Genomic DNA, 72,089 nt, shown 5'->3' on the forward strand with positions numbered 1-72,089 from the left:
AGAATTCAAGGTACACTTAACCAGCATGGCTACCACAGCATTCTGCAGTGATACGCCATCACATCTGGTTTGCGCTTAGTGGGACTATAATTAGTTTTTCAACAGGACAATTACCCAACACATCTCCAGGCTGTGTAAGTGCTATTTGACCAAGAAGGAGAGTGATGGAATGCTGCATCAGATGGTTTGGGATGAGCTGGACTGCAGAGTGAAGGAAAAACAGCCAACAAGTGCTCAGGATATGTGGGAACTCCTTCAAGACTTTTAGAAAAGCATTCCAGGTGAAGCTGGTTGAGAGAATGCCAAGAGAGTGCAAAGCTGTCATCAAGGCAAAGGCTGGTTACTAAGGAAGAATATATTTTGATTTATTTAAGATAGTAAAAATAAAGGAAAAGCCTTGAATGAGTAGGTGTCCAAACCTTTGACTGGTACAGTGCCTTCAGAAAGTATTCAGAACCCTTGATTTTTTTTCAACATTTTCTTACAGCCTAATTATAAAATGTCTAAAATTGTTTTTTTCCCCCTTAACATTCTAAACACAATATCCCATAATGACAAATCAAAAACAGGTTTGAGATTTTTGCTGATAATATTAAAATTAAAAAACAGATTTCACATTTATGTAAGTGTTCAGACACTTTACTCAGTACTTTGTTGAAGCACCTTTGGCAGCGATTACAGCCTTGAGTCTTCTTGGGTATGACACTACAAGCTTGGCATACCTGTATTTGGGGAGTTTTTCCCATTCTTCTCTCCAGATCCTCTCAATCTCTTCCATGTTGGAGGGAGAGCATTGCTTAACAGCTATTTTCAGGTCTCTCCAGGGATGTTAGATCGGTTTAAAGTCCGGACTCTGGCTGGTCCACTCAACGACATTCAGAGACTTGTCTCGAAGCCACACCTGCGTTGTCTTGGCTGTGTACTTAGGGTCATTGTCCTGTTGGAAGGTGAACCTTCGACCCAGTCTGAGGTCCTGAGTGCTTTGGAGCAGGTTTTCATCAAGAATCTCTCTGTACTTTGCTCCATTCATCTTTGCCTCAATCTTGACTAGTTTCCCGGTCCTTGCCGCTGAAAAACATTCCCACAGCATGATGCTGCCACCACTATGCTTCACCGTAGGGATGGTGCCAGGTTGCCAACAGATGTGACGCTTGGTATTCAGGCCAAAGAGTTCAATCTTGGTTTCATCAGACCATATAATCTTGTTTCTCATGGTCTGAGAGTCTTTAGGTGCCTTTTGGCAAACTCCGAGTGGGCTGTCATGAGCCTTTTTACTGAGGGGCTTCCATCTGGCTACTCTACCATAAAGGCCTGATTGGTGGAGTGCTGCAGAGATGGTTGTCCTTCTGGAATGTTCTCCCATCACCACAGAGGAACTGTAGAGCTCTGTCAGTGACCATTGGGTACTTGGTCAACTCCCTGACCAAGGCCCTTCTCCTCCAATTGCTCAGTTTGGCCTGGCAGCCAGCTCTAGGAAGAGTCTTGGTGGTTCCAAACTTCTTCCATTTTAAGAATGATGGAAGCCTCTGTGTTCTTGGGGACCTTCAATGCTGCAGAAATGTTTTTGTAACCTTCCCCAGACCTGTACCTCGACACAATCCTGTCTCTGAGCTCTACGGAAAATTCCTTCGACCTCATGGCTTGGTTTTTGCTTTGACATGCACTGTTACCTGTGGGACATTTTATATAGACAGGTGTGTGTCTTTCCCAATCATGTCCAATCAATTAAATTTACCACAGTTGGAATCAAGTTTTAGAAAAATCTAAAGGATGATCCATGGAAACAGGATGCCTGAGCTCAATTTCAAGTCTCATAGCAAAGGGTCTGAATAAGGTGTTTCTGTTTTCTATTGTTTTTAATAAATGTGCAAAAAATTAAAAAAACACCTTTTTGCTTTGTTATTATGGGATATTTTTAAGTAACATTTTGAAAAAGTAAACGGGTCTGAATACTTTCCATATATATATATATATATATATATATATCACACACAGTACTGTTAAAGTTTGGGGTCACTTAGAAATGTCCTTGTTTTTGAAAGAAAAATCACTTTTTTTGTTGTCCATTTTAAAATAACATCAAATTGATCAGAAATACAGTGTAGACATTGTTAATGTTGTAAATGACTGACTATTGTAGCTGGAAACGGCTGATCTAAAAAATAAATGGAATATCTACATATGGGTCATTGAACAAGCATGGGAAACAGTGATTAAACCCTTTACAATGAAGATCTGTGTTATTTGGATTTTTATGAATTATCTGTGAAAGACAGGGTCATGAAAAAGGGACATTTATTTTGTTGTTGCTGAGTTTATATACGATCTTGGACAGAAAAGACTGTAGAATCACCAGGAAATGAGCTCAAAGTGATTTTAATTGAGGAAATGTATTCCCATGCATAAATAGAGAAGCATACCTGTATGTGATCATAGTTTGAAATTATTCAGATTTAGTCAAATACTACATATTTTTGGGATTCTTACGGTCAATTTTCAGTGTACAATTTATAACTATGTTCTGGTCCCCCAACCATCCGCTCAAGTAACAAGCCCATGACTGAATGGAATTAGGGACCGCTAGCCTAGCAGATCTAGCTGGCTTGTGTGCTTCCAGACATTGATGAACTGTTCAGAGGTTTCTCAGGTGTTGTTTCAATGTTTGTTTGGCTGTTACCATCTTACTTACAGGTGAAGAGGGAGCTGGCGAGTGTTCTCATCTTCGAGTCTCACGCCAAAGCAGGAACCGTGTGTAAGTCCCTATCTCACCATGCTGTACAGTGTGTGTGTTTTAGGAACACACATTAAGGTGTGCTCGCTCTCCTTCCAGTGTTTAACCAGGGAGAAGAGGGAACATCCTGGTACGTCATCCAGAAAGGCTCTGTCAATGTGGTCATCTACGGCAAGGTATGACGTGTGTTTATACATGATGTGTATATGGGCCTTACAGTGGATTTGAAAGTAGCACAAGATGACGCTAACTAAAATTATTATGACCAAAAGAATGATTCTGAATACAACAGCTGGCTTGTATTCCCTAGGGGAACTAGTGCTACAGTTTGGGAAACTCTGGCTTCGCTCATCACAGTGAATGACTAGCTCAAGGTTCTCAGAATATACACAACACACTCACACGTGATTAGTCACAATCTTCATTCATGCTAGCACTTCTCCAGCTGTCTAATCCGTGTGTTTTGACGCGTGTGTGTTCCTCTTCAGGGTGTGGTGTGTACCCTGCACGAGGGGGATGACTTTGGGAAGCTGGCGTTGGTGACTGACTCTCCTCGAGCTGCCTCCATCGTCCTCAGAGAAGACAACTGTCACTTCCTCCGAGTGGACAAAGAAGACTTCAACAGGATACTCAGGGTAGAGTTGTATACTGTACTGTTCTGTTACTACACTGTGCAATACTGTACCATACTGTAACTTACTTTAATGAAATTTACTTTACCCTTAATGTAATGTCCTGGTATTTACTTGACTTTAGGACGTGGAGGCAAATACAGTGCGTTTGAAGGAACATGAGCAGGCTGTTCTGGTCTTGGAGAAGAGTCCCAGAGCCTCCAGTCTGGGAAATATCAGGTACACTGTGTTGTCTGGAACCCCTGAGAAGATCCTTGACCACTTCCTGGAGACTATGAGGATGGATACACACCACTCTGACCCAGGTGCACGCACACACACAACCTGGTAGAGATACACTGTGAATCCCTAGGGTTGAGGGCCTGGGCCTGGTTGCATAAGACATCCTAAGTCAATTATCCCCTTATCTTTTCCCTTAGTTTCCTTAACTTTAAGTCAGTTGCACAAAGCATTTTGGGGCTAATTTCCCCCTTAAATTAAGTGAAACGTTAAGGGTGCCTATGAGGTCCCTTAAATGCTTCATTCATTATGGATGTCAATGAAAACATCATTTGTGGCTGAATGTTGCTTTCCTCTCCCCTGGTTTCAAAAGGAAAACAGCAAGCAGCTAGCTACTTAGCTAAACAATGAAAGGCACACAATCAATGTCTACAAAGCCAGCTGGCTAGCAAGCTACTTGCTCTGTAAGCTACCTGCTCTGTGCTCTAAGCTACCTGCTCTAAGCTACCTGCTCTAAGCTACCTGCTCTAAGCTACCTGCTCTAAGCTACCTGCTCTAAGATACCTGCTCTGTAAGCTACCTGCTCTGTAAGCTACCTGCTCTAAGCTACCTGCTCTGTAAGCTACCTGCTCTGTAAGCTACCTGCTCTGTAAGCTACCTGCTCTGTAAGCTACCTGCTCTGTAAGCTACCTGCTCTGTAAGCTAGCTTGAAGTACTAGAAAGTAATAGAAACGAGGTGAGAAAAAAGTAACTTATATTCTGAATCCAATTTATTTCTCCAGTCTTGAATGTAGAACTTCTATTTTGAGATCTCCAAATAAATGTGATCTCTTTGATAAGACATCCATTCTGTGAATCAGGTCTTCTACATGGTAACCAGAGACTCTTTCTGCCATACATGTTTCATACACCTAACATGTTTTATACAACCGGGCCCTGCTACTCTATATATCTGTTTTCTAATATTATTCTCTTTCTTCCACTAATTTTCTCCCTCTCAGATCCTGCGGTAGATGACTTTGTCCTCATGCACTGTGTCTTCATGCCTAACAGCCAGTTCTGCCAGCTACTCATGGCACAATATCCTTTTTCTCTTTCCCACTCTGCCCTCTTGTTTTCTTCCTATCCTTCTTTCTCTCCCTTCAGTTTCTCTTCTTGAAGTTCAGTATGTTACACATAGGTGACAGTTATGGTATAGTTGTGTGTTATATCTTTAACCCCGTGTGTACCTACCATGCGGTGGCTCCTCCGGGCTCGGAGCAGGAGAGGTTGGAGTACGCTGTGACCTGTAAGAGACGAGTCCTCAATCTGGCCCTGCGCTGGGCTGCAGTACACACACATCACTTACAGGAGGAGCCAGCAGCACTCGTATTCCTGGAGGTACACACACACACAGACAGACAGACAGACAGACAGACAGACAGACAGACAGACAGACAGACAGACAGACAGACAGACAGACAGACAGACAGACATCACTTACAGGAGGAGCCAGCAGCACTCGTATTCCTGGACACACACACACACACACACACACACACACACACACACACACACACACACACACACACACACACACATAACTTACAGGAGGAGCCAGCAGCACTCGTATTCCTGGAGGTACACACACACACATCACTTACAGGAGGAGCCAGCAGCACTCGTATTCCTGGAGACACACACACACACACACACACACACACACACACACACACACACACACACACACACACACACACACACACACACACACACCTGAGGAGTTGTCTGTGTTTCTCTCTCTGTAGGAGCTGTATGGGAGTGTGTCCAATGACTCACGGATCCTCAGAGCTCTGAAAGACTTTGTACCTGACTTGGAGAAGGTTGTCAAACTACAGTATGTAAAACTGACATCTAACCTCCATGGTGACCTTAACCCCATAATCCTGATCCTCAAACCATTATAAAGACATGCATTATTAACATACACTTGTTCTGTTGTTTCTTTTCTTCAGTTCAGAAGAGGCCAAAGTGAAAAAGGTGAGTGTGGCATGGTGAATGTGTCTGTTAAGGTGTGTGTTGTTGATCATCTCTGATGTTGTGTGTTCTGTCAAGGTGTGTGTTGATCATCTCTGATGTTGTGTGGTCTGTCTCAGCAGAAGGTCCTTACACAGTTCAGCAACGGAGACGAGAAACTAGTGAAGACACAACCCATCAGGAACTGTGACGACAGTCAGTTTGTGACGTAAAAAAAAAGTTTCCTACACTTTTTCTTTAATCACAAGCCTCTTAAAAACGTGTGTGTGTGTGTAGTCCTGTTGAAGGTGTACTGCAGTGACCACACCTACACCACCATCCGGGTTGCCGTAGCGGCCACAGGGAGTGAGGTGACTAGCGCTGTGGCCGACAAACTTGCCTCAAACGACGACCTGCTATTGGTCCACCTCAGCTCCGCAGGCGGTGAGGAGCCAATCACATCTCACTTCATTTACATAGTATTTATTGCTGTCATTTTATTTTCCTCTGTGTGTGTTCTCCTGTCACAGAGAAGCAGATGCTGAAGCCCAATGATGTGTCAGTATTCTCCTCTCTGAGCATCAATGGGCGTATGTTCGCCTGTCCCCGGGACCAGCTCAATACTCTGGTGAGAGAGAATAATGAATAGAAAGGGGTCAATAGAGTGGCCTTTGAGACAGATCAGTGAGTATGTTTACATGCACACTAATAATTCCATATTAAACAGATTATTTCAGTAGGAAGAGTATGGCAATAGTCATGTAAACACTCAGTTTATCTTAATCTTGTAAGGTCTGTTAGATCTACAGTTGAAGTCGAAGTTTACATATACCTTAGCCAAATTCATTTAAACTCAGTTTTTCACAATTCCTGACATTTAATCCTAGAAAGAATTTCCCTGTTTTAGGTCAGTTAGGATCACCACTTTATTTTAAAGTGATGAACATGGTACCTTCAGGTGTTTGGAAATTGTTCCGAAGGATGAACCAGACCTGTGGAGGTCAACAATTTATTTTGATGGCTTGGATGATGACATCATGAGAAAATAAAAAAAGTAAAGCAAAGAGGCACTGAGTTGGAAGGTAGTCATTGAAATACATCCACAGGTACACCTCCAATGGACTCAAATGATGTCATTAGCATATCAGAAGCTTCTAAAGCCATGACATCATTTTCTGGAACTGTCCAAGCTGTTTAAAGGCACAGGTACACTTCTGACCGACTGGATTTGTGATACAGTGAAATAATCTGTCTTTAAACAATTGTTGGAAAAATGACTTGTGTCATGCACAAATTAGATGTCCTAACCGACTTGCCAAAACTATAGTTGTGGAGTGGTTGAAAAACAAGTTTTAATGACTCCACCTAAGTGTATGTAAACGTCCGACTTCAACACTATTATTCAGAGTAAAAACTGTAAGGACACTATTAAAGGTTAAACCAAGTTTATTCTTCCCAGAGGGTCAATACAGATGCATTGGACAAAGACATTCACACAAGCACTGATATTTAACCCTTTCTCCTATGCTGAGTCTCCTCCTACTCATCTGTACAAGCACTGATATTTAACCCTTTCTCCTATGCTGAGTCTCCTCCTACTCATCTGTACAAGCACTGATATTTAACCCTTTCTCCTATGCTGAGTCTCCTCCTACTCATCTGTACAAGCACTGATATTTAACCCTTTCTCCTAGGCTGAGTCTCCTCCTACTCATCTGTACAAGCACTGATATTTAACCCTTTCTCCTATGCTGAGTCTCCTCCTACTCATCTGTACAAGCACTGATATTTAACCCTTTCTCCTAGGCTGAGTCTCCTCCTACTCATCTGTACAAGCACTGATATTTAACCCTTTCTCCTATGCTGAGTCTCCTCCTACTCATCTGTACAAGCACTGATATTTAACCCTTTCTCCTAGGCTGAGTCTCCTCCTACTCATCTGTACAAGCACTGATATTTAACCCTTTCTCCTATGCTGAGTCTCCTCCTACTCATCTGTACAAGCACTGATATTTAACCCTTTCTCCTAGGCTGAGTCTCCTCCTACTCATCTGTACAAACACTGATATTTAACCCTTTCTCCTATGCTGAGTCTCCTCCTACTCATCTGTACAAGCACTGATATTTAACCCTTTCTCCTATGCTGAGTCTCCTCCTACTCATCTGTACAAGCACTGATATTTAACCCTTTCTCCTATGCTGGGTCTCCTCCTACTCATCTGTACAAGCACTGATATTTAACCCTTTCTCCTAGGCTGAGTCTCCTCCTACTCATCTGTACAAGCACTGATATTTAACCCTTTCTCCTATGCTGGGTCTCCTCCTACTCATCTGTACAAGCACTGATATTTAACCCTTTCTCCTATGCTGAGTCTCCTCCTACTCATCTGTACAAACACTGATATTTAACCCTTTCTCCTCTGCTGAGTCTCCTCCTACTAATCTGTACAAGCACTGATATTTAACCCTTTCTCCTATGCTGAGTTTCCTCCTACTCATCTGTACAAGCACTGATATTTAACCCTTTCTCCTAGGCTGAGTATCCTCCTACTCATCTGTACAAGCACTGATATTTAACCCTTTCTCCTATGCTGAGTCTCCTCCTACTCATCTGTACAAGCACTGATATTTAACCCTTTCTCCTAGGCTGAGTCTCCTCCTACACTTCTTTATTGCTATGCAGGAAACTAAGTGTTATGGGCCATACATTTTTCTTTCTCCCTTAGCGTGACCTGACCTCCACCCCCTTCATCACTAATCCATGGATCTCTCCACTTATGCCTGCCACGTGATCTCTTTCCCTACACTCAGTACATTCCAAGCATAACCATTAAGTTCTGGTGTAACCCCTGTTTCTAAACTTAGAATCAAATAGGCAAAAATAGCGCTGTGGTAGAACAATTATTTTGATTGGTGATTTTCTGCATGTTTTCAGATGTGTCCATGGTAACAGGATTATTAGGGAAATCGTTTTAAACAATCTATTATAGTAATACAGCTATTGTGGCTAGTTAGATTGTGTTCATGTAATCATAGAGATGTGTAGACATTAACCCGTTGTGAGTGTGTGTTTTGTTAGACCCCTCTCCCAGACCAGGAGGGGCCCTCAGCTGGGTCCATGTCCAGTTTTGAGCTGATGAGTTCTAAAGACCTGGCCTATCAGATGACCCTGTACGACTGGGAACTCTTCAGCTGTGTTCACGAGGTATACACACACACTCACACCCTGGCTAATATGAGATAAACACGCTGTCTATTTCTCTCACTACACCTGAATCCTATAGTACATACATTATGTTCTTTCTTAATTTGACCAGTTTCTCACAGCAGGAAAATAATCCTGCAGCAACAGGAAATGTTAATTATTATGTGTGTGATAATTAATGGACATTTTTGTAGGGGTTGATCCATTTTTATTTTGGATAAATCAGTGGAAATTGCTAACTTTAGAAGCCTTTTTAAACCTTGAATACACAACAATTTGAATGTCCTACTGCACAGGGAAATTCTCTGTGACAGAGTGATCAAATTAAGATCCTCCACCTGTAGGTTTTCTTTGTCTTCCCTGTTGCAGCATGAGTTGTTGTACCACACGTTTGGTCGTCAGAGCTTCAGGAGAACCACTGCCAACCTGGACCTGTTTCTACGCAGGTCTGATTATAATCAAACATGAGTTATTTGTAAATAACTTCTACGACGTTGTTCAGGTTGATGGAACAGTATGTTATGACCGTAATGTGTGACGTCGTGGTCAGGTTCAACCAGGTGCAGCTGTGGGTGGTGACGGAGGTGTGTCTGTGTGGTCAGCTTAGCAAACGGGTTCAGCTGCTCAAGAAGTTCATCAAAATCGCTGCTCAGTGAGTCTTGTGCACACAAACAATAAAACACCCACTCGTTCTGTAGATACTTATGCGTATAGATTATTGATGGCACTGAAATGCTTTTTCACAATCTCATTGTATTGGTGGTGTTGCTTTCTCCAGCTGTCGGGAATTTAAAAACCTGAACTCGTTCTTTGCCATCATCATGGGTATGAGCAACCCTGCAGTCAGCCGACTCACCCAAACCTGGGAGGTGACAACTATTATACTATTAAACTGAACTGCAGTTTTTCTATTAATGCATAAAAAAACGGAAGCCCCTGAACCTCTCTCTTTCTGTTGGCAGAAACTCCCTAGCAAGTTCAAGAAGTTCTATGCTGAGTTTGAGAGCATGATGGTGAGTTGCTCTTCAAAGACCCCTAAATTAACAATACGGTTGTTGACCTTTTAACAGTGATGTGTGTGTATTCCAAGGACCCGTCCAGGAACCACCGGGCATACCGGCTGACCGTCACCAAAATAGAGCCGCCAATCATCCCCTTCATGCCCCTCCTCCTCAAAGGTAAGCCCAAGCTCGGTCGCATTCAGTAGGTATGAAACAGGAAACGTTTTCAAATCAAATTGTATTAGTCACATGTGCCAATACAACAACCTTACAGTGAAATGCTGAATACAACAGGTCACAACCTTACAGTGAAATGCTGAATACAACAGATCACAACCTTAGTGAAATGCTGAATACAACAGATCACAACCTTACAGTGAAATGCTGAATACAACAGATCACAACCTTACAGTGTAATGCTGAATACAACAGATCACAACCTTACAGTGAAATGCTGAATACAACAGATCACAACCTTACAGTGAAATGCTGAATACAACAGATCACAACCTTACAGTGAAATGCTGAATACAACAGGTCACAACCTTACAGTGAAATGCTGAATACAACAGATCACAACCTTACAGTGAAATGCTGAATACAACAGGTCACAACCTTACAGTGAAATGCTGAATACAACAGATCACAACCTTACAGTGAAATGCTGAATACAACAGGTCACAACCTTACAGTGAAATGCTGAATACAACAGATCACAACCTTACAGTGAAATGCTGAATACAACAGGTCACAACCTTACAGTGAAATGCTGAATACAACAGATCACAACCTTAGTGAAATGCTGAATACAACAGATCACAACCTTACAGTGAAATGCTGAATACAACAGATCACAACCTTACAGTGAAATGCTGAATACAACAGATCACAACCTTACAGTGAAATGCTGAATACAACAGATCACAACCTTACAGTGAAATGCTGAATACAACAGATCACAACCTTACAGTGAAATGCTGAATACAACAGATCACAACCTTACAGTGAAATGCTGAATACAACAGATCACAACCTTACAGTGAAATGCTGAATACAACAGATCACAACCTTAGTGAAATGCTGAATACAACAGATCACAACCTTACAGTGAAATGCTGAATACAACAGATCACAACCTTACAGTGAAATGCTGAATACAACAGATCACAACCTTACAGTGAAATGCTGAATACAACAGATCACAACCTTACAGTGAAATGCTGAATACAACAGATCACAACCTTACAGTGAAATGCTGAATACAACAGATCACAACCTTACAGTGAAATGCTGAATACAACAGATCACAACCTTACAGTGAAATGCTGAATACAACAGATCACAACCTTACAGTGAAATGCTGAATACAACAGATCACAACCTTACAGTGAAATGCTGAATACAACAGATCACAACCTTACAGTGAAATGCTGAATACAACAGATCACAACCTTACAGTGAAATGCTGAATACAACAGATCACAACCTTAGTGAAATGCTGAATACAACAGATCACAACCTTACAGTGAAATGCTGAATACAACAGATCACAACCTTACAGTGAAATGCTGAATACAACAGATCACAACCTTAGTGAAATGCTGAATACAACAGATCACAACCTTACAGTGAAATGCTGAATACAACAGATCACAACCTTACAGTGAAATGCTGAATACAACAGATCACAACCTTAGTGAAATGCTGAATACAACAGATCACAACCTTACAGTGAAATGCTGAATACAACAGATCACAACCTTAGTGAAATGCTGAATACAACAGATCACAACCTTAGTGAAATGCTGAATACAACAGATCACAACCTTACAGTGAAATGCTGAATACAACAGATCACAACCTTAGTGAAATGCTGAATACAACAGATCACAACCTTAGTGAAATGCTGAATACAACAGGTCACAACCTTACAGTGAAATGCTGTGAAATAATACAACAGATCACAACCTTACAGTGAAATGCTGAATACAACAGATCACAACCTTAGTGAAATGCTGAATACAACAGATCACAACCTTAGTGAAATGCTGAATACAACAGATCACAACCTTAGTGAAATGCTTACTTACGGGGCCCCTAACCAACAATGCCGTTGAAAAAAATATATGGATAAGAAATAAAAAGTAACAAATAACTAAAGAGCAAAAGAGCAACAGTAAAATAACAGTAGCGAGACAAGGGGGGTACCGGTACAGAGTCAATGTGTGGGGGCACTGGTTAGTTGAGGTAATATGTACATGTAGGTAGAGCTATTAAAGGTACTATGTATAGACGATAACAACAGAGAGTAGCAGCGGTGTAAAAGGGGGGGGGGGGCAATGCAAATAGTCTGTATAGGGATTTGATCAGATGTTCAGGAGTCTTATGGCTTGGGGGTAGCAGCTGTTTAGAAGCCTCTTGGATCTAGACCTGGAGCTCCGGTACCGCTTGCCGTGCGGAAGCAGAGAGAACAGTCTATGACTAGGGTGGCTGTTTTCAAACTAAGATGAGGTAGTTTATAGTGTGTCCTCTGTTTTAAAACTGCTTTTTTGATTATGTTCCCAGACATGACTTTTAGTCACGAGGGCAACAAGACATTCATAGACAACATGGTCAACTTTGAGAAGATGGTGAGTATACACAGGTGTTCATAAGATGCTCATAAACTGTTCATGTCACCTATATGTATGTTGTAGTATCCACAACCTTCATAGAACATTAATACAACTTCTGTATGATATGTGACACTGCTTGTTGTTGTGTTTTCCAGCGGGTAATCGCAAACACCATCCGGGCGGTGAGACACTGCAGGAGTCAGTCGTTCAGTAAGTCTCAGATTATGTCCAGTGATCCTTTCAGCTGAACCCATAAAGTCTCTGATTATGTCCAGTGGTCCTTTCAGCTGAACCCATAAAGTCTCTGATTATGTCCAGTGATCCTTTCAGCTGAACCCATAAAGTCTCTGATTATGTCCAGTGGTCCTTTCAGCTGAACCCATAAAGTCTCTGATTATGTCCAGTGATCCTTTCAGCTGAACCCATAAAGTCTCTGATTATGTCCAGTGGTCCTTTCAGCTGAACCCATAAAGTCTCTGATTATGTCCAGTGGTCCTTTCAGCTGAACCCATAAAGTCTCTGATTATGTCCAGTGGTCCTTTCAGCTGAACCCATAAAGTCTCTGATTATGTCCAGTGGTCCTTTCAGCTGAACCCATAAAGTCTCTGATTATGTCCAGTGGTCCTTTCAGCTGAACCCATAAAGTGTCTGATTATGTCCAGTGGTCCTTTCAGCTGAACCCATAAAGTCTCTGATTATGTCCAGTGGTCCTTTCAGCTGAACCCATAAAGTCTCTGATTATGTCCAGTGGTCCTTTCAGCTGAACCCATAAAGTCTCTGATTATGTCCAGTGGTCCTTTCAACTGAACCCATAAAGTCTCTGATTATGTCCAGTGGTCCTTTCAGCTGAACCCATAAAGTCTCTGATTATGTCCAGTGGTCCTTTCAGCTGAACCCATAAAGTCTCTGATTATGTCCAGTGGTCCTTTCAGCTGAACCCATAAAGTCTCTGATTATGTCCAGTGGTCCTTTCAGCTGAACCCATAAAGTCTCTGATTATGTCCAGTGGTCCTTTCAGCTGAACCCATAAAGTCTCTGATTATGTCCAGTGGTCCTTTCAGCTGAACCCATAAAGTCTCTGATTATGTCCAGTGGTCCTTTCAGCTGAACCCATAAAGTCTCTGATTATGTCCAGTGGTCCTTTCAGCTGAACCCATAAAGTCTCTGATTATGTCCAGTGGTCCTTTCAGCTGAACCCATAAAGTCTCTGATTATGTCCAGTGGTCCTTTCAGCTGAACCCATAAAGTCTCTGATTATGTCCAGTGGTCCTTTCAGCTGAACCCATAAAGTCTCTGATTATGTCCAGTGGTCCTTTCAGCTGAACCCATAAAGTCTCTGATTATGTCCAGTGGTCCTTTCAGCTGAACCCATAAAGTCTCTGATTATGTCCAGTGGTCCTTTCAGCTGAACCCATAAAGTCTCTGATTATGTCCAGTGGTCCTTTCAGCTGAACCCATAAAGTCTCTGATTATGTCCAGTGGTCCTTTCAGCTGAACCCATAAAGTCTCTGATTATGTCCAGTGGTCCTTTCAGCTGAACCCATAAAGTCTCTGATTATGTCCAGTGGTCCTTTCAGCTGAACCCATAAAGTCTCTGATTATGTCCAGTGGTCCTTTCAGCTGAACCCATAAAGTCTCTGATTATGTCCAGTGGTCCTTTCAGCTGAACCCATAAAGTCTCTGATTATGTCCAGTGGTCCTTTCAGCTGAACCCATAAAGTCTCTGATTATGTCCAGTGGTCCTTTCAGCTGAACCCATAAAGTCTCTGATTATGTCCAGTGGTCCTTTCAGCTGAACCCATAAAGTCTCTGATTATGTCCAGTGGTCCTTTCAGCTGAACCCATAAAGTCTCTGATTATGTCCAGTGGTCCTTTCAGCTGAACCCATAAAGTCTCTGATTATGTCCAGTGGTCCTTTCAGCTGAACCCATAAAGTCTCTGATTATGTCCAGTGGTCCTTTCAGCTGAACCCATAAAGTCTCTGATTATGTCCAGTGGTCCTTTCAGCTGAACCCATAAAGTCTCTGATTATGTCCAGTGGTCCTTTCAGCTGAACCCATAAAGTCTCTGATTATGTCCAGTGGTCCTTTCAGCTGAACCCATAAAGTCTCTGATTATGTCCAGTGGTCCTTTCAGCTGAACCCATAAAGTCTCTGATTATGTCCAGTGGTCCTTTCAGCTGAACCCATAAAGTCTCTGATTATGTCCAGTGGTCCTTTCAGCTGAACCCATAAAGTCTCTGATTATGTCCAGTGGTCCTTTCAGCTGAACCCATAAAGTCTCTGATTATGTCCAGTGGTCCTTTCAGCTGAACCCATAAAGTCTCTGATTATGTCCAGTGGTCCTTTCAGCTGAACCCATAAAGTCTCTGATTATGTCCAGTGGTCCTTTCAGCTGAACCCATAAAGTCTCTGATTATGTCCAGTGGTCCTTTCAGCTGAACCCATAAAGTCTCTGATTATGTCCAGTGGTCCTTTCAGCTGAACCCATAAAGTCTCTGATTATGTCCAGTGGTCCTTTCAGCTGAACCCATAAAGTCTCTGATTATGTCCAGTGGTCCTTTCAGCTGAACCCATAAAGTCTCTGATTATGTCCAGTGGTCCTTTCAGCTGAACCCATAAAGTCTCTGATTATGTCCAGTGGTCCTTTCAGCTGAACCCATAAAGTCTCTGATTATGTCCAGTGGTCCTTTCAGCTGAACCCATAAAGTCTCTGATTATGTCCAGTGGTCCTTTCAGCTGAACCCATAAAGTCTCTGATTATGTCCAGTGGTCCTTTCAGCTGAACCCATAAAGTCTCTGATTATGTCCAGTGGTCCTTTCAGCTGAACCCATAAAGTCTCTGATTATGTCCAGTGGTCCTTTCAGCTGAACCCATAACAATAGACATTAACACTGCATACAGTCAGGTCCATACATTTTTGTACATTGACAAAGTTATCATTTTGACTCTGTAAGCCACTACAATGGATTTGAAAGGAAACAATCTTTCAGATTTAATTTGAGGGTATTTTCGTCCAAGTTGGGTGAACGGTGTAGGAATTACAGCACTTTTTATATGTGCCCCCATTTTTAGGGGCTCAAAAGTAGTTGGACAAACTAACGTAATCATAAGTTAAATTGTGAGTTTTAATACTTGGTTGCAAATCATTTGCAGATTAAAAAACATGAGCTGGCGCACACCCAGAAGGAAATAGTTTGTGTGGAGGTGTTTACTAACGGCGAATAAACTATCAAAAGAAAGTGGTGCACTCCATGTAAGAACTCCCATCAATTTAATGGGTATTTACCAACGTTTGGGCATCACTGTGTCTTCCTCAGGGTAATGAATACTTGAACCAGCTTATGTAGACAAACAGTGCAATTAGTGTAATCAATGACAGTAGTGAGGGGTGTGTCATAATGATTAAGTTAATTCAAATGGGATGGTTAGCTTCAACAAAGTGAGCTGCTACTGGATAGTCAATGTTCAGACCACTGGGGGTCAATGTTTTTAGATAGGATATCCAGTAATCTTCTCTTTGTAGTCGTAGGATCTCTCGATGTTACCTCCTCTCCTTAGTAAAGCAACATGCTCAGGGCCTGTGTATTTGAGGGAGGAGATGGTATGGTTAGCTTCAACAAAGTGAGCTGCTACTGGATAGTCAATGTTCTTATATCTGATTGAGCTGCTGTGTTCAGCTCTGCGTTGTTTTAGTTGTCTTTTCGTTTGTCCGACATAGGCTTTTCCACATGAACAGTTGATGAGGTAGATGACTCCCTTGGTCTTGCATGAGATGACCCCCTAACAGGGATCTTTGGACCTGTTTGTGGGTGTCTGAAGAAAGACGTTTTTATAGTGCTATTACACTGTGCACATGAGACACATTTGTAGTTCCCATTTGGGATAGGTGTGAAATTGAATGAAACAATAATGTAAGTTGATGCTAATATGATGTACAATATTCCATTATGTTTATGTTAATAGCGTAATATATTTAATATGCCATATACTACTTTAACAGTGTCACTAATTAAAATTAACTTAATCATTGTGACACACCCCTCACTATTGTCGTTGATTACACTAATTGCACAGTTTGTCTACATAACCTGGTTCAAATATTCATGACATTACCCTGAGGAAGACACAGTGATGCCCAAACGTTGGTAAATACCCATTAAATTGATGGGAGTTTATACATTGAGTGCGCCACTTTCTTTATTTTGATAGTGCAAATCCTTTGCAGTCAATGACTGCCTGTAGTCTGGAACCCATAGACATCACCAGATGCTGGGTTTCTTCCCTGGTGATGCTCTGCCAGGCCTTTACTGCAGCTGTCTTCAGTTCCTGTTTGTTCTTGGGGAGTTTTGTCTTCAGCAAGTGAAATAACATGCTCAAATAGATTCAGGTCAGGTGAATGACTTGTCCATTGCAGAACATTCCACTTCTTTTCCTTAAAAAGTATTGGGTTGCTTTTGCAGTACGCTTCTGGTCATTGTCCCTCTGCACTATGAAGCGCCGTCCAAGGAGTTTTGAAGCATTTGGCTGAATCTGAGCAGATGATATAACCCTAAACACTTCAGAATTCATCCTGCTGCTTGTCAGCAGTCACATCCTCAATAAATACAAGGGAACCAGTTCTATTGGCAGCCACACAATTCCACGCCATAACACCACCTCCACCATGCTTCACAGATGAGGTGGTATGCTTGGAATCATGAGCAGTTCCTTCCCTTCTTCATACTATTCTCATCATTATGGTACAAGTTGATCTTTGTCTCATCTGTCCCAGTACTTAAGTAAAAATACATTTTAAAGTAATACTTAAGTAGTTTTTTGGGGTAACTGTACTTTACTATTTATATTTCACTACATTCCTTAAGAAAATATTATACTTTTTACTCCATACATTTTCCATGACAGCAAAAAGTACTCCTTATATTTTGAATGCTTAGCAGGACAGGAAAATAGTCAAATGCACGCACTTATCAAGAGAACATCCCTGGTCATCCCTACTGCCTCTGATCTGGTGGTCTCACTAAACAGAGAACATCTCTGGTCATCCCTACTGCCTCTGATCTGGTGGTCTCACTAGACAGAGAACATCCCTGGTCATCCCTACTGCCTCTGATCTGGTGGTCTCACTAAACAGAGAACATCCCTGGTCATCCCTACTGCCTCTGATCTGGTGGTCTCACTAAACAGAGAACATCCCTGGTCATCCCTACTGCCTCTGATCTGGAGGACTCACTAGACAGAGAACATCCCTGGTCATCCCTACTGCCTCTGATCTGGAGGACTCACTAGACAGAGAACATCCCTGGTCATCCCTACTGCCTCTGATCTGGAGGACTCACTAGACAGAGAACATCCCTGGTCATCCCTACTGCCTCTGATCTGGAGGACTCACTAGACAGAGAACATCCCTGGTCATCCCTACTGCCTCTGATCTGGAGGACTCACTAAACAGAGAACATCCCTGGTCATCCCTACTGCCTCTGATCTGGTGGTCTCACTAAACAGAGAACATCCCTGGTCATCCCTACTGCCTCTGATCTGGAGGTCTCACTAAACAGAGAACATCCCTGGTCATCCCTACTGCCTCTGATCTGGAGGACTCACTAAACAGAGAACATCCCTGGTCATCCCTACTGCCTCTGATCTGGTGGACTCACTAAACAGAGAACATCCCTGGTCATCCCTACTGCCTCTGATCTGGAGGACTCACTAAACACATGCTTTGTTTGAAAATGTCCTGGGCTATCCATAAATAAGAAACAAAATGGTGCCCTCTGGTTTGCTTAATAATAATTTTTATTATTTTTACTTTTGATACTTAAGTATATTTTAAACCAATGATTTACATCTTGTGATAAACCCTCTGTATTTACTATTTTCTCTTGATTATTGACTTTGACACAGATACGTCTACCTCCTAGAGGGTGTTCTTCATCTGGTCAACTGTTGTGAAGGGGTTTTTCTTCACCAGGGAAAGAATTCTTCTGTCGTTTCACCGCAGTTGTTTTCCGTGGTCTTCCAGGCCTTTTGGTGTCCCTGAGCTCACCAGTGAGTTCTTTCTCTTTAAGAATGTCCCAAATAGTTGATTTGGCCACACCTAATGTTTTTTCTATCTCTCTGATAGGTTTGATTTGTCAGCCTGATGATGGCTTGCTTCACTGGCAGTGACAGCTCTTTGCACTTCATATTGAGTGTTAACAGCAACAGATTCCCAAATGCAAATGCAACACTTCAACTCTAGACCTTTTATCTGCTTACTTGTAAATTAACTAATGAGGGAATAACACACAGCTGGCCATGGACCAGCTGAGCAGCCAGTTGTCCAATTACTTAAAGGGGGGACCACACACAGGGTGCTGTATTTCCTACAATGTTCACCCCATTTGGATGTAAATACCCTCAAATAAAAGCTGAAAGTATGTTTCCCTTCAAATCCATTGTAGTGGCATACAGAGCCAAAGTAATAATAACTGGGTCTGTGTCTCTCTCTCTCTCTCTCTCAGACCCTGAGGTGTGTCAGCCCAATAAGAACCATGCTGAGGTGAGGGGTTATGTCAGAAAGCTGTGTGTGATTGACAAACAACGGACCCTGACAACACTCTCCTATAGGCTAGAGCCCCGCAGGACCTGAGGTTGCCCACCATGCAGTTGTTACTCTCTATGACATCATACAGAACCCTCAGCCTCTGTAAGATCAAGTAACCTTCATTGCTATGACATCAAATGGCTTCATTGGGCTTCTGTGACATAATATGGAACAGTCCATGTCTATGACATCACATGGAATTTTTAGCCCACTAAGACATCTTACTGAACTCTTAGCCCTCTATGACATCACACAGAACCATCAGCCCTCCTTGAAATCATACAGAACACTTTGCCCTCTGTGACATCACATAGAAGACAGATGATTTAGAAGTAAGAGACTTGATTTCTCTGTTACATGTAAGGTTACTCTAAATGTAGATTGAACAAAGTTACAAGAGATGTTAAGTCTAATTTAGATTATCATGTCCCTTACTTTGAGCAGATGTAAAAAAAAAAATTAAAAAAAAAGTATAATGTTACAAATACCAAGATCTTTACATAAATTATTATAGAGAAACAAAACCTCTAGCTTTGTTATGCCAGTGTTCTGAAAACTGTCCTCATGTTCTTGTTTATTTTTACATTGAAGCACAACTCCTGTAGCATATTGTTATTCAATTAAAATCAGTCATCTTTCTCAGTTTTCTTCATGTAGTTTTTGTAAATGTGGGTACAGTATATTTAACTTGTTTTACCTCATCATGATGTCAGTGGGTTGAGAGCGTATAGTCTGTCTGAACAGTAAATAAAAAATATCTAATATAATAATCAAAACATCGGATTCTGGTGGTTATTGCTGATTTGGTCACTGTTTTTGTCCCTGATAGTGATGTCACCTGGTCTGTCCCCTGTTGATTATGTCATCACAGTCATTCATGGATTGGTCCATATAGATAGAGGACTCTAGTGCTCAAAAGCCTGTGTTAGCATGGGCAGCGCAATGGAGGACTTTCACCAGTCAACTGGGTGCCACCTCCTATGGGTTAAGGAAGGATCACATAATTCCATCCAGGTCATCAGGAGGAATCAGCCAATGAATTAAACTAGTGAGGAAACATTCCAGAACTCCAGGTGGCAATAAATCTCCAACCTTGGCTTTTTACCTGTTCAAACAACACACTCTAGGTGGCAGTATGCCTCATTTCTGTTTGTTTGACAACTCATAGAAGTAGTAGAAGAAGAAAATGTACTACTTCAAAATGGAGACGGTCTCAATGGTGCTGCCTGTGCTCTCACAGACACCATGATGGGACAGATACAATGTTGTTTAATCTATGGGTTTGTCATGTCACCATGGTCATTCCAGACTGGTGATGTCACTGCCTCCTTGTTCTTGGTGTGTGTGGTGAGGTTTTAGTTGAGTGAATGAGGGATGAGGTTGAGTGTGAAACTAGAGAACTCATTGTCTAGCCCTGTCTCTGACCTGTTGGGGGGTGAAGTGTTTTCTATAGAAGCAAGGGACGGGTCACACAGAACAAACACCACATATACTGACTGGGAAAGGGGATAACAGGCCGGGAGCAGAATGTGATTAACAAACACCACATATACTGACTGGGAAAGGGGATAACAGGCCGGGATCAGAATGTGATTAACAAACACCACATATACTGACTGGGAAAGGGGATAACAGGCAGGGAGCAGAATGTGATTAACAAACACCACATATACTGACTGGGAAAGGGGATAACAGGTAGGGAGCAGAATGTGATTAACAAACACCACATATACTGACTGGGAAAGGGGATAACAGGTAGGGAGCAGAATGTGATTAACAAACACCACATATACTGACTGGGAAAGGGGATAACAGGCAGGGAGCAGAATGTGATTAACAAACACCACATATACTGACTGGGAAAGGGGATACTGACTGGGAAAGGGATAACAGGGGGAGCAGAAATGTGATTAACAAACACCACATATACTGACAGGCAGGGAGCAGAATGTGATTAACAAACACCACATATACTGACTGGGAAAGGGGATAACAGGCAGGGAGCAGAATGACTGATTAACAAACACCACATATACTGACTGGGAAAGGGGATAACAGGCAGGGAGCAGAATGTGATTAACAAACACCACATATACTGACTGGGAAAGGGGATAACAGGCAGGGAGCAGAATGTGATTAACAAACACCACATATACTGACTGGGAAAGGGGATAACAGGCAGGGAGCAGAATGTGATTAACAAACACCACATATACTGACTGGGAAAGGGGATAACAGGCAGGGAGCAGAATGTGATTAACAAACACCACATATACTGACTGGGAAAGGGGATAACAGGCAGGGAGCAGAATGTGATTAACAAACACCACATATACTGACTGGGAAAGGGGATAACAGGCAGGGAGCAGAATGTGATTAACAAACACCACATATACTGACTGGGAAAGGGGATAACAGGCAGGGAGCAGAATGTGATTAACAAACACCACATATACTGACTGGGAAAGGGGATAACAGGCAGGGAGCAGAATGTGATTAACAAACACCACATATACTGACTGGGAAAGGGGATAACAGGCAGGGATCAGAATGTGATTAACAAACACCACATATACTGACTGGGAAAGGGGATAACAGGCAGAATGTGATTAACAAACACCACATATACTGACTGGATCAGAATGTGATTAACAAACACCACATATACTGACTGGGAAAGGGGATAACAGGTAGGGAGCAGAATGTGATTAACAAACACCACATATACTGACTGGGAAAGGGGATAACAGGCAGGGAGCAGAATGTGATTAACAAACACCACATATACTGACTGGGAAAGGGGATAACAGGCAGGGAGCAGAATGTGATTAACAAACACCACATATACTGACTGGGAAAGGGGATAACAGGCAGGGATCAGAATGTGATTAACAAACACCACATATACTGACTGGGAAAGGGGATAACAGGCAGGGATCAGAATGTGATTAACAAACACCACATATACTGACTGGGAAAGGGGATAACGGGTAGGGAGCAGAATGTGATTAACAAACACCACATATACTGACTGGGAAAGGGGATAACAGGTAGGGAGCAGAATGTGATTAACAAACACCACATATACTGACTGGGAAAGGGGATAACAGGCCGGGATCAGAATGTGATTAACAAACACCACATATACTGACTGGGAAAGGGGATAACAGGCCGGGAGCAGAATGTGATTAACAAACACCACATATACTGACTGGGAAAGGGGATAACAGGTAGGGAGCAGAATGTGATTAACAAACACCACATATACTGACTGGGAAAGGGGATAACAGGCAGGGAGCAGAATGTGATTAACAAACACCACATATACTGACTGGGAAAGGGGATAACAGGTAGGGAGCAGAATGTGATTAACAAACACCACATATACTGACTGGGAAAGGGGATAACAGGCCGGGAGCAGAATGTGATTAACAAACACCACATATACTGACTGGGAAAGGGGATAACATGTAGGGAGCAGAATGTGATTAACAAACACCACATATACTGACTGGGAAAGGGGATAACAGGCCGGGAGCAGAATGTGATTAACAAACACCACATATACTGACTGGGAAAGGGGATAACAGGTAGGGAGCAGAATGTGATTAACAAACACCACATATACTGACTGGGAAAGGGGATAACAGGTAGGGAGCAGAATGTGATTAACAAACACCACATATACTGACTGGGAAAGGGGATAACAGGCAGGGAGCAGAATGTGATTAACAAACACCACATATACTGACTGGGAAAGGGGATAACAGGCCAGGATCAGAATGTGATTAACAAACACCACATATACTGACTGGGAAAGGGGATAACAGGTAGGGAGCAGAATGTGATTAACAAACACCACATATACTGACTGGGAAAGGGGATAACAGGTAGGGAGCAGAATGTGATTAACAAACACCACATATACTGACTGGGAAAGGGGATAACAGGTAGGGAGCAGAATGTGATTAACAAACACCACATATACTGACTGGGAAAGGGGATAACAGGTAGGGAGCAGAATGTGATTAACAAACACCACATATACTGACTGGGAAAGGGGATAACAGGTAGGGAGCAGAATGTGATTAACAAACACCACATATACTGACTGGGAAAGGGGATAACAGGCAGCGAGCAGAATGTGATTAACAAACACCACATATACTGACTGGGAAAGGGGATAACAGGCAGGGAGCAGAATGTGATTAACAAACACCACATATACTGACTGGGAAAGGGGATAACAGGCCGGGAGCAGAATGTGATTAACAAACACCACATATACTGACTGGGAAAGGGGATAACAGGTAGGGAGCAGAATGTGATTAACAAACACCACATATACTGACTGGGAAAGGGGATAACATGTAGGGAGCAGAATGTGATTAACAAATACCACATATACTGACTGGGAAAGGGGATAACGGGCCGGGAGCAGAATGTGATTAACAAACACCACATATACTGACTGGGAAAGGGGATAACCGGCAGGGAGCAGAATGTGATTAACAAACACCACATATACTGACTGGGAAAGGGGATAACAGGCCGGGAGCAGAATGTGATTAACAAACACCACATATACTGACTGGGAAAGGGGATAACCGGCAGGGAGCAGAATGTGATTAACAAACACCACATATACTGACTGGGAAAGGGGATAACAGGTAGGGAGCAGAATGTGATTAACAAACACCACATATACTGACTGGGAAAGGGGATAACAGGCAGGGAGCAGAATGTGATTAACAAACACCACATATACTGACTGGGAAAGGGGATAACAGGTAGGGAGCAGAATGTGATTAACAAACACCACATATACTGACTGGGAAAGGGGATAACAGGTAGGGAGCAGAATGTGATTAACAAACACACACACTTACACACTCCATCGCTCTCTCTCTCTCTCTCTCTCTCTCTCTCTCTCTCTCTCTCTCTCTCTCTCTCTCTCTCTCTCTCTCTCTCTCTCTCGCTCTCTTTCTCTCTCTCTCTCTCTTTCTCTCTGTCTGCTCTCTTTCTCTCTCTGCTCTTTCTCTCTCTCTGTCTGCTCTCTTTCTCGCTCTGACTGCTCTCTTTCTCTCTCTGTCTGCTGTCTCTCGTTCTCTGCTCTCTGCTCTCTCGTTCTCTGAGTCCATTCTGCTATCGGGTGAGTGTGATTAAACTTTCTCTCCCTCTCTCAGACCCTTTCCCTCTCTCTCTCTGTTCCCTCCCCTCTCAGATTGCTCTGTTTACTCAGAGCGGCTGTCTTCGAGTGCGTGTCAGCCATGTCGTCTCTGGGTGCCTCGTTTGTCCAGATAAAACATGAGGACCTGCGGTTCTATGAGAACTGTGGAGGGGGCAGCTTTGGGACTGTGTACCGAGCACACTGGATATCTCAGGATAAAGAGGTCGCTGTGAAGAAACTACTCAAGATTGAGACTGAGGTAGGAGACACACTTCCCTCTCCTGTCCCATGTTCCCTCTCCTGTTCCCTGTCCCCTCTCCTGTTCCCTGTTCCCTGTCCCCTCTCCTGTTTCCTCTCCTGTTCCCTGTTCCCTCTCCTGTTCCCTGTTCCCTCTCCTGTGCCATCTCCTGTTCTGTGTTCCCTCTCCTGTTCCCTCTCCTGTTCCCTCTCCTGTTCCCTCTTCCCTCTCCTGTTCCTTGTTCCCTCTCCTGTTCCATCTCCTGTTCCCTGTTCCCTCTCCTGTTCCCTCTCCTGTCCCCTCTCCTCTTCCCTCTCCTGTTCCATGTTCCCTCTCCTGTTCCCTGTTCCCTCTCCTCTTCCCTCTCCTGTTCCCTGTTCCCTCTCCTCTTCCCTCGCCTGTTCCCTGCTCCCTCGCCTGTTCCGTTCCCTGTTCCCTCTCCTGTTCCCTGTCCTGTTCCCTGTTCCCTCTCCTCTTCCCTCGCCTGTTCCGTTCCCTGTTCCCTCTCCTGTTCCCTCTCTGACCCTAACCTTAGAGTGTGAAAAAGTGAATACGGTACAGACATGCATAGCAGAAAAACATTGTGTACATCCCTCAGATCGCTTATATCATAGTGATCAATATCCTTTGCATATACAGTACACCTATAGTAAGTATATACTGTGCACACCACAGGCAGCTGGTGGCACCTTATCAGGGAAAACATGCTCATAATAATGGCTGGAACAGAATAAATGGAATGTTATTGAACACATCAAACACAGTGGCTCCATGTGTTTGATACCATTCCATTCCTTCCGTTCCAGTCACTATTACGAGCCATAATCCCCTCCGCAGCCTCCTGTGATGCATACAGTACACACTCATGCTGTCTCCCCCCTCTAGGCTGAGATTCTGAGTATTCTCAGTCATAAGAACATCATTCAGTTCTATGGAGCCGTACTGGAGTCCCCCAACTATGGAATCATCACAGGTCAGTGTGTGTGTGTGTGTGTGTGTGTGTGTGTGTGTGTGTGTGTGTGTGTGTGTGTGTGTGTGTGTGTGTGTGTGTGTGTGTGTGTGTGTGTGTGTGTGTGTGTGTGTGTGTGTGTGTGTGTGTGTGTGTGTGTGTGTGTGTGTGTGTGTGTGTGTGTGTGTGTGTATTTTCCTCATACACTCGCCAATGGATATGGAACCACAACAGGTTGAGGATCAATGTTTAGGCCACAGACTGTGAGTTGTATTTCCTGGCAGGACATAAGCTCTGTGACAGCACTGCCCATTATAATGACTTACAGAACACACTACCAAGTGTGTGTGTGAGCCTGAGGTGCTAAGCTATGTTTGACGTTTCTCAAGTCGTTATGAGTTCAGGTTGTGAGTGACAGTAGGAAGACTGTTGGACGATCTCAACCCCTGTTCTCTGTGTGTGTGTGTGTGTGTGTGTGTGTGTGTGTGTGTGTGTGTGTGTGTGTGTGTGTGTGTGTGTGTGTGTGTGTGTGTGTGTGTGTGTGTGTGTGTGTGTGTGTGTGTGTGTGTGTGTGTGTGTGTGTGTGTGTGTGTGTGTGTTGTGTGTGTTTATTCTACACTGTACTGTACGGTTCTTACAAAGTGTCTTGAGTTGCAGAAATACAGTCACTTGGAAATGTCCTGGTTTTTGAAAGAAAAGCAACATGTTTGTCCATTAACATTACATCAAATTGATCAGAAATACGATGTGTAGACATCGTTAATGTTGTAGCTGGAAACGGCTGATTTTTAATGGAACGTCTACATAGGCGTACAGAGGCCCATTATTAGCAACCATCACTCCTGTGTTCCAATGGTACCTTGTGTTAGCAATTCCAAGTTTATCATTTTAAAGGCGAATTGATCATTAGAAAACCATTTTGCAATTAGCACAGCTGAAAACTGTTGTTCTGATTAAAGAAGCAATAAAACTGGCCTTCCGTAGACTTGTTGAGTATCTGGAGCATCAGCATTTGTGGATTCGATTACAGGCTCAAAATGGACAGAAACTCATCAGTCTATGCTTGTTCTGAGAAATGAAGGCTATTCCATGCGAGAAATTAGAATAGACAGAGGAGTGGGAGGACCTGGTGCACAACTGAGCAAAAGGACAAGTACAGCAGACTCTCTAGTTTGAGAAACAGATGCCTCACAAGTCCTCAACTGGCAGCTTCATTAAATAGTACCTGAAAACACCAGTCTCAATGTCAACAGTGAAGAGGCGACTCCGGGATGCTGGTCTCCTTTTAAAATGATAAACTTGGATTACCTAACATAACCTGCTATTGGAACACAGGAGTGATGGTTGCTGATAATGGGCCGCTGTATGCCTGTGTAGATATTCCATTAAAATTCAGCCGTTTACAGCTACAATAGTCATTTACAACATTAACAATGTCTACACTGTATTTCTGATCAATTTGATGTTATTTTAAATGGACAAAAAAACGTGCTTTTCTTTCAAAAACAAGGACATTTCTAAGTGAGCCTAAAGTTTTGAACGGAGGTGTACATTATTTTTGTTTTTTAAAAACACATAATTGTATTTCCTCTCCAGAGTATGCAGGCGGAGGTTCTCTGTATGAGTACCTGTCCAGTGAGCAGAGTCAGGAGATGGACATGGAACAGATCATGACCTGGGCCATGGAGATAGCCAAAGGTGAAGACAGACATACTTTTAAACATGTTTCCCTGCTCCCAGAACAGTGCTTCTATGGATTTGATCTATTCCAGAGTGAGCACACCGGATTCAACTCATCAAGCCCTTGAATAGGTGAATCAGGATAGCTAGTTCAGAGCTACAACAACATTGTGAAATGTCTGCAGAGGTTAGAGAACCACTGTCCCAGACTACGCTTAGTATTCTAGTTCCACCAAGTCTCGACTCTAGAGCACCCTTAGCTAAATAAACTGGTTGAGTTCTGTCTTCCTGAGGGGAAACTACGAAACAGGATCCATGAGTTAGCCAGCTAGCTTGCCTGTATTTTCTGAAATAACTTTTCATTTATTAGAAAGATAAGCTTGAAACGTGCAGGGTCTAATTGACTCAACAACCAAAAACACATAGCCTATACACTGAGCTTACAACACATCAGGAACTGCTCTTTCCATGACATATACTGACCAGGTGAATACAGGTGAATGCTATGATCCCTTATTGATGTCAGTTGTTAAATCCACATCAATCTGTGTAGATGAAGGGGAGGAGACAGACAGGTTAAATAATGATTTTTAAGCCTTGAAACAATGGATTGTGTATGTGTGCAATTCAGAGTGTGAATGGGAAAGACAAAAGATTCCGATGCCTTTGAACGGGGTGTGGTAGTAGGTGCCAGGTTTAATAGGGATAGCACCCTTTTTGTCAATTTTCACCTAAATGACATACCCAAATCTAACTGCCTGTAGCTCAGGCCCTGAAGCAATTTGAAAGGAAACACTTTGAAGGAAATGTGAATTGAATGTAGGAGAATATAACACAATAGATCTGGTAGAAGAAAATACAATGACAAAACCAGCCTGTGTTTTTTTACCGCCATCTTTGAAATGCAAGAGAAAGGTCACTGTTATAGCCATCACTCTGGTTGTAATTCCAATAGTGTCCACAAGATGGCAGCAGTGTATGTGCAAAGTTTCAGATGGATAACTTGGAGTATGACTGATCCTCAAGACTTTTAGTGTAAAGTCCCCAGGTACATTTGGGTAAATCGTAAAGGAGACATTCGCATTCATATTCCATTTTTCTGCAAGAATATCGTCAAATCTGCATACTTGGATTTTGATTTAGCTTTCCAAGTATTAGTAGCCATATTATAATGGCTACTAATACAAAACAAAACAAGAAGTTTTCATAACTTCATAATATCCTTACAATTTTTGTCCAAAATGAAGAGGCATGCTGTCGTTCAAGATGAAAAGTTACATTTTATGACATATACATTGTTTCCGGATGCTCCCATAAAGCCCAGCTCATTGGCTATCTAGCTAGCTTTGTTTGACCCCAATTGGTGCTTATTTGACAAAGATAGTCGTTCAAGTGATGGCCGCCCGCTTCATCGGTGTGCCATGAAGGCATCGCTCTCTGACCAAATATGGTGTCCTATAGGATATACTACACCCCTAATGAAATAGTGAAGTCTTGTTACCGTCTAGGATCTCTGAGTAATAGATATGAACGTGATTTGACTCGTTGAAACAACGTTTAAGGTGAGATTTTCACAGATTCCTTTCTTTGCAAATTGAACAGTGGAAATACAAAATCGATCGTGCATGAAATATATGGACCTTTTTAGGAAATTAAAAAGGATTTTATCTAACAAAATGACACTTCATGTTATCTCTGGGACCGTTTGAGGAGAACTCCTAACAAAACAGTTTTTTTCACTGCAATTGGTTTGATAAATTCACCTCTGAAGGTGAAATGTTCTACTTACATTCTGAAATCTTGCTCTGATTTATCATCCAAACAATAGCATGGGATTTTTCCCCGCAGTAATAGCTACTGTAAATTAGACAGTGGAGTTACATTAACAAGAACGTAAGCATTCAGCCGATGTAAGACACTTCTATGTACAGACAGTTGTAGTTACTCTAAAATCTGCTATCTTGACATAACGCGCTGAATGATTTACAACTATCCCATTGACGGGATGCCAATCCATTAATGTTTTTTTAAGCCAAGAACTGCAACGCTGCTGGGTTTTTCACACTCAACGGTTTCCTTGTGTATCAAGAATGATCCACCACCCAAAGAACATTCAGCCCACTTCACACAACTGTGGGAATCTTTGGAGTCAACATTGGCCAGCATCCCTGTGGAACGCTTTCGACACCTAGTAGAGTCCCTGCCCTGACGAATTGAGGATGTTCTGAGTGCAAAAGGGGGTGCAACATAATATTAGGAAGGTGTTCCTAATGTTTTGTACACTCAGTGTATATGTTTAGCTTTCTTAATGAATCAGAAAGTCAACAGTTATTTCTGGTTATTTATCAAAGTTAGCTGGCTGAGTGCAACAGGAGCACATTCTTCTCTGGTGTGAGGATCAGTGACTTGTTTGGAGACGGGTAGCCATTGTCGAGCAGAGTTGTTTACATTTTGTTGGTCTGTCATTGGTCCGTGGCTCAGGATGTTTAATGTTTCTGTCCAATAGGAATGCACTATCTTCATTCGGAAGCCCCAGTCAAAGTCATTCACAGAGACCTCAAGTCACGAAACGGTAACCAACTGCACACACAATCTGCAACCAAACGTATTTACCCGCCAGGAAATCCAACATTTCTCTCACTGCTACTGCTACATAATAACCTTCCATTGTAAACCAATCAGGATGAATGGATTATAGTTTGATAGTGAGGAATGGCATAATGATGAGAAGTGGATCCTCTTGTGGACTGACCTTTATCTCTGTTCCTACTACAGTGGTACTGACAGCAGACAAGGTGCTCAAGGTACATACAGTAGGGTGTCTGACAATTATTGTGTTTTCACTTATACATCCTTTATTACTTTACCTGTACAGAGCCAATCTGTAAATATCCCATCCAACTACTTCATCACCATATTGTTATTTATATGATTTATTTTGCTCCTTTGCACCCCAGGACCGCTACTTGCACACACATCTTCTGCACATCTATCACCCCAGTGTTTCATTTGCCATACTGTAATAATTTCGCCACTATAGCCTATTTATTGCCTCACCCCCCTTATCCTACTTCATTTACACACACTGTATATAGACTCTCTCTATTGTGTTATTGACTGTATGTTTGTTTATTCCATGTGTAACTCATGTCCATTTGTCGAACTGCTTCGCTTTATCTTGGTCAGGTCGCAGTTGTAAATGAGAACTTGTTTTCAACTAGCCTACCTGGTTAAATAAAAGTCAAATAAAAAATAATGTTGTAGTTAAGTGTCCCAATGCTCTCTCTCTGGTCTGTTGTCAGATCTGTGATTTTGGAGCGTCTAAGTTCCAGTCCCACACCACCCACATGACAGTGGTGGGCACCTTCCCCTGGATGGCCCCAGAAGTCATACAGAGCCTACCTGTATCAGAGACCTGTGATACATTCTCCTACGGAGTGGTGAGTGTGTCTGTGTGGGAGGGGAGGAGTCTGATACTGTATGTTCAACCTCAAGTGGTCTTTCGGCAAAATCTTCACTGCAAAAACATCTGGCATATCATCTTGTGTCTGTGTGCGCTCGTGTGTGTGTGTGCGCTCGTGTGTGTGTGCGGTCATGTGTGTGTGCGCTCGTGTGTGTGTGCGCTCGTGTGTGTGTGTGCGGTCATGTGTGTGTGTGTGTGTGCGCTCGTGTGTGTGTGTGTGTGCGCTCTTGTGTGTGTGTGTGCGCTCGTTTGTGTGTGTGCGCTCTTGTGTGTGTGTGTGCGCTCGTGTGTGTGCTCATGTGTGTGTACGCGGTCGTGTGTGTGTGTTACCAGGTGCTATGGGAAATGCTGACACGGGAGGTTCCCTTCAAAGGCTTCGAGGGGCTGCAGGTGGCTTGGCTGGTGGTGGAGAAACAAGAGGTACACCAAGACACATTGTTCTGATTTATGATTAGTTAAGAGCTTCAAGGGGCTCAGATTCACTTGCAAATACAAGACAGTCATACATAGAATCAAACATAAAACCAGTGGTGGAAAAAGTACCCAATTGTCATACTTGAGTAGAAGTAAAGATACCTTAATGGAAAATGACTCAAGTGAAAGTGAAAGTCACTCAGTAAATGTAATTGCTTAACTATGAATGAGTATTGAAAGAAAAAGTATAAATCATTTCAAATTCCCTATATTAAACAAACCAGACGGCACCATTTTTTTTCATTTACGGATAGTCAGGGGCACACTCCAACACTCAGACATCATTTACAGATAGCCAGGGGCACACTCCAACACTCAGACATCATTTACAAATAGTCAGGGGCACACTCCAAAACTCAGACATCATTTACAGATAGCCAGGGCCACACTCCAACACTCAGACATCATTTACAGATAGCCAGGGGCACACTCCAACACTCAGACATCATTTACAGATAGTCAGGGGCACACTCCAACACTCAGACATAATTTACAGATAGTCAGGGGCACACTTCAACACTCAGACATCATTTACAGTTAGCCAAGGCCACACTCCAACACTCAGACATCATTTACAGATAGCCAGGGGCACACTCCAACACTCAGACATCATTTACAGATAGCCAGGGGCACACTCCAACACTCAGACATCATTTACAGATAGCCAGGGGAACACTCCAACACTCAGACATCATTTACAGATAGTCAGGGGCACACTCCAACACTCAGACATCATTTACAGATAGCCAGGGGCACACTCCAACACTCAGACATAATTTACAGATAGCCAGGGGCACACTCCAACACTCAGACATCATTTACAGATAGCCAGGGGCACTCTCCAACACTCAGACATCATTTACAGATAGCCAGGGGCACACTCCAACACTCAGACATCATTTACAGATAGTCAGGGGCACACTCCAACACTCAGACATAATTTACAGATAGTCAGGGGCACACTCCAACACTCAGACATCATTTACAGTTAGCCAAGGCCACACTCCAACACTCAGACATCATTTACAGATAGCCAAGGCCACACTCCAACACTCAGACATCATTTACAGATAGCCAGGGGCACACTCCAACACTCAGACATCATTTACAGATAGTCAGGGGCACACTCCAACACTCAGACATCATTTACAGATAGCCAGGGCCACACTCCAACACTCAGACATCATTTACAGATAGCCAGGGGCACACTCCAACACTCAGACATCATTTACAGATAGTCAGGGGCACACTCCAACACTCAGACATCATTTACAGATAGTCAGGGGCACACTCCAACACTCAGACATCATTTACAGTTAGCCAAGGCCACACTCCAACACTCAGACATCATTTACAGATAGCCAAGGCCACACTCCAACACTCAGACATCATTTACAGATAGCCAGGGGCACACTCCAACACTCAGACATCATTTACAGATAGTCAGGGGCACACTCCAACACTCAGACATCATTTACAGATAGCCAGGGGCACACTCCAACACTCAGACATCATTTACAGATAGCCAGGGGCACACTCCAACACTCAGACATCATTTACAGATAGCCAGGGCCACACTCCAACACTCAGACATCATTTACAGATAGCCAGGGGCACACTACAACACTCAGACATAATTTACAGATAGCCAGGGCCACACTCCAACACTCAGACATCATTTACAGATAGCCAGGGGCACACTCCAACACTCAGACATCATTTACAGATAGCCAGGGGTACACTCCAACCCTCAGACATCATTTACAGATAGCCAGGGGCACACTCCAACACTCAGACATCATTTACAGATAGCCAGGGGCACACTCCAACACTCAGACATCATTTACAGATAGCCAGGGGCACTCTACAACACTCATACATCATTTACAGATAGCCAGGGGCACACTCCAACACTCAGACATAATTTACAGATAGCCAGGGGCACACTCCAACACTCAGACATCATTTACAGATAGCCAGGGGCACTCTACAACACTCATACATCATTTACAGATAGCCAGGGGCACACTCCAACACTCAGACATAATTTACAGATAGCCAGGGGCACACTCCAACACTCAGACATCATTTACAGATAGCCAGGGGCACACTCCAACACTCAGACATCATTTACAGATAGCCAGGGGCACACTCCAACACTCAGACATCATTTACAGATAGCCAGGGCCACACTACAACACTCAGACATCATTTACAGATAGCCAGGGCCACACTCCAACACTCAGACATCATTTACAGATAGCCAGGGCACACTCCAACACTCATACATCATTTACAGATAGCCAGGGCACACTCCAACTCTCAGAAATCATTTACAGATAGCCAGGGCCACACTCCAACACTCAGACATCATTTACAGATAGCCAGGGGCACACTACAACACTCAGACATCATTTACAGATAGCCAGGGCCACACTCCAACACTCAGACATCATTTACAGATAGCCAGGGCCACACTACAACACTCAGACATCATTTACAGATAGCCAAGGCCACACTCCAACACTCAGACATCATTTACAGATAGCCAGGGGCACTCTCCAACACTCAGACATCATTTACAGATAGCCAGGGGCACACTCCAACACTCAGACATCATTTACAGATAGTCAGGGGCACACTCCAACACTCAGACATAATTTACAGATAGTCAGGGGCACACTCCAACACTCAGACATCATTTACAGTTAGCCAAGGCCACACTCCAACACTCAGACATCATTTACAGATAGCCAAGGCCACACTCCAACACTCAGACATCATTTACAGATAGCCAGGGGCACACTCCAACACTCAGACATCATTTACAGATAGTCAGGGGCACACTCCAACACTCAGACATCATTTACAGATAGCCAGGGCCACACTCCAACACTCAGACATCATTTACAGATAGCCAGGGGCACACTCCAACACTCAGACATCATTTACAGATAGTCAGGGGCACACTCCAACACTCAGACATCATTTACAGATAGCCAGGGGCACTCTCCAACACTCAGACATCATTTACAGATAGCCAGGGGCACACTCCAACACTCAGACATCATTTACAGATAGTCAGGGGCACACTCCAACACTCAGACATAATTTACAGATAGTCAGGGGCACACTCCAACACTCAGACATCATTTACAGTTAGCCAAGGCCACACTCCAACACTCAGACATCATTTACAGATAGCCAAGGCCACACTCCAACACTCAGACATCATTTACAGATAGCCAGGGGCACACTCCAACACTCAGACATCATTTACAGATAGTCAGGGGCACACTCCAACACTCAGACATCTTTTACAGATAGCCAGGGCCACACTCCAACACTCAGACATCATTTACAGATAGCCAGGGGCACACTCCAACACTCAGACATCATTTACAGATAGTCAGGGGCACACTCCAACACTCAGACATCATTTACAGATAGTCAGGGGCACACTCCAACACTCAGACATCATTTACAGTTAGCCAAGGCCACACTCCAACACTCAGACATCATTTACAGATAGCCAAGGCCACACTCCAACACTCAGACATCATTTACAGATAGCCAGGGGCACACTCCAACACTCAGACATCATTTACAGATAGTCAGGGCACACTCCAACACTCAGACATCATTTACAGATAGCCAGGGGCACACTCCAACACTCAGACATCATTTACAGATAGCCAGGGGCACACTCCAACACTCAGACATCATTTACAGATAGCCAGGGCCACACTCCAACACTCAGACATCATTTACAGATAGCCAGGGGCACACTACAACACTCAGACATAATTTACAGATAGCCAGGGCCACACTCCAACACTCAGACATCATTTACAGATAGCCAGGGGTACACTCCAACCCTCAGACATCATTTACAGATAGCCAGGGGCACACTCCAACACTCAGACATCATTTACAGATAGCCAGGGGCACACTCCAACACTCAGACATCATTTACAGATAGCCAGGGGCACTCTACAACACTCATACATCATTTACAGATAGCCAGGGGCACACTCCAACACTCAGACATAATTTACAGATAGCCAGGGGCACACTCCAACACTCAGACATCATTTACAGATAGCCAGGGGCACACTCCAACACTCAGACATCATTTACAGATAGCCAGGGGCACACTCCAACACTCAGACATCATTTACAGATAGCCAGGGCCACACTACAACACTCAGACATCATTTACAGATAGCCAGGGCCACACTCCAACACTCAGACATCATTTACAGATAGCCAGGGGCACACTCCAACACTCATACATCATTTACAGATAGCCAGGGGCACACTCCAACTCTCAGAAATCATTTACAGATAGCCAGGGCCACACTCCAACACTCAGACATCATTTACAGATAGCCAGGGGCACACTACAACACTCAGACATCATTTACAGATAGCCAGGGCCACACTCCAACACTCAGACATCATTTACAGATAGCCAGGGCCACACTACAACACTCAGACATCATTTACAGATAGCCAAGGCCACACTCCAACACTCAGACATCATTTACAGATAGCCAGGGGCACTCTCCAACACTCAGACATCATTTACAGATAGCCAGGGGCACACTCCAACACTCAGACATCATTTACAGATAGTCAGGGGCACACTCCAACACTCAGACATAATTTACAGATAGTCAGGGGCACACTCCAACACTCAGACATCATTTACAGTTAGCCAAGGCCACACTCCAACACTCAGACATCATTTACAGATAGCCAAGGCCACACTCCAACACTCAGACATCATTTACAGATAGCCAGGGGCACACTCCAACACTCAGACATCATTTACAGATAGTCAGGGGCACACTCCAACACTCAGACATCATTTACAGATAGCCAGGGCCACACTCCAACACTCAGACATCATTTACAGATAGCCAGGGGCACACTCCAACACTCAGACATCATTTACAGATAGTCAGGGGCACACTCCAACACTCAGACATCATTTACAGATAGTCAGGGGCACACTCCAACACTCAGACATCATTTACAGTTAGCCAAGGCCACACTCCAACACTCAGACATCATTTACAGATAGCCAAGGCCACACTCCAACACTCAGACATCATTTACAGATAGCCAGGGGCACACTCCAACACTCAGACATCATTTACAGATAGTCAGGGGCACACTCCAACACTCAGACATCATTTACAGATAGCCAGGGGCACACTCCAACACTCAGACATCATTTACAGATAGCCAGGGGCACACTCCAACACTCAGACATCATTTACAGATAGCCAGGGCCACACTCCAACACTCAGACATCATTTACAGATAGCCAGGGGCACACTACAACACTCAGACATAATTTACAGATAGCCAGGGCCACACTCCAACACTCAGACATCATTTACAGATAGCCAGGGGCACACTCCAACACTCAGACATCATTTACAGATAGCCAGGGGTACACTCCAACCCTCAGACATCATTTACAGATAGCCAGGGCACACTCCAACACTCAGACATCATTTACAGATAGCCAGGGGGACACTCCAACACTCAGACATCATTTACAGATAGCCAGGGCACTCTACAACACTCATACATCATTTACAGATAGCCAGGGGCACACTCCAACACTCAGACATAATTTACAGATAGCCAGGGCACACTCCAACACTCAGACATCATTTACAGATAGCCAGGGGCACACTCCAACACTCAGACATCATTTACAGATAGCCAGGGGCACACTCCAACACTCAGACATCATTTACAGATAGCCAGGGCCACACTACAACACTCAGACATCATTTACAGATAGCCAGGGCCACACTCCAACACTCAGACATCATTTACAGATAGCCAGGGGCACACTCCAACACTCATACATCATTTACAGATAGCCAGGGGCACACTCCAACTCTCAGAAATCATTTACAGATAGCCAGGGCCACACTCCAACACTCAGACATCATTTACAGATAGCCAGGGGCACACTACAACACTCAGACATCATTTACAGATAGCCAGGGCCACACTCCAACACTCAGACATCATTTACAGATAGCCAGGGCCACACTACAACACTCAGACATCATTTACAGATAGCCAAGGCCACACTCCAACACTCAGACATCATTTACAGATAGCCAGGGCCACACTCCAACACTCAGACATCATTTACAGATAGCCAGGGGCACACTACAACACTCATACATCATTCACAGATAGCCAGGGGCACACTCCAACACTCAGACATCATTTACAGATAGCCAGGCGCACACTCCAACCCTCAGACATCATTTACAGATAGCCAGGGGCACACTCCAACACTCATACATCATTTACAGATAGCCAGGGGCACACTCCAACACTCATACATCATTTACAGATAGCCAGGGCCACACTCCAACACTCACACATCATTTACAGATAGCCAGGGGCACACTCCAACACTCAGACATAATTTACAGATAGCCAGGGGCACACTACAACACTCAGACATCATTTACAGATAGCCAGGGCCACACTCCAACACTCAGACATCATTTACAGATAGCAAGGGGCACACTCCAACACTCAGACATCATTTACAGATAGCCAGGGGCACACTCCAACACTCATACATAATTTACAGATAGCCAGGGGCACACCCCAACACTCAGACATAATTTACAGATAGCCAGGGGCACACTCCAACACTCATACATCATTTACAGATAGCCAGGGGCACACTCCAACACTCATACATCATTTACAGATAGCCAGGGGCACACTCCAACACTCAGACATCATTTACAGATAGCCAGGGCCACACTCCAACACTCAGACATCATTTACAGATAGCCAGGGGCACACTCCAACACTCAGACATCATTTACAGAAGGCCAGGGGCACACTCCAACACTCAGACATAATTTACAGATAGCCAGGGGCACACTCCAACACTCAGACATCATTTACAGATAGCCAGGGCCACACTCCAACACTCAGACATCATTTACAGATAGCCAGGGCCACACTACAACACTCAGACATCATTTACAGATAGCCAGGGCCACACTCCAACACTCAGACATCATTTACAGATAGCCAGGGCCACACTCCAACACTCAGACATCATTTACAGATAGCCAGGGGCACACTACAACACTCATATATAATTTACAGATTGCCAGGGGCACACTCCAACACTCAGACATCATTTACAGATAGCCAGGGGCACACTCCAACCCTCAGACATCATTTACAGATAGCCAGGGGCACACTCCAACACTCAGACATCATTTACAGATAGCAAGGGGCACACTCCAACACTCAGACATCATTTACAGATAGCCAGGGGCACACTCCAACACTCAGACATAATTTACAGATAGCCAGGGCCACACTCCAACACTCACACATCATTTACAGATAGCCAGGGGCACACTCCAACACTCATACATAATTTACAGATAGCCAGGGGCACACTCCAACACTCAGACATCATTTACAGATAGCCAGGGGCACACTCCAACACTCAGACATCATTTACAGATAGCCAGGGGCACACTCCAACACTCAGACATCATTTACAGATAGCCAGGGGCACACCCCAACACTCAGACATCATTTACAGATAGCCAGGGGCACACTCCAACACTCATACATCATTTACAGATAGCCAGGGGCACACTCCAACACTCATACATCATTTACAGATAGCCAGGGGCACACTCCAACACTCAGACATCATTTACAGAAGGCCAGGGGCACACTCCAACACTCAGACATCATTTACAGATAGCCAGGGGCACACTCCAACACTCAGACATCATTTACAGATAGCCAGGGGCACACTACAACACTCAGACATCATTTACAGATAGCCAGGGGCACACTCCAACACTCAGACATCATTTACAGATAGCCAGGGGCACACTCCAACACTCAGACATCATTTACAGATAGCCAGGGGCACACTCCAACACTCAGACATCATTTACAGAAGGCCAGGGGCACACTCCAACACGCAGACATCATTTACAGATAGCCAGGGGCACACTCCAATACTCAGACATAATTTACAGATAGCCAGGGGCACACTCCAACACTCAGACATCATTTACAGATAGCCAGGGGCACACTCCAACACTCAGACATCATTTACAGATAGCCAGGGGCACACTCCAACACTCAGACACCATTTACAGATAGCCAGGGGCACACTCCAACACTCATACATAATTTACAGATAGCCAGGGGCACACCCCAACACTCAGACATAATTTACAGATAGCCAGGGGCACACTCCAACACTCATACATCATTTACAGATAGCCAGGGGCACACTCCAACACTCATACATCATTTACAGATAGCCAGGGGCACACTCCAACACTCAGACATAATTTACAGATAGCCAGGGGCACACTCCAACACTCAGACATCATTTACAGATAGCCAGGGGCACACTCCAACACTCAGACATCATTTACAGAAGGCCAGGGGCACACTCCAACACTCAGACATAATTTACAGATAGCCAGGGGCACACTCCAACACTCAGACATCATTTACAGATAGCCAGGGCCACACTCCAACACTCAGACATCATTTACAGATAGCCAGGGCCACACTACAACACTCAGACATCATTTACAGATAGCCAGGGCCACACTCCAACACTCAGACATCATTTACAGATAGCCAGGGCCACACTCCAACACTCAGACATCATTTACAGATAGCCAGGGGCACACTACAACACTCATACATAATTTACAGATTGCCAGGGGCACACTCCAACACTCAGACATCATTTACAGATAGCCAGGGGCACACTCCAACCCTCAGACATCATTTACAGATAGCCAGGGGCACACTCCAACACTCAGACATCATTTACAGATAGCCAGGGGCACACTCCAACACTCAGACATCATTTACAGATAGCCAGGGGCACACTCCAACACTCAGACATAATTTACAGATAGCCAAGGCCACACTCCAACACTCACACATCATTTACAGATAGCCAGGGGCACACTCCAACACTCATACATAATTTACAGATAGCCAGGGGCACACTCCAACACTCAGACATCATTTACAGATAGCCAGGGGCACACTCCAACACTCAGACATCATTTACAGATAGCCAGGGGCACACTCCAACACTCAGACATCATTTACAGATAGCCAGGGGCACACCCCAACACTCAGACATCATTTACAGATAGCCAGGGGCACACTCCAACACTCAGACATTATTTACAGATAGCCAGGGGCACACTCCAACACTCAGACATCATTTACAGATAGCCAGGGGCACACTCCAACACTCAGACATCATTTACAGATGGCCAGGGGCACACTCCAACACTCAGACATCATTTACAGATAGCCAGGGACACACTCCAACACTCAGACATCATTTACAGATAGCCAGGGGCACACTACAACACTCAGACATCATTTACAGATAGCCAGGGGCACACTCCAACACTCAGACATCATTTACAGATAGCCAGGGGCACACTCCAACACTCAGACATCATTTACAGATAGCCAGGGGCACACTCCAACACTCAGACATCATTTACAGAAGGCCAGGGGCACACTCCAACACGCAGACATCATTTACAGATAGCCAGGGGCACACTCCAATACTCAGACATCATTTACAGATAGCCAGGGGCACACTCCAACACTCAGACATCATTTACAGATAGCCAGGGGCACACTCCAACACTCAGACATCATTTACAGATAGCCAGGGGCACACTCCAACACTCAGACACCATTTACAGTTAGCCAGGGGCACACTCCAACACTTAGACATCATTTACAGATAGCCAGGGGCACACCCCAACACTCAGACATCATTTACAGATAGCCAGGGGCACACTCCAACACTCAGACATCATTTACAGATAGCCAGGGGCACACTCCAACACTCAGACATCATTTACAGATAGCCAGGGGCACACCCCAAAACTCAGACATCATTTACAGATAGCCAGGGCCACACTCCAACACTCAGACATCATTTACAGATAGCCAGGGGCACACTCCAACACTCAGACATCATTTACAGATAGCCAGGGGCACACTCCAACACTCAGACATCATTTACAGATAGCCAGGGGCACACTCCAACACTCAAACATCATTTACAGATAGCCAGGGGCACACTCCAACACTAAGACATAATTTACAGATAGCCAGGGGCACACTCCAACACTCAGACATCATTTACAGATAGCCAGGGGCACACTCCAACACTCAGACATCATTTACGGATAGCCAGGGGCACACTACAACACTCAGACATCATTTACAGATAGCCAGGGGCACACTCCAACACTAAGACATCATTTACAGATAGCCAGGGGCACACTCCAACACTCAGACATCATTTACAGATAGCCAGGGGCACACTCCAACACTCAGACATCATTTACGGATAGCCAGGGGCACACTCCAACACTCAGACATCATTTACGGATAGCCAGGGGCACACTCCAACACTCAGACATCATTTACAGATAGCCAGGGGCACACTCCAACACTCAGACATCATTTACGGATAGCCAGGGGCACACTCCAACACTTAGACATAATTTATTTTTACTTATGTAATTTAACCACTGCATAAAACACATGCACACACTGAACAAGTTACACACACAGAGCCGGAGTAACAATGTGATGCTCTCATGCTTTCCGCTGTGAGGAGGGTAAGGAGTATTTCTAGAGCTGACCTCAGCTCTCTGCTCTTGTAAGGCATGTATACTATGCTGTAGGGGGCTTTATACTGTGTGTAGGGGGTTTATACTGTGTGTGTGTGTGTGTGTGTGTGTGTGTGTGTGTGTGTGTGTGTGTGTGTGTGTGTGTGTGTGTGTGTGTGTGTGTGTGTGTGTGTGTGTGTGTGTGTGTGTGTGTATTGGACCCCATCCAAGAGCATACTGGGACACTCAGGAATTGTGTTCTCAGATCTCTATAGAGTGCAGCTCACTATTACTGGAACATACCCTTGTTTCAAATCAAATCACATTTTATTTGTCACACACACATGGTTAGCAGATGTTAATGCGAGTGTAGCGAAATGCTTGTGCTTCTAGTTCCGACAATGCAGTAATATCTAACAAGTAATCTAACAAATTCACAAAAACTACCTTATACACACAAGTGTAAAGGGATGAATAAGAATATGTACATATAAATATATGGATGAGCGATGGCCGTGCGGCATAGGCAAGATGTAGTAGATGGTATACACTAAATACATATGAGAAGAGTAATGTAGGATATGTAGACATTATTAAAGTGACTAGTGATACATTTAATACATGGATTTAATAAAGGTATTAAAGTGGCAAGATATTATGTATGTTGGCAGCAAATAAAATAAAATCACATTTATTTATATAGCCCTTCGTACATCAGCTGATATCTCAAAGTGCTGTACAGAAACCCAGCCTAAAACCCCAAACAGCAAGCAATGCAGGTGTAGAAGCACGGTGGCTAGGAAAAACTCCCTAGAAAGGCCAAAACCTTGGAAGAAACCTAGAGAGGAACCACGCTATGTGGGGTGGCCAGTCCTCTTCTGGCTGTGCCGGGTGGAGATTATAACAGAACATGGCCAAGATGTTCAAATGTTCATAAATGACCAGCATGGTCCAATAATAATAAGGCAGAACAGTTGAAACTGGAGCAGCAGCACGGCCAGGTGGACTGGGGACAGCAAGGAGTCATCATGTCAGGTAGTCCTGGGGCATGGTCCTAGGGCTCAGGTCCTCCGAGAGAGAGAATGAAAGAGAGAAGGAGAGAATTAGAGAATGCACACTTAGATTCACACAGGACACCGAATAGGACAGGAGAAGTACTCCAGATATAACAACATAACCCTAGCCCCCCGACACAAACTACTGCAGCATGAATACTGGCGGCTGAGACACGAGGGGTCAGGAGACACTGTGGCCCCATCCGAGGACACCCCCGGACAGGGCCAAACAGGAAGGATATAACCCCACCCACTTTGCCGAAGCACAGCCCCCACACCCCTAGAGGGATATCTTCAACCACCAACTTACCATCCTGAGACAAGGCTGAGTATAGCCCACAAAGATCTCCGCCATGGCACAACCCAAGGGGGGGCGCCAACCCAGACAGGATGACCACATCAAGTGAATCAACCCACTCAGGTGACGCACCCCTTCCAGGGACGGCATGAGAGAGCCCCAGCAAGCCAGTGACTCAGCCCCTGTAATAGGGTTAGAGGCAGAGAATCCCAGTGGAAAGAGGGGAACCGGCTAGGCAGAGACAGTTAGGGCGGTTCGTTGCTCCAGAGCCTTTCCGTTCACCTTCCCACTCCTGGGCCAGACTACACTCAATCGTATGACCCACTGAAGAGATGAGTCTTCAGTAAAGACTTAAAGGTTGAGACTGAGTTTGCGTCTCTGACATGGGTAGGCATACCGTTCCATAAAAATGGAGCTCTCTAGGAGAAAGCCCTGCCTCCAGCTGTTTGCTTGAGTGGCAGCAGCCACTCAATGTTAGTGATGACAGTCTGATGGCCTTGAGATAGAAGCTGTTTTTCAGTCTCACTGTCCCCGCTTTGACGCACCTGTACTGACCTCTCCTTCTGGATGATAGCGGGGTGAAAAGGCAGTGGCTCGGGTGGTTGTTGTCCTTGATGATCTTTTTGGCATTCCTGTGACATCGGGTGGTGTAGGTGTCCTGGCAGGTAGTTTGCCCCCGATGATGCGTTGTGCAGACCGAACCACCCTCTGGAGAGCCTTGCAGTTCTGGGCTGAGTAGTTGCTGTACCAGGCGGTGATACAGCCCAACAGGATGCTCTCGATTGTGCATCTGTAAAAGACCATTTCAGTTTGTCTGTGATGTGTACGCCGAGGAACTTCAAACTTTCCGCCTTCTCTACTACTGTCCCATCTATGTGGATAGGGGGCTGCTCCCTCTGCTGTTTCCTGAAGTACACGATCATCTCCTTTGTTTTGTTGACGTTGAGTGAGAGGTTATTTTCCTGACACAACACTCCGAGGGCCCTCACCTCCTCCCTGTAGGCTGTCTCATCGTTGTTGGTAATCAAGCCTACCACTGTAGTGTCGTCTGCAAACTTGATGATTGAGTTGGAGGAGTGCATGGCCATGCAGTCATGGGTGAATAGGGAGTACAGGGGAGGGCTGAGAATGCACCCTTGTGGGGCCCCAGTGTTGAGAATCTGTTAAGGTGAAGATGTTGTTACCTATCCTAACCACCTGGGGGCGACCGTCAGAAAGTCCAGGACTCAGTTGCACAGGACAGGGTTGAGACCCAGGGCCTCCAGCTTAATGATGAGTTTGGAGGGTACTTTGGTGTTAAATGTTGAGCTGTAGTCAATAAACAACATTCTTACATAGATATTCCTCTTATCCAGGTGGGTTAGGGCAGTGTGATGGTGATGGCGTCATCTGTGGACTTATTGGGGCGGGAGTGGGTTGGAGTGGGTCTAGGGTGACAAGTAGGGTGGAGGTGATATGATCATTGACTGGTCTCTCAAAGCACTTCATGATAACAGAAGTGAGTGCTACGGGCGATAGTCATTTAGTTCAGTTACCTTAGCTTTCTTGGGAACAGGAACAATGATGGCCATCTTGAAACATGTGGGTACACCAGACTGGGATAGGGATTGATTGAATATGTCCGTAAACACACCAGCCAGCTGGTCTGCACATGCTCTGCCGTCTGGGCTGACAGCTTTGCGAGGGTTAACACGTTTAAATGTTTTACTCATGTTAGCCAAGGTGAAAGCAAGCCCACAGGCTTTGGTAGCATGCCGTGTCAGTGGCACTGTACCGGCCTCAGTTTAAACCCCCTTCCACACACACACACACACGCATATAACCCCTACACCAGAGTTTCCCAAACTCGGTCCTCGGGACCCCAGCTGATACAAATAATCAACTAATCATCAGGCTTTGATAATTTGAATCAGCTGTGTAGTGTTAGGGCAAAAAACAAAACGTGCACCCCTTGGGTTCCCGAGAACCGAGTTTGGGAAACCGGTGTAGGGGGTTATATGCGTGCGTGTGTGTGTGTGTGTGTGTGTGTGTGTGTGTGTGTGTGTGTGTGTGTGTGTGTGTGTGTGTGTGTGGGTGTGTGAAAGGGGGTTTAAACTGTGTGTATATTCCAGTAATACTGTGCTGCACTGTATAGACAACTGAGAACAGAGATGCTGAGTATCCCAGTATGCTCTTGGATGGGGTCCAATAGTGGTGAGAGAAAGAGATGTATTTATTTAATTTTAAATCCCTCCAGAGATAACTGTTTCCATATTATCCCCTTGCCCCTTACAGTGGATGTATCCTATTGCCTGTTTTTGCTTTGTACTGGAGCCTGAGCATTGGGTTTTCTTTAATTGTAACATTGCCTTGGTTTCCTACTTCATAATGTAGATGTGTTCATATGAGTGTACAGTGCCTTGCAAAGTATTCATTCCCCTTGGCGTTTTTCCTATTTTGTTGCATTACAACCTGTAATTTAAATAGATTTTTATTTATATTTCATGTAAATGGACATACACAAAATAGTCCAAATTGGTGAAGTGAAATTTAAAAATAGTTTAAAAAAGGGAAAAGTGGTGCGTGCATAAGTATTCACCCCCTATGCTATGAAGCCCCTCAATAAGATCTGGTGCAACCAATTACCTTCAGAAGTCACATACTTAGTTCAATAAAGTTTACCTTTGTGCAATCTAAATGTCACATGATCTCAGTATATATACACCTGTTCTGAAAGGCCCCAGTCTGCAACACCATTAAGCAATGGGCACCACCAAGCAAGCGGCACCATGAAGACCAAGGAGCTCTCCAAACAGGTCAGGGACAAAGTTGTGGAGAAGTACAGATCATGGTTGGGTTATAAAAATATCCGTAAATTTGAACATCCCACGAGCACCATTAAATCCATTATTCAAAAATGGAAAGAATATGGCACCACAACCTGCCAAGAGAGGGCCGCCCACCAAAACTCACGGACCAGGCATTAATTAGGGAGGAAACAAAGAGACCAAAGATAACCCTGAAGGAGCTGCAAAGCTCCACAGCGGAGATTGGAGTATCTCTAGATAGGACCACTTTAAGCCATACACTCCACAGAGCTGTGCTTTATGGAAGAGTGGCCAGAAAAAAATCCATTGCTTAAAGAAAAAATGAGCAAACATGTTTGATGTTCGCCAGAAGGCATATGGGAGACTCCCCAAACATATGGAAGAAGATACTCTGGTCAGATGAGACAGAATTTAGCTTTTTGGCCATCAAGGAAAATGCTATGTCTGGTGCAAACCCAACACCTCTCATCACCCCGAGAACAACATCCCCACAGTGAAGCATATTGGTGGCAGCATCATGCTGTGGGGATGTTTTTTATCGGCTCTGGTACTGGATAACTGGTCAGAATTGATGGAAGGATGGATGGTGCTAAATACAGAGAAATTCTTGAGGGAAACCTGTTTCGGTCAACCAGAGTTTTGATACTGGGACGGAGGTTCACCTTCCAGCAGGACAATGGCCCTAAGCATACTGCTATAGCAACACTTGAGTGGTTTAACGGGAAACATTAAAATGTCTTGGAATGGCTTTGTCAAAGCCCAGACCTCAATCCAATTCTGTGGTATGACTTAAAATTGCGGTACATCAGAGGAACCCATCCAACTTGAAGGAGCTGGAGCAGTTTTGCCTTGAAGAATTGGCAAGAATCCCAGTGGCTAGACCTGCCAAGCTTATAGAAACATACCCTAAGAGACTTGCAGCTGTATTTGCTGAAAAAGGTGGCTGTACAAAGTATTGACTTTGGAGGGTGAATAGTTATGCACGTTCAAGTTTTCTGTTTTTTTGGTCTTATTTCTGGTTTGTTTTTTTGCATCTTGAAAGTGGTAGGCATGTTGTGTAAATCAAATTATACTAACCCCCCTAAAGTCTATTTTCATTCCAGGTTGTGAGGCAAACAAATGGTAAAAATGCCAAGGGGGGTGAATACTTTCGCAAGCCACTGTATATGGTTCCTGTGTGTCTGTTACAGAGGCTGACCATCCCCACCAGTTGTCCGCCTAGCTTTGCTAACCTGATGAAGAGATGCTGGCAGGTTGAACCAAAGGTGAGAGGGCAAGGGTCAGGGCTACCACTCTGATTGCCTGATTGGACAATGTAGCAGCTGGTACTGAACTTAGTAACCTGGGCTTTGAAGTCTGGCATACTATGAACTGTTACAGAAGCGTGAACTATTTATACAGTCCTAATGTGCGTAAATACTACAGTAATGTCCCCCAAAACACTACAGTAAACACTACAGTAAAGTCTGCAAAAACACTACAGTAAATATTGCAGTAAACACTACAGTAAATATTATAGTAAACACTACAGTAAATACTTCAGTAAAGTCTGCAAAAACATGACAGTGAATACTATAGTATTCCTACCACAGTATACTAAAGTATTTTCTTCATGTGCACACTAGATGATTTTAGGCTTAGCTGAAAAATAAAAAAAAGCTGCAGTTGCAGTGTTGACTTGATATTGTGTGTGTGTGTGTGTGTGTGTGCGGGGGTTCTAGGAGCGTCCAATGTTTAAACAGGTGTTGGGGACTCTGGAGACCATGTCTAATGACAGCAAACTACAAGACCAGTGTAACTCATTCCTACACAACAAGGACCAGTGGAGGTACGCAGTGTGCATGTATGTGTGTGTGTAATTCAGGTGGTACAGTAAGCAGAGACTGGATTGTTTAAACTCTACTAGTTGCCCGAGCCTCCCCAGCTTCTCCGTCACCCAAATCCAGATGGCAGATGTTCTGAAAGAGCTGCAAAACCTGGACCCGTACAAATCAGCTGGGCTTGACAATCTGGACCCTCTCTTTCTAAAATTATCCGCCGCCATTGTTGCAACCCCTATTACCAGTCTGTTCAACCTCTGTCGTATCGTCTGAGATGCCTAAAGATTGGAAAGCTGCCGCGGTCATCCCCGCTCTTCAAAGGGGGTGACACTAGGCTTTCGACTCTGTCAATCACCGTATTCTTATCGGCAAACTCAATAGCCTTGGTTTTTCAAATGACTGCCTCGCCTGGTTCAACAACTACTTCGCAGACAGAGTTCAGTGTGTGAAATCGGAGGGCCTGTTGTCCGGACCTCTGCCAGTCTCTATGGGGGTATCACAGGGTTCAATTCTCGGGCCGACTCTTTTCTCTGTATATTTCAATGATGTCACTCTTGCTGCGGGCGATTCCCTGATCCACCTCTACGCAGACGACACCATTCTATATACTTCCGGCCCGTCCTTGGACACTGTGCTATCTAACCTCCAAATGAGCTTCAATGCCATACAACACTCCTTCCGTGGCCTCCAACTGCTCTTAAACGCTAGTAAAACCAAATTCATGCTTTTCAACCGTTCGCTGCCTAACCAGCATCACCACCCTGGTTCCAACCTTGAATATGTGGACATCTATAAGTACCTAGGTGTCTGGCTAGACTGTAAACTCTCTTTCCAGACTCATATCAAACATCTCCAATCGAAAATCAAATCAAGAGTCGGCTTTCTATTCCGCAACAAAGCCTCCTTCACTCACGCCGCCAAACTTACCCTAGTAAAACTGACTATCCTACTGATCCTCGACTTCGGCGATGTCATCTACAAAATTACTTCCAACACTCTACTCAGCAAACTGGATGCAGTTTATCACAGTGCCATCCGTTTTGTCACTAAAGCACCTTATACCACCCACCACTGCGACTTGTATGCTCTAGTCGGCTGGCCCTCGCTACATATTCGCCGCCAGACCCACTGGCTCCAGGTCATCTACAAGTCCATGCTAGGTAAAGCTCCGCCTTATCTCAGTTCACTGGTCACGATGGCAACACCCATCCGTAGCACGCGCTCCAGCAGGTGTATCTCACTGATCATCCTTAAAGCCAACACCTCATTTGGCCGCCTTTCGTTCCAGTTCTCTGCTGCCTGTGACTGGAACGAATTGCAAAAATCGGTGAAGTTGGAGACTTTTATCTCCCTCACCAACTTCAAACATCTGCTATCTGAGCAGCTAACCGATCGCTGCAGCTGTACATCGTCTATCGGTAAATAGCCCAACCATTTTTACCTATCTCATCCCCATACTGTTTTTATTTATTTACTTCTCTGCTCTTTTGCACACCAGTATCTCTACCTGTACATGACCATCTGATCATGTATCACTCCAGTGTTAATCTGCAAAATTCTAATTATTCGCCTACCTCCTCATGCCTTTTGCACACAATGTATATAGACCCCCCCCCCCCTTTTTTTCCTACTGTGTTATTGACTTGTTAATTGTTTACTCCATGTGTAACTCTTGGCTAGGTCGCAGTTGCAAATGAGAACTTGTTCTCAACTAGCCTACCTGGTTAAATAAAGGTGAAAAAAAAATGAAAAAAAAAGAGACCAGGGGGGGCGACAGGAAGAAGAAAGAGTTCACATGAGAAGCATACAGGGGGCAGCTAGAAGTCAAGTATGGAAAAAAGAGGGAAGGGGGGCACTATATAGAGAGGAAACAAAATGGAGAGGGTGAAAAATAAAACACTGATGAAGAGAGAAGAGAGACAAGAGGGAGGAGGAGGAAGAGGGTGACAGATTCTGTTCGTGTTTGACATGAGTGTGGCAAGATCATCAATTATGAGAGAAGAATAGAGAATGAGTGGAAAGATCTGGGGGAGAGGGTGGAGGAGGGAGAGAGTGGGGAGAGAGAAGTGGAGGGAGAAGTGGAGGGAGAGATTAAGGGGGAGAGAGTGGAGGAGAGAGTTGAGGGAGATAGTGGGGGAGGGAAAGGGGGAGGGAGAGTTGGGGGGAGGGAGTTGAGAGGAGAGAGGTGGAGAGTGAGAGAGAGGGAGAGCGAGAGAGGGGGAGGTAGAGGGTGGGGGAGAGTAAGGGTGGGGGAGAGCGAGGGAGAGAGAGGGGGAGGTAGAGAGCAGGGGAAGGGAGAGAGTGGAGGAGACAAATGGGAAGGGAGGTATTTTATCAAATTTTAAAAACATTACAATACATTCACAGATTTCACAACAAACTTTGTGCACTTAGGCCCCTACTCCACCACTACCACATATCTGTAGTACTAACTCTGTGTGTGTATAGTGCGTATGTTATCGTGTGTGTGTATGTGTGTGTGTGTGTGCCTATGTTTGTGTTGCTTCAAAGTCCCGGCTGTTCTATAAGGTGTATTTTTATCTGTTTTTTTTAAATTATTTTTAAATCTAATTTTACTGCTTACATCAGTTACTTGATAGTAACTGATGTAAGCATGTAGTAATGGCTCTATGTAGTACTGTGCGTCTGTTCTGGACTTGGGGACTGTGAAGAGACCTTTTGTGGCATTTGGTATTTTGGAATTTTATTAGGATCCCCATTAACTGTTGCAAAAGCAGCAGCTACTCTTCCTGGGGTCCAAACAAAACATAAAACATAATACAGAACATCATTAGACAAGAACAGAACTTCACACATTTATTTATGGCATGTCTTGTGGGGTATGCATGGGTGTCTGAGCTGTGTGCCAATAGTTTAGACAGACAGCTCGGTGCATTCAACATGTCAATGCCTCTCATAAATATTAGTAGTGATTAAGTCAATCTCTCCTCCACTTTGAGCCAGGAGAGATTGACATGCACATAATTCATATTAGCTCTCTGTGTACATCCAAGGACCAGCAGTGCTGCCCTGTTTTGAGCCCTTGCAATTTTCCTAAGTCTTTTTTTGTGGCACCTGACCATACGAGTGGGGAAGGGAGGGAGTGGGGAAGAGAGAGGGGGAAGGGAGAGAGTGGGGAAGGGAGGGAGTGGGGAAGGGAGGGAGTGGGGAAGAGAGAGGGGGAAGAGAGAGTGGGGAAGGGAGGGAGTGGGGAAGGGAGGGAGTGGGGAAGGGAGGGAGGGAGTGGGGAAGAGAGGGAGTGGGGAAGGGAGGGAGTGGGGAAGGGAGGGAGTGGGGAAGAGAGGGAGTGGGGAAGAGAGAGGGGGAAGAGAGAGGGGGGAAGGGAGGGAGTGGGGAAGGGATGGAGTGGGGAAAAGAGGGAGTGGGGAAGGGAGGGAGTGGGGAAGGGAGGGAGTGGGGAACAGAGGGAGTGGGGAAGAGAGAGGGGGAAGGGAGGGAGTGGGGAAGGGAGGGAGTGGGGAAGGGAGGGAGTGGGGAAGGGAGGGAGTGGGGAAGAGAGGGAGTGGGGAAGAGAGGGAGTGGGGAAGGGAGGGAGTGGGGAAGGGAGGGAGTGGGGAACAGAGGGAGTGGGGAAGAGAGAGGGGGAAGGGAGGGAGTGGGGAAGAGAGGGAGTGGGGAAGAGAGGGAGTGGGGAAGGGAGAGGGGGAAGAGAGAGTGGGGAAGGGAGGGAGTGGGGAAGGGAGGGAGTGGGGAAGGGAGGGAGTGGGGAACGGAGGGAGTGGGGAAGGGAGGGAGTGGGGAAGGGAGGGAGTGGGGAAGAGAGGGAGTGGGGAAGAGAGGGAGTGGGGAAGGGAGGGAGTGGGGAAGGGAGGGAGTGGGGAACAGAGGGAGTGGGGAAGAGAGAGGGGGAAGGGAGGGAGTGGGGAAGAGAGGGAGTGGGGAAGAGAGGGAGTGGGGAAGGGAGAGGGGGAAGAGAGAGTGGGGAAGGGAGGGAGTGGGGAAGGGAGGGAGTGGGGAAGGGAGGGAGTGGGGAACGGAGGGAGTGGGGAAGGGAGGGAGTGGGGAAGAGAGGGAGTGGGGAAGAGAGGGAGTGGGGAAGGGAGGGAGTGGGGAAGGGAGGGAGTGGGGAACAGAGGGAGTGGGGAAGAGAGAGGGGGAAGGGAGGGAGTGGGGAAGGGAGGGAGGGGGAAGAGAGGGAGTGGGGAAGAGAGAGGGGGAAGAGAGAGTGGGGAAGGGAGGGAGTGGGGAAGGGAGGGAGTGGGGAAGAGAGGGAGTGGGGAAGGGAGGGAGTGGGGAAGGGAGGGAGTGGGGAACGGAGGGAGTGGGGAAGAGAGAGGGGGAAGGGAGAGAGTGGGGAAGAGAGAGGGGGAAGAGAGGGAGTGGGGAAGGGAGAGAGTGGGGAAGGGAGGTAGTGGGGAAGGGAGGGAGTGGGGAAGAGAGGGAGTGGGGAAGAGAGAGGGGGAAGAGAGAGTGGGGAAGGGAGGGAGTGGGGAAGGGAGGGAGTGGGGAAGAGAGGGAGTGGGGAAGGGAGGGAGTGGGGAAGAGAGAGGGGGAAGAGAGAGTGAGATGGGGCGGTAGGGAGTGGGGGTAGAGGGGAGGGACAGAGTGGGGGAGACAAATGGGAAGGGAGAGAGTGGGGAAGGGAGGGAGTGGGGAAGAGAGAGGGAGTGGAAGAGGGGGAGAAGAGTTGGAGACAGTGGGCGGGAGAGCTAGTGGGGGTTGTCATTGGAGGAAGGTTTACAGAGGGGAAACGTTGTGAGGCTTTAAGTGGAGGAGAGAAGTCGGATTAGGAGGCGAGCAGTGCGATTGGGGTTTGGAGAGAGGGAGAAGTTTGAATTGAGGGAGAATTTTGAAGAGAGGGAGAGTTGGAAGAGTTTAGGGAGAGGGGGAGGGAGATATATCTGTGCATCAGATGTCTGTATATTTAGGTGTTGTGTGTGTTATATCATTTCATATCACAGACTAAACATTGCCCCATAGTGGAATAAATCGCCAGCACTAGACAGATAGCGACCTAATGCCAGAACCGGACAAGAACCTGACACCCTCAGCACACAGGGGGACAAACACCTGCCTGGAGGTGACAGCGTTCTCTCTCCCACATGCCCCCCCTAGGCACAACTATGACAACATAACCAACAAAAACGGGTCACAACTCCTGTAGCTCTGTCGCGCTGGGTATGTACATAGTCAAAGGCAGGCTGAAAGGGGACTCCTACGGTAGGTACACCTATAGCTCATCTCTTGGCAGTAGTACTGTAGACTACTTTATCACTGACCTCAACCCAGTCTTTGAGCGCTCACAGTCAGCCCACTGACACCCCTGTCAGATCACAGCAAAATCACAGTCTACTTGAACAGAGCAATACTCAATCATGAGGCAACAAAGCCAAAGGAACTGAGTAATACAAACACATGCTATAGATGGAAAGAATGCAGTGTGGAAACCTACCAAAAAACAATGAGGCAACAACAAATTCAATCACCTTTAGACAACTTCCTGGACAAAACATACTACTGTAATAGTGAAGGTATAAACTTAGAAGTAGAAAACCAAAGAAAATGAACAACAATGACAAATTGTTTGATGAAGAATGCAAAAACCTGAGAAGGAAATTGAGAAACCTGTCCAACCAAAAACATAGAGACCCAGACAACCTGAGTCTATGCCTTGAATATATATATATGGTGAATCACTAAAACAATAGAGAAATACAATATGGGAAAAAGAAGGAACAGCACGTCAGAAATCAGCTCAATGTAATTGAAGAATCCATAGACTCTAACCACTTCTGGGAAAATTGGAAAACACTAAAAAAACAGCAAAACATAGAGTTATCTATTCAAAATGGAGATGTCTGGGTAAACCACTTCTCCTATCTGTTTGTCTCTATACCAAAGACAAACAGCAAAACATAGAGTTATCTATTCAAAATGGAGATGTCTGGGTAAACCACTTCTCCTATCTGTTTGTCTCTATACCAAAGACAAACAGCAAAACATAGAGTTATCTATTCAAAATGGAGATGTCTGGGTAAACCACTTCTCCTATCTGTTTGTCTCTATACCAAAGACAAACAGCAAAACATAGAGTTATCTATCCAAAATGGAGATGTCTGGGTAAACCACTTCTCCTATCTGTTTGTCTCTATACCAAAGACAAACAGCAAAACATATACATGATCAAATACAAATCTTAGCATCAACTAGTAAAAACTAACATAACACACTCCAATTACCTTGAATGAGTTACAAGGACAAAATAAAAACACTCCAACCCAAAAAGGCCTGTGGTGTTGATGGTATCCTAAATGAAATGATCAAATATAAAGACCACAAATTCCAATTAGCTATACTGAAACTCTTTAACATCATCCTTAGCTGATCACCCCAATCCACAAAAGTTGAGACAAATTTGACCCCAATTACTACTGTGGGATATGCGTCAACAGCAACCGTGGGAAAATCCTCTGCATTATCATTAACAGCAGACTTGTACATTTCCTCAGTGAAAACAATGTACTGCTGCTAATGCCAAATTGGCTTTTTACCAAATTATGCGACAGACCACATTTTCACCCTGCACACCTTAATTGACAAACAAACAAACCGAAACAAAGGCAAAGTCTTCTCATGGGTTGTTGATTTAAAAAAAAGCCTTTGACTCATTTTGGCATGAGGGTCTGCTATACAAACTGATGGAAAGTGGTGTTGGGGGAAAAACATACAACATTATAAAATCCATGTACACAAACAACAAGTCTGAGGTTAAAATTGGCAAAAAACACACACATTTCTTTCCACAAGGCCGTGGGGGGAAAAAGGGATAAAGTCCCACCATCTTCAACATCTACGTATGTCAACAAATTGGCGAGGGCACTAGAACAGTCTGCAGAACCCGGCCACACCCTACTAGAATCTGAAGTCAAATGTCCACTGTTTTCTGATGATCTCATGCTACTGTCACCAACCAAGGAGGGCCTACAGTAGCACCTAGATCTCCTGCACAGATTCTGTCAGACCTGGGCCCTGACAGTAAATCTCAGTGAGACCAAAATAATGGCGTTCCAAAAAAGGTCCAGGACCACAAATACAAATTCCATCTAGATACCGTTGCCCTAGAGCACACAAACAATTATACATACCTTGGCCTAAACATCAGCGCCACAGGTAACTTCCACAAAGCTGTGAATGATCTGAGAGACACGGAAAGAAGGACCTTCTATGCCATCAAAAGGAACATCACATTCGACATTCTGATTAGGTACTTGAATCAGTTATAGAACCCATTGCCCTCTATGGTTGTGAGGTCTGTGGTCCGCTCACCAACCATGAATTTACAAAATGTGACAAACACCAAATTGAGACACTGCATGCAGAATTCTTCAAAAATATGCTCTCTATACAACCTAGAACACAAAATAATGCATGCAGAGCAGAATTAGGCCGATAGCCACGAAAAGCTAAAAGGAAGCGTATCCCAAACCTTCCATAACAAAGCCATCACATACAGAGAGATGAACCTGGAGAAGGGTCCCCTAAGCAATCTGTTCCTGGAGCTCTGTTCACAAACAGACCCCACAGAGCTCCAGGACATCATCACAATTAGAACCAACCAAATCATGAGAAAACAAAAAAGATAATTACTTGACGCGTTGGAAAGAATTCACAAAAAAACAGAGCAAACTAGAATGCTATTTGGCCCCAAACAGAGAGTACACACTGGCAGCATACCTGATCACTGTGACTGAACCAAACTAAAGGAAAACTTTGACTATGTACAGACTCAGTGAGCATAGCCCTTCTATTGAGAAAGGCCGCCGTAGGCAGACCTGGCTCTCAAGAGAAGACAAGCTATGTGCACACTGCCCACAAAATGAGGTGGAAACTGAGCTGCACTTCCTAACCTCCTGCACAAAGTATGACCATATTAGAGGTACATATTTCCCTCAGAATACAGGGACCCTCAAAGAATTCAAAAACAATCCCAAATTTGATCAACTCCCATATCTATTTAGTGAAATACTACAGTGTGCATCACAGCCGCAATATTTGTGACCTGTTGCCACCAGAAAAGGGCAACCAGTGAAGAACAAACATCATTGTAAATACAACCCATATTTATGTTTATTTATTTTTCCTTTTGTACCCTAACTATTTGCACGTCGTTACAACACTGTAAATATACAGTTGAAGTTGGACGTTTACATACACCTTAGCCAAATACATTTAAACTCAGTTTATCACAATTCATGACATTTAATCCTAGTAAAAATTCCCTGTTTTAGGTCACTTAGGATCACCACTTTATTTTAAGAATGTGAAATGTCAGAATAATGGTAGAGCGAATGATTTATTTCAGCTTGTATTTCTTTAATCACATTCCCAGTGGGTCAGAAGTTTACATACACTCAATTAGTATTTGGTAGCATTGCCTTTAAAATGTTTAACTTGGGTCAAATGTTTTGGGTAGCCTTCCACCAGCTTCCCACAATAAGTTGGGTGAATTTTGGCCATTCCTCCTGACAGAGCTGGTGTAACTGAGTCAGGATTGTAGGCCTCCTTGATCACACACGTTTTTTCAGTTCTGCCCACAAATTCAGCCCTGATTGAGGTCAGGGCTTTGTGATGGCCAGTCCAATACCTTGATTTTGCTGTCCTTAAGCCATTTTGCTACAACTATGGGAGTATGCTTGGGGTCATTGTCCATTTGAAAGACCCATTTGCGACCAAGCTTTAACTTTCTTACTGATGTCTTGAGATGTTGCTTCAATATATCCACATAATTTTCCTCCTCGTGATTATATCTATTTTGTGAATTGCAACAGTCAAATCACCCCCTCAACATGATGCTGTCACCTCCGTGCTTCACGGTTGGGATGGTGTTCTTTGGCTTGCAAGCGTCCCCCTTTTTCCTCCAAACATATCTATGGTCATTATGACCGAACAGTTCTATTTTTGTTTCATCAGACCAAAGGACATTTCTTAAAAAGTACCATCTTTGTCCCCATGTGCAGTTGCAAACCGTAGTCTGGCTTTTTTACGATGGTTTTGGAGCAGTGGCATCTTTCTTGCTGAGCGGTTGAAATAAGACTTGTTATATGTTGATATAGGACTTGTTTTACTGTGTATATAGACACTTTTATACCTGTTTCCTCCAGCATCTTCACAAAGTCATTTGCTGTTGTTCTGGGATTCATTTTCACTTTTGCACCAAAGTACGTTCATCTCTAGGAGACAGAACGTGTCTCCTTCCTGAGCGGTATGACGGCTGCGTGGTCCCATGGTGTTTATACTTGCGTACCAATATTTGTACAGATGAACGTGGTACGTTCAGGCTTTTGGAAATTGCTCTCAAGGAGGAACCAGACCTGTGGAGGTCTCCAATTATTTTCCTGACGTCTTGTCAAGCAAAGAAGCACTGAGTTTGAAGGTCGGCCTTGAAATACATCCACAGTTACACCTCCAATTGACTCAAACGAAGTCAATTAGCCTATCAGAAGCTTCTAAAGCCATGACATTATTTTCTGCAATGTTACAAGCTGTTAAAGGCATATTCAACTTAGTGTATGTAAACTTCTGACCCACTGGAATTGTGAATTTTATGTGAAATAATCTGTCTGTAAACAATTGTTGGAAAAATTTCTTGTCATGCACAAAGTAGATGTCCTAACCGACTTGCCAAAACTATAGTTTGTTAACAAGAAAATTGTGGAGTGGTTGAAAAACAAGTTTTAATGACTCCAACCCAAGTGTATGTAAACTTCCGACTTCAACTGTATCTTTCCCATGACAATAAAGCCCTTTGAATTGACTTGAATTGAGAGCTCTAGACAATGTAAGGGAATGGACAATGGGCATAGTATAACAGTAGCTCTCCTCTCTGTAGGTGTGAGATAGATGCTACGTTGGAGAGGTTGCGGAGGCTGGAGAGAGACCTGGCCACTAAAGAGAAGGAGCTGGAGGAGAGAGAGCAAAGACTGAAACTGTGGGAGGAGAGACTGATGGAGAGGTCCAATGTGACACCTGTGAGTAGCCTACATGTTTGGCCGGGTTTCAAAGATCACAATGCTTCATTCATGTACGTGTTCTATTTGTTTTACAACCTTATTTGAGATGAAATATTAGAAAGAGTCATGTTGTAGAGTATCAACCCGTCAACCCCCGTCTCCGTCCCCCCTGTCCCCATATTTCTTTCTCTCTTTCAGTTCTTCTCACCTATAGAATCAGGCATCGGTTCGGAGTCGTTCTTCCACTCTCAGTCTCAGGAGTCCAACAGCGCCAAGATATCCTGCCTCATCCGAACCCTCAGCAATGGAGAGAAGGACAGGGGAATGGAGGGAGGGATGGACAGGGGAATGGAGGGGGGGGTGGACAGGGGAATGGAGGGAGGGATGGACAGGGGAATGGAGGGAGGGATGGACAGGGGAATGGAGGGGGGGGTGGACAGGGGAATGGAGGGGGGCATGGACAGGGGAATGGAGGGAGGGATGGACAGGGGAATGGAGGGGGGGGTGGACAGGGGGATAGGGGGGTTCCAGTCCATGTTTAGAGGCTTATCAAGCAGTCTTGGGGAGGCAGCTGTGGGTGGAGGGTTAGAGGTAACCTGGGGAGAGAGAGAGAAGGAGAGGGGAACTGAGGGAGGGATAGTTGGGGGGTGTCTGGCGCTAGGGGACGGGGGGCGTTTACAGATCATGCTAAAGGGGTTCCAGGATGGGATTGGAGAGGTAGAGGGGGAGAATGAGAGGGAGGAGAGGGGTTGGGGGGAGAGTGGGAGACAAGATGGATGGAGGGAGCGAATGAAGGAGGAGCGGATTGCGAATGGAGGGAGTATGGAGGGAGAGAGGCTACAGTCCATGTTTCGGGAGCTGGGTGGGGGGCGTTTGTTTGGGGACATGCTCTCTTTAGCTGATATTGATGGGGTAGAGGGGGTAGGTGACATGGACATGAACATGGGGGAGATAGGTGACCTGGGGGTGGTAGTGGTCAGGGGTGATACGGCTGGGGTCATAAGTCATAAGGTCAGGAGTGAGTTAGGGGTCAGAGGTCAGGGGGTGAGGTCGGGAGTACAGATGAGCATGTGGACGACGTCCAATCAGAACTCTTCTAAGATTTGTAGCGTGCGACAGGGAACCAAAATCAATATGGCCGCCACCGTTGCGGCGTTAGACATGAACGTGATGGAGCTGAGCTGGTCTGACCACGACAGTGACTAGGAGAACACACAAACACACAGGGATACTGGGAAGGTACACACACACACACACACACAATTTTGTTTTTGTTACGTCATTATTATTTGTTTTCATTGAAGCCAAATGTATCCACCCCCTGTTGTGAGGACATTAGGGGATAATAGTGAAGAATTGTCAGCAGTGTGGATTTCCTCCTGAAAACTGTCATGTTGTTCTGGTGTATTGAAGCCTTTAAAGTGGTATGCAACTGATGTGCCATATTAACACGTGTTACATAGATCAGAGAGCAGTTTGTGGAGGCTAGGACAAGTCAGGGTACCATCCAATGTTCTATGCTTTTAGACCATTGATACAGTTCATTCATTCAAAAACAAAACTTTGAATTCAATTAATGGATTCTTACTGTGATCAAATGGATCCTTACTGTGATCAAATGGATTCTTACTGTGATCAAATGGATTCTTACTGTGATCAAATGGATCCTTACTGTGATCAAATGGATCCTTACTGTGAGCAAATGGATTCTTACTGTGATCAAATGGATCCTTACTGTGATCAAATGGATCCTTACTGTGATCAAATGGATCCTTACTGTGATCAAATGGATCCTTACTGTGATCAAATGGATCCTTACTGTGATCAAATGGATTCTTACTGTGATCAAATGGATCCTTACTGTGATCAAATGGATCCTTATTGTGATCAAATGGATCCTTACTGTGATCAAATGGATCCTTATTGTGATCAAATTGATCCTTACTGTGATCAAATGGATCCTTACTGTGATCAAATGGATCCTTATTGTGATCAAATGGATCCTTACTGTGATCAAATGGATCCTTACTGTGATCAAATGGATCCTTACTGTGATCAAATGTGTAAAACTATTTTGCAGCTCCCTTCTCTTTATAAATTGTATTGTTTTTCAATAAATTCAGATAAATACTGATATTTTCATTTAAGTCATATGAAAAACATGTTTTTTTCTTATAGCTTTCAGGTGCTAAAACAATACCATACAAATGTCTTTATACTGTATTTCAAAAGCAGCATCAAACCTGGTTTGAGAGATGATGTAGTAACACTTTTTACCTCAAGTAACTTCTCTCACACTGAGCAACATAATGAGGAAAAGACACAGCCCACCAACAACTAACGAAATAACTACCTCACTCCGTTCCAACCCCTCCAAAAATCCCTTAAACCAACAGAGGAGCAGGTCCCTCATCCTTCTTCACTTCATTTCTCCTGCCTACCCTGACAGCTGACTCACACAGTGAGCAGCATTGCTACCCCAGCTAGTACCAACTTGGCTTGTCTCTCTGCTGATCTCTCTCCCTCCCTCCTCACCCCCTAACCCCTAACCCCTACCTCTACACACTGACCAGCTGTGCCACCCCGGCCAGTACCAATTTAGCTGGTCTCTCTCTGGTCTTGAGGCTGAAGGTCCAGCCATAAGTGGTTCCTCCTAGCTTGGTCTTGTACAGAGGAAACTCATAGATATTATGCATTGTCTGTTGTTTGGTACAGCTTGTACTGAGATTACTGGCATAGAGGGGGTTAACTCCTTCAGACGGGCCTCAGTGATCACCCCACCCTGAGTGTGCAATCTCTCACCTGGGTGAGAAAGAGGGGAGGGAAAGGAGGGTGAAGTTAATTAAGATAAATGAACGAGGAAGTATGTGTTCATGAGAAGGTGAGAGAATGGAGTGTATACTGTACCTTCCATGTCTGGTCTGTATTTATGCTCCCTCTCTGGCTGGATGGTTGAACTCCTTAAACTTCTTAGTCACATTCACAGTCAAGTTCATCTTATCCAACGGCCCGCACGTTCTTTTGAGCCAGAGACTGCATTACCGCTGGAGGGAGAGGGGGTAGTTGAGGAGATCATTCCACTGGACAGAGAATACCAAGAGACAGTTACAACATAAGTTGGTGATGTAATTAGTGGATTGTCATGTTGTTTATAAGTGTGTGTGTGTGTTACCTGTGAGGACAGCCAGACCACACTGAGCAGAGCCAGGTCCTGAGTCTCGCTGTCCAGCTCTCTACCGCCTAGCAACACATAATTACACACACAGCGCATAGCAACACCGATAAACTGTTACACATGTCTCACAGACCGCACAACAGCGCATCACTATACCTGGTAAACACACACAGAGCATAGCAAACATTTTAAGGCCCAGTGCAGTTAAAAACATGATTTTCAGGGGTTTTATATACACTGAACAAAAATATAAATACAACATGTAATGTTTTGGTCCCATGTTTCATGAGCTGAAATCCCACAAATGTTCCATGTACACAAACAGCTTATTTATCTTACATTTTGTGCAAAAATGTGTTTACATCCTTGTTAGTGAGCATTTCTCCTTTGCCAAGGTAATCCATCCCTTTGACAGATGTGGCATATCAAGAAGATCATGATCATTACACAGGTGAACCTTGTGATGCGGAAGGTAAAAGTCCACGCTAAAATGTGTCTCACAACAAAATGGTTTGCTTATGTCAACGTTGTGAATAGAGTGCCCCATGGTGGGCTATTATTTATGTAACCTTTATTTAACCAGGCAAGTCAAGTAAGAACAAACTCTTATTTGCAATGACGGCCTAGGAACAGTGGGTTAACTGCCTTTATCAGGGGCAGAATGACAGATTTTTACCTTGTCAGCTCAGTGATTCGATCTAGCAACCTTTCAGTTACTGGCCCAAAGCTCTAACCACTAGGCTACCTGCATCCCCAAGATTATGGTATGGGCAGGCATAAGCTACGAACACAATAGCATTTTATTAATGGCAATTTGAATGCACAGAGATACCGTCACGTGATCCTGAGGTCCATTGTCGTGCCATTCATCCGATGTGATGCATATCTGTGTTCCCAGTCATGTGAAATCCATAGATTAGGGCCATAACTTTCAACTGACTGATTTCCTTATATGAACTGTACCTGAGCAAAATCTTTAGAATTGTCGCATGTTGCGTTTATATTTTTGTTCACAACAGATTTCCACACTGAGGTTTGAGTAATAATGTGAAATTTGATAATGATGATGCCGTTTTAGAGGTGTAAGAGCTGTTGCCTTCTCTGGCCTGCCTGGTGACATCACCAGTATGGTAAATGAGTTAATAGACCATAAAGAAGGAAAGTTCCAAACCTCTCTGCCAATCACAGCTGTCCCACTCAGACAACTCCCGACAGTACTAGACAAATTATTGATTGAGAAATTGCTATAAGCTATTTTTTTTTAAAACTACCAATTCAATTGTAAACTATCACAGTAAGGTACTTGATTGTTACCCAGAAATGATTTGTTATTGCAAAGAAAACGGCTGCCTTGGACCTATAAGCTGTGCTTGGTTGAGTGCAAAGTATATGGCAGTGTTCTGTACCTACGAAGTTGAACGGTAAGGCGAAGGTAAATAAAACCTTCAAGACAAGACCTAGCTGAGTTCCACCATTTGGGAAACACAGCTATAGAGATGCACAATAGGAACCTATCAAAGCTAAATACACTGCTCAAAAAAATCAAGGGAACACTTAAACAACACATTGTAACTCCAAGTCAATCACACTTCCGTGAAATCAAACTGTCCACTTAAGAAGCAACACTGATTGACAGTAAATTTCACATGCTGTTGTACAAATGGAATAGACAACAGGTGGAAATTATAGGCAATTAGCAAGACACCCCCAATAAAGGAGTGGTTCTGCAGGTGGTGACCACAGACCACTTCTCAGTTCCTATGCTTCCTGGCTGATGTTTTGGTCACTTTTGAATGCTGGCGGTGCTTTCACTCTAGTGGTAGCATGAGACGGAGTCTACAACCCACACAAGTGGCTCAGGTAGTGCAGCTCATCCAGGATGGCACATCAATGCGAGCTGTGGCAAGACGGTTTGCTGTGTCTGTCAGCGTAGTGTCCAGAGCATGGAGGCGTTACCAAGAGACAGGCCAGTACATCAGGAGACGTGGAGGAGGCCGTAGGAGGGCAACAACCCAGCAGCAGGACCGCTACCTCCGCCTTTGTGCAAGGAGGAGCAGGAGGAGCACTGCCAGAGCCCTACAAAAGGACCTCCAGCAGGCCACAAATGTGCATGTGTCTGCTCAAACGGTGAGAAACAGACTCCATGAGGGTGGTATGAGGGCCCGACGTCCACAGGTGGGGGTTGTGCTTACAGCCCAACACCGTGTTGCCTGCAACATCCTCCAGCATGACCGGTTTGGCGGTGGGTCAGTCATGGTGTGGGGTGGCATTTCTTTGGGGGGGGCGCACAGCCCTCCATGTGCTCCTAATGCAAGACAATGCTAGACCTCACGTGGCTGGAGTGTGTCAGCAGTTCCTGCAAGAGGAAGGAATTGATGCTATGGACTGGCCCGCCCGTTCCCCAGACCTGAATCCAACTGAGTACATCTGGGACATCATGTCTCGCTCCATCCACCAACGCCACATTGCACCACAGACTGTCCAGGGGTTGGCGGATGCTTTAGTCCAGGTCTGGGAGGAGATCCCTCAGAAAACCATCCGCCACCTCATCAGGAGCATGCCCAGGCGTTGTAGGGAGGTCATACAGGCACGTGGAGGCCACACACACTACTGAGCCTCATTTTGACTTGTTTTAAGGACATTACATCAAAGTTGGATCAGCCTGTAGTGTGGTTTTCCACTTTAATTTTGAGTGTGACTCCAAATTCAGACCTCCATTTGATTTCCATTGATAATTTTTGTGTGATTTTGTTGTCAGCACATTCAACTATGTAAAGAAAAAAGTATTTAATAAGAATATTTCATTCATTCAGATCTAGGATGTGTTATTTTAGTGTTCCATTTATTTTTTTGAGCAGTGTATATACTGTTTTTGTCTATGTAGACCTAGAATGCTGTAGCCGATATAAGGATAGGTGAGGAGGACAGGTGAGGAGGAGAGCTGACACCACACCTAGAGACAGTTACCTGACACCATGGCAACAGAAGGGGACAGATCTCAAAACATTGTCCACCTGTCACAGCCAGGTCATGTGAAAGATGAGCCTTCAGGTCCTGATAGTGATGCCTACAACCACTAACAGATCCTCTCTCTCCCCACATGAGGGCAGTGTGGGATAACATTTGGTAGAATGGACTTCAGCTCTAATCCAAAGTGATCTGAACCATGACATCCTATTGGACATGATACAGCATTTATGTATAAACATGGACAAATTTGACATTTTTATAACTGTGTTACTTAAAATACCACATTTCTGATTAACCTTTTAAAGAATCCCCATTTTGCCTCTAACTGTAATGCATAGTTGTAATAATGCCATATGAGATGGGAGGACTGGGGATGATGATGCTTTCAGTGATCATTGGCATTTTAGTCTAAATTGACCCTCTTCTTCTTATACACTACAGATAAATGTAGCTCATTGGTCCCACAGTAATGCTACATCAAATGACCAAAAGTATGCTCGTCAAACATCTCATTCCAAAATCATGGGCATTAATATGTAGTTGGTCCCCCTCTTGTTGCTATAACTCCACTCTTCTGGGAAGGCTTTCCACTAGATGTCGGAACATTGCTGCGGGGACTTGCTTCCATTCAGCCACAGGAGAATTAGTGAGGTCGGGCACTGATGTTGGGCGATTAGGCCTGGCTCGCAGTCGACATTCCAATTCATCCCAAAGGTGTTCGATGGAGTTGAGGTCAGGGCTCTGTGCAGGCCAGTCAAGTTCTTCCACACCAATCTCTACAAACTACATTTGTATGGACCTGGCTTTGTGCATGGGGGCAATGACATGCTGAAACAGGAAAGGGCCTTGCCCAAACTGTTGTCACAAAGTTTAAAACACATAATTGTCTGTAGCGTTAAGATTTCCCTTCACTGGAACTAAGGGGCATAACCCAAACTATGATAAACAGTCCCAGACCATTATTCCTCCACTTAATTTTACGGTTGGCCCTATGCATTGGGGCAGGTACCCTTCTCCTGGCATCTGCCAAACCCATATTTGTCTGTCGGACTGCAGGATATGAAGCGTGATTCATCACTCCAAAGAACGAGTTTCCACTGCTCCAGAGTCCAATGGTGGCAAGCTTTACACCACGCCAGCCGATGCTTGGCATTGTGCATGGTGATCTTAGGCTTGTGTGCGGCTGCTCGGCCATGGAAACCCATTTCATGACACTCCCGACTAACAGTTATTGTGCTTATGTTGCTTCCAGAGGTAGTTTGGAACTCAGTAGTGAGTGTTGCAACCAAGGACATGTTTTTATTTGAACTCTCGCCGGTCCCGTTTTGTGAGCTTGTGTGGCCTACCACTTTGCGGCTGAGCTGTTTTTGCTCCTAGACGTTTCCACTTAACAGCATTTACAGTTGACCGGGGCAGCTCTATCAGGGCAGAAATTTGATGAACTGGCTTGTTGTAAAGGTGGCATCCTATGACTGTGCCACGTTGAAAGTGAGCTCTTCAGTAAGGTCGTTCTACTGCCAATGTTTGTCTATGGAGATTGGATGACTGTGTGCTCGATTTTATACACCTGTCAGTAACAGGTGTGGCTGAAATAGTGTCCAGATAGTATATACAAAGTATGTTGGAGCCTCTTCCGGTTCACCTCAGAAACACAGGATGTCTGGGTTAAGTGGGAAATCATTTCTTTGGTGTACCTTGTTTGAACTTCCCTTCTAATGTGGAATGACCATGTTCTACTGGACCAGCTTAGTCTCTCAGTAATTCAGGTTAGGACAAACAAACAGCATTTTGTGGTGGCCATATTTGATAAACCGTTTGAAATGTCCATTCATTGAGGCTTTCGACACCAGAACCATGCACTTTTCTCTGGTAGCTGTGTTTAGTGCATTAACTTCATCCATTGTTGGTGTGCTAACCCAGAATCCTGGACTGAAAGACTTTGTGTGTTAAATTAAAATGATCTGCGTCTCTCTCTGTCTGCCAGTGTCTGTCCCCTGAGCTGTACTGTAGCTAAAGCCATTTCACAGTGCTGAGAGACAGACCACTGCTGCCCATCTCTCTGACCTCACACCCAATGTCACAGCCTGTCCACCGGGACTACTGGAGAGAGGGAGAGGGGGGTAGCTAGCTATCTCTCAGCATACAGATGAGACAGGGTCCAGAGAGAGAGAGCGAGAGAGAGCAGGGAGATGGAGTGAGAGAGCAGAGACAGATAGAGGAGAGAGGGGGAGCAGAGATGTCGACAGAGGGAGGAGAGAGATGGAGAGAGAGCAGAGAGATTTAAAGAGAGGGAGCAGGGGGAGAGATAGGGAGCAGAAAAATGGAGAGAGAGGGAGCAGAGAGAGAGTGAGAAATGGAGAGAGAGGGAGTCGAGGGAAAGGGAGGAGGAGGGAAATGAAGGAACATAGGACTAGACAACTTTTTCTCTCAACAATTGTGACCATTGGTGTCAATATAGGAACTGCTAGCCCCATACATCACAAGTCCCTCAATGAATCATCATCATCATCATTAGCACCTCAAACTCTCACACTATAGCACCACAATAGCCCTACTAACTCCTACTAAACCAGGCCAGTGAGGCTGATGTTGACTGAGACCAAAATCAGTAGTTAGCTACTAGTCTGAGTACGGCAGACTAGTGGAGCCAAGCAACACATAATTTCTATGCAGATGTTAGTGTTAGCCTGTAACCTCGTTGTCTCCTCTTCTCTCCTCTTCTCTCTAACCCTCTCCAAGCTTTCGCTCCTCTCTTCTCTCCTCTTTTCTCCACCCCTCTCCAATCTTTCTCTCTACCCCTCTCCAAGCTTTCTCTCTCCTCCCCTCTTCTCTCCAACCCTCTCCAAGATTTTTCTTGGTAGTCATGAGCGAACTGCTCCTATTGAGCCCTGGTCCCCCTCACACTCCCTGGCCTCCCTCACACTCCTTGGCCTCCCTCACTCTCCCTGGTCTCCCTCACTCTCCCTGGGCTCCCTCACTCTCCCTGGCCTCACTCACACTCCCTGGACACCCTCACTCTCCCTGGCCTCCCTCACTCTCCCTGGCCTCCCTCACTCTCCTCTCCTTCCCTCCTCTCCTCTTCAATCCTCCTTTCCTCCTTAAGGAGGAAATTATATGGAGGTTAAGTTTTGGAGTTCTCACTCTGTCCCTTCACTCTGTCCCTTCACTCTGTCCCTTTACTCTGTTCCTTCACCCTGTCCCTTCACTCTGTCCCTTCACTCTGTTCCTTTATCCTGTCCCTTCACTCTGTCCCTTCACTCTGTCCCTTCACTCTGTCCCCTCACTCTGTCCCTTCACTCTGTCCCTTCACTCTGTCCCTTCACTCTGTCCCTTCACTCTGTCCCTTTATCCTGTTCCTTCACTCTGTTCCTTCACTCTTTTCCTTTATCCTGTCCCTTTACTCTGTTCCTTCACCCTGTCCCTTTACTCTGTTCCTTTATCCTGTCCCTTTACTCGGTTCCTTCACCCTGTCCCTTCACTCTGTTCCTTCACCCTGTCCCTTCACTCTGTCCCTTCACTCTGTCCCTTTACTCTGTCCCTTCACCCTGTCTCTTCACTCTGTCCCTTTACTCTGTTCCTTTATCCTGTTCCTTCACTCTGTCACTTTACTCTGTCCCTTCACTCTGTCCCTTCACCCTGTCCCTTCACTCTGTCCCTTCACTCTGTCCCTTTACTCTGTCCCTTCACTCTGTCCCTTCACTCTGTCCCCTCACTCTGTCCCTTCACTCTGTCCCTTCACTCTGTCCTTTTATCCTGTTCCATCACTCTGTCCCTTTATCCTGTTCCTTCACTCTGTCCCTTCACTCTGTCCCCTCACTCTGTCCCTTCACTCTGTCCCTTCACTCTGTCCCTTTATCCTGTTCCTTCACTCTGTTCCTTTATCCTGTCCCTTTACTCTGTTCCTTCACCCTGTCCCTTTACTCTGTTCCTTTATCCTGTCCCTTTACCGGTTCCTTCACCCTGTCCCTTCACTCTGTTCCTTCACCCTGTCCCTTTACTCTGTTCCTTCACCCTGTCCCGTTACTCTGTTCCTTCACCCTGTCCCTTTACTCTGTTCCTTTATCCTGTTCCTTCACTCTGTCCCTTCACTCTGTTCCTCCACCCTGTCCCTTCACTCTGTCCCTTCACTCTGTCCCTTTACTCTGTCCCTTCACTCTGTCCCTTCACTCTGTCCCTTTACTCTGTCCCTTCACTCTGTCCCTTCACTCTGTTCCTTCACCCTGTCCCTTTACTCTGTTCCTTCACCCTGTCCCGTTACTCTGTTCCTTCACCCTGTCCCTTTACTCTGTTCCTTTATCCTGTTCCTTCACTCTGTCCCTTCACTCTGTCCCTTCACTCTGTCCCTCCACCCTGTCCCTTCACTCTGTCCCTTCACTCTGTCCCTTTACTCTGTCCCTTCACTCTGTCCCTTCACTCTGTCCCTTTACTCTGTCCCTTCACTCTGTCCCTTTACTCTGTCCCTTTACTCTGTCCCTTCACTCTGTCCCTTCACTCTGTCCCTTTACTCTGTTCCTTCACTCTGTCCCTTTACTCTGTCCCTTCACTCTGTCCCTTTACTCTGTCCCTTCACTCTGTCCCTTCACTCTGTCCCTTTACTCTGTCCCTTCACTCTGTCCCTTCACTATGTCCCTTCACCCTGTCTCTTCACTCTGTCCCTTTACTCTGTTCCTTTATCCTGTTCCTTCACTCTGTCCCTTTACTCTGTCCCTTTACTCTGTCCCTTCACTCTGTCCCTTCACTCTGTCCCTTCACTCTGTCCCTTTACTCTGTCCCTTCACTCTGTCCCTTTACTCTGTCCCTTCACTCTGTCCCTTTACTCTGTCCCTTCACTCTGTCCCTTCACTATGTCCCTTCACCCTGTCTCTTCACTCTGTCCCTTTACTCTGTTCCTTTATCCTGTTCCTTCACTCTGTCCCTTTACTCTGTCCCTTCACTCTGTCCCTTCACTCTGTCCCTCCACCCTGTCCCTTCACTCTGTCCCTTCACTCTGTCCCTTTACTCTGTCCCTTCACTCTGTCCCTTCACTCTGTCCCTTTACTCTGTCCCTTCACTCTGTCCCTTCACTATGTTCCTTTACTCTGTCCCTTCACTCTGTCCCTTCACTCTGTCCCTTTACTCTGTTCCTTCACTCTGTTCCTTCACTCTGTCCCTTTACTCTGTCCCTTCACTCTGTTCCTTTACTCTGTTCCTTCACTCTGTTTCTTCACTCTGTTCCTTCACTCTGTTCCTTCACTCTGTCCCTTTACTCTGTCCCTTCACTCTGTTCCTTTACTCTGTCCCTTCACTCTGTTCCTTCACTCTGTCCCTTCACTCTGTCCCTTTACTCTGTTCCTTCACTCTGTCCCTTCACTCTGTCCCTTTACTCTGTCCCTTTATCCTGTTCCTTCACTCTGTCCTTCACTCTGTCCTTCACTACAGGGCCATATTTATCGTGGCTCCTTCGCACTCCAGGGAAAACTGTTACATTGGAGACGGAATAGGGAGAAAGTGCAAAATCACAATAATTACAAGAATGGCTTCAGATTAAAGTCTATGTTGAGACCGAAGTGAACAAGGGTCTTAAAATATTTTAAAGACTTGATTTCGTCTGTACGTTGTATCGGCATCGAACACCTCACCCTCGCTAGAAGAGGGGGTGACATCGTCAATTAATTGTTAAAACGAGAGGCTGCCTGGATCTTTAATTTAAACAGGTTTAAACAGGTGTTCTACTCTGCTAGCCAGCACCTCTCCTAAACAGGTGTTCTACTCCGCTAGCCAGCACCTCTGCTAAACAGGTATTCTACTCTGCTAGCCAGCACCTCTCCTAAACAGGTGTTCTACTCCTCTAGCCAGCACCGCTGCTAAACAGGTGTTCTACTCCGCTAGCCAGCACCTCTGCTAAACAGGTGTTCTACTCCGCTAGCCAGCACCTCTGCTAAACAGGTGTTCTACTCTGCTAGCCAGCACCTCTGCTAAACAGGTGTTATACTCTGCTAGCCAGCACCTCTCCTAAACAGGTGTTATACTCTGCTAGCCAGCACCTCTCCTAAACAGGTGTTATACTCCTCTAGCCAGCACCTCTCCTAAACAGGTGTTCTACTCTGCTAGCCAGCACCTCTGCTAAACAGGTGTTATACTCCGCTAGCCAGCACCTCTCCTAAACAGGTGTTCTACTCTGCTAGCCAGCACCTCTTCTAAACAGGTGTTCTACTCCGCTAGCCAGCACCTCTCCTAAACAGGTGTTCTACTCTGCTAGCCAGCACCTCTGCTAAACAGGTGTTATACTCCGCTAGCCAGCACCTCTTCTAAACAGGTGTTCTACTCTGCTAGCCAGCACCTCTTCTAAACAGGTGTTCTACTCCGCTAGCCAGCACCTCTTCTAAACAGGTGTTCTACTCTGCTAGCCAGCACCTCTTCTAAACAGGTGTTCTACTCCGCTAGCCAGCACCTCTTCTAAACAGGTGTTCTACTCTGCTAGCCAGCACCTCTTCTAAACAGGTGTTCTACTCTGCTAGCCAGCACCTCTTCTAAACAGGTGTTCTACTCCGCTAGCCAGCACCTCTTCTAAACAGGTGTTCTACTCTGCTAGCCAGCACCTCTTCTAAACAGGTGTTCTACTCCGCTAGCCAGCACCTCTTCTAAACAGGTCTTCTACTCTGCTAGCCAGCACCTCTTCTAAACAGGTGTTCTACTCCGCTAGCCAGCACCTCCCCTAAACAGGTGTTCTACTCCGCTAGCCAGCACCTCTGCTAAACAGGTGTTCTACTCCGCTAGCCAGCACCTCTTCTAAACAGGTGTTCTACTCTGCTAGCCAGCACCTCTGCTAAACAGGTGTTCTACTCCGCTAGCCAGCACCTCTGCTAAACAGGTGTTCTACTCCGCTAGCCAGCACCTCTGCTAAACAGGTGTTCTACTCTGCTAGCCAGCACCTCTGCTAAACAGGTGTTCTACTCCGCTAGCCAGCACCTCTGCTAAACAGGTGTTCTACTCCGCTAGCCAGCACCTCTTCTAAACAGGTGTTCTACTCTGCTAGCCAGCACCTCTGCTAAACAGGTGTTCTACTCCGCTAGCCAGCACCTCTGCTAAACAGGTGTTCTACTCCGCTAGCCAGCACCTCTTCTAAACAGGTGTTCTACTCTGCTAGCCAGCACCTCTGCTAAACAGGTGTTCTACTCCGCTAGCCAGCACCTCTTCTAAACAGGTGTTCTACTCTGCTAGCCAGCACCTCTGCTAAACAGGTGTTCTACTCTGCTAGCCAGCACCTCTGCTAAACAGGTGTTCTACTCTGCTAGCCAGCACCTCTGCTAAACAGGTGTTCTACTCCGCTAGCCAGCACCTCTGCTAAACAGGTGTTCTACTCCGCTAGCCAGCACCTCTGCTAAACAGGTGTTCTACTCTGCTAGCCAGCAGCTCTGCTAAACAGGTGTTATACTCTGCTAGCCAGCACCTCTCCTAAACAGGTGTTCTACTCTGCTAGCCAGCACCTCTGCTAAACAGGTGTTATATTCTGCTAGCCAGCACCTCTCCTAAACAGGTGTTCTACTCCGCTAGCCAGCACCTCTCCTAAACAGGTGTTCTACTCTGCTAGCCAGCACCTCTCCTAAACAGGTGTTCTACTCTGCTAGCCAGCACCTCTCCTAAACAGGTGTTCTACTCTGCTAGCCAGCACCTCTCCTAAACAGGTGTTCTACTCCGCTAGCCAGCACCTCTTCTAAACAGGTGTTCTACTCTGCTAGCCAGCACCTCTCCTAAACAGGTGTTCTACTCCGCTAGCCAGCATCTCTGCTAAACAGGTGTTATACTCTGCAAGCCAGCACCTCTCCTAAACAGGTGTTCTACTCTGCTAGCCAGCACCTCTGCTAAACAGGTGTTATACTCCGCTAGCCAGCACCTCCCCTAAACAGGTGTTCTACTCTGCTAGCCAGCACCTCTCCTAAACAGGTGTTCTACTCTGCTAGCCAGCACCTCTCCTAAACAGGTGTTCTACTCCGCTAGCCAGCACCTCTTCTAAACAGGTGTTCTACTCTGCTAGCCAGCACCTCTCCTAAACAGGTGTTCTACTCCGCTAGCCAGCATCTCTGCTAAACAGGTGTTATACTCTGCTAGCCAGCACCTCTCCTAAACAGGTGTTCTACTCCGCTAGCCAGCACCTCTTCTAAACAGGTGTTCTACTCTGCTAGCCAGCACCTCTCCTAAACAGGTGTTCTACTCCGCTAGCCAGCATCTCTGCTAAACAGGTGTTATACTCTGCTAGCCAGCACCTCTCTAAACAGGTGTTCTACTCTGCTAGCCAGCACCTCTGCTAAACAGGTGTTATACTCCGCTAGCCAGCACC

General features: G+C 45.0%; 2 protein-coding genes across 12 annotated transcripts in view; both read left to right on the top strand.

Annotated features, from left to right (window-relative positions):
• Nucleotides 1–19,626, top strand: part of LOC118402498 (rap guanine nucleotide exchange factor 4-like) — a 36,802-nt gene extending 17,176 nt beyond the window's left edge. For 7 of the 11 annotated variants that reach the window (XM_052476491.1, XM_052476494.1, XM_052476495.1 and 4 more), the window contains 21 exons: nt 2,692–2,752; nt 2,831–2,907; nt 3,220–3,366; nt 3,488–3,668; nt 4,584–4,662; nt 4,812–4,962; nt 5,370–5,458; nt 5,577–5,601; nt 5,718–5,793; nt 5,875–6,021; nt 6,108–6,205; nt 8,657–8,782; nt 9,152–9,228; nt 9,333–9,434; nt 9,561–9,651; nt 9,745–9,795; nt 9,873–9,960; nt 12,349–12,413; nt 12,554–12,608; nt 18,902–18,939; nt 19,008–19,626. In XM_052476491.1, the coding sequence (XP_052332451.1) occupies nt 2,692–2,752; nt 2,831–2,907; nt 3,220–3,366; nt 3,488–3,668; nt 4,584–4,662; nt 4,812–4,962; nt 5,370–5,458; nt 5,577–5,601; nt 5,718–5,793; nt 5,875–6,021; nt 6,108–6,205; nt 8,657–8,782; nt 9,152–9,228; nt 9,333–9,434; nt 9,561–9,651; nt 9,745–9,795; nt 9,873–9,960; nt 12,349–12,413; nt 12,554–12,608; nt 18,902–18,939; nt 19,008–19,100 (1,917 nt within the window). In that variant the 3' untranslated portion in view covers nt 19,101–19,626. Of the gene's footprint in view, nt 1–2,691; nt 2,753–2,830; nt 2,908–3,219; nt 3,367–3,487; nt 3,669–4,583; nt 4,663–4,811; nt 4,963–5,369; nt 5,459–5,576; nt 5,602–5,717; nt 5,794–5,874; nt 6,022–6,107; nt 6,206–8,656; nt 8,783–9,151; nt 9,229–9,332; nt 9,435–9,560; nt 9,652–9,744; nt 9,796–9,872; nt 9,961–12,348; nt 12,414–12,553; nt 12,609–18,302; nt 18,447–18,901 lie in introns of all 11 variants that reach the window. The other 4 variants (XM_052476500.1, XM_052476492.1, XR_008077265.1 and 1 more) reach the window with 3 other exon arrangements.
• A 4,445-nt stretch (nt 19,627–24,071) lies between these two features.
• Nucleotides 24,072–58,833, top strand: LOC118402499 (mitogen-activated protein kinase kinase kinase 20-like). The gene is made up of 12 exons (XM_052477408.1): nt 24,072–24,413; nt 25,278–25,365; nt 26,938–27,039; nt 29,528–29,593; nt 29,797–29,825; nt 30,324–30,461; nt 30,818–30,904; nt 47,027–47,101; nt 47,558–47,664; nt 57,507–57,645; nt 57,826–57,987; nt 58,747–58,833. The coding sequence occupies exons 1-12, from the start codon at nt 24,255–24,257 to the stop codon at nt 58,831–58,833; spliced, it is 1,239 nt and encodes a 412-aa protein (XP_052333368.1). The 5' UTR covers nt 24,072–24,254.
• Nucleotides 58,834–72,089: the final 13,256 nt, after the last annotated feature.

This window comes from Oncorhynchus keta, chromosome 23, assembly GCF_023373465.1.
Source record: "Oncorhynchus keta strain PuntledgeMale-10-30-2019 chromosome 23, Oket_V2, whole genome shotgun sequence".
NCBI classification, from domain to species: Eukaryota; Metazoa; Chordata; class Actinopteri; order Salmoniformes; family Salmonidae; genus Oncorhynchus; species Oncorhynchus keta.

What these genes read in the sequence shown, in the direction of transcription:
- LOC118402499 (XM_052477408.1), top strand. Translation starts at nt 24,255, where the DNA reads ATGTCGTCTCTGGGTGCCTCGTTTGTCCAGATAAAACATGAGGACCTG. An exon ending in TACTCAAGATTGAGACTGAG is followed by an intron (nt 24,414 to 25,277) that starts GTAGGAGACACA and finishes TCCCCCCTCTAG; the next exon opens with GCTGAGATTCTGAGTATTCT. An exon ending in ATACATTCTCCTACGGAGTG is followed by an intron (nt 30,462 to 30,817) that starts GTGAGTGTGTCT and finishes GTGTGTTACCAG; the next exon opens with GTGCTATGGGAAATGCTGAC.